At 33.4% G+C, this 72,089-nt stretch overlaps 3 protein-coding genes and 2 non-coding genes across 5 annotated transcripts; 2 read left to right on the forward strand and 3 right to left on the reverse strand.

Annotated features, from left to right (window-relative positions):
* Positions 1 to 5,645: 5,645 nt before the first annotated feature.
* On the reverse strand, positions 5,646 to 12,132 carry LOC18033288. Its single transcript, XM_006420762.2, has 4 exons — positions 10,615 to 12,132; positions 7,922 to 8,493; positions 7,593 to 7,812; positions 5,646 to 7,136 (listed from the first exon to the last, which is right to left on the reverse strand). The coding sequence occupies exons 1-4, from the start codon at positions 11,848 to 11,850 to the stop codon at positions 5,784 to 5,786; spliced, it is 3,381 nt and encodes a 1,126-aa protein (XP_006420825.1). The 5' UTR covers positions 11,851 to 12,132; the 3' UTR covers positions 5,646 to 5,783.
* A 12,911-nt stretch (positions 12,133 to 25,043) lies between these two features.
* Positions 25,044 to 25,508, reverse strand: LOC112099266. Its single transcript, XM_024186534.1, has one exon. It carries the CDS (start codon positions 25,506 to 25,508, stop codon positions 25,044 to 25,046), a length of 465 nt encoding a protein of 154 aa, XP_024042302.1.
* Positions 25,509 to 26,664: 1,156 nt separating this feature from the next.
* On the forward strand, positions 26,665 to 26,771 carry LOC112095565. The gene has a single exon (XR_002903941.1). It is a non-coding gene; the product is annotated as a small nucleolar RNA R71 (small nucleolar RNA).
* Positions 26,772 to 51,277: 24,506 nt separating this feature from the next.
* Positions 51,278 to 51,742, reverse strand: LOC112099271. Its single transcript, XM_024186541.1, has one exon. The coding sequence runs from the start codon at positions 51,740 to 51,742 to the stop codon at positions 51,278 to 51,280; it is 465 nt and encodes a 154-aa protein (XP_024042309.1).
* A 2,431-nt stretch (positions 51,743 to 54,173) lies between these two features.
* LOC112095553 lies at positions 54,174 to 54,280 on the forward strand. The gene has a single exon (XR_002903932.1). It is a non-coding gene; the product is annotated as a small nucleolar RNA R71 (small nucleolar RNA).
* The last annotated feature ends 17,809 nt before the right edge of the window (positions 54,281 to 72,089 follow it).

Consider the following 72,089-nt stretch of genomic DNA (forward strand, 5'->3'; position numbering starts at 1 on the left):
GTTGGAAGAACTTACAAAAAAATTTGATAAATTTTAACGGAAAGTAGAGACCTAAAAACTGAACTTGATATATTTACCTTAAATATTGGAATTTAATAAAAAGAATAGAAATATAATACCAAAAAATGGTGGAAACAACAATTGAAGAGCTTAACCCAAAAGTTGTAAGTACTTACCAATAACTTGATAAACTTAAATAATAAATAGAGATTTAAAAAATGAACTTGAAATATTTATGTAAAATATTAGAATTCAATGAAAAGAGTAGGAATATAAAATCAAAAAGTGCTGGAAAAAAATAGTTGAAGAGCTTAACCTAAAACTTGGAAAGAATTACCAAAATTTTGATAAATCCAACAACAAGTAGGGATAAAAAAATAAACTCGAAACATTCACAAAAAATATTGGAATTAAGTAAAAAGAGTAGAAAGATAGAACCAAAAACTGGTGGAAACAAGAGTTGAAGAGCATAACTTAAAAGTTTGAAGAATTTAACAAGAATCTAATAATGTTTAACAAGTAGTCGAGATCTAGAAAATGAACCTGAAATATCCAAGCAAAATATTAGAATTCAATGAAAATAGTTGGAATATAGAACCAAAAAGTAGGGTTGGGCAAAATCGGGTTAGGGTTGGGTTCGGATCAACCCGATCGGGTTTCGGGTTGGTCAAGTTGAATAAAATTTCATCCGAATTCAACCCAAATTTATAACCCGATTCGATCCGATCCGAATATATTTGGATCGAATCGGGTTATAAATTCGGGTTGAATTTGGATCGGTTCGGGTTTGAAACGGGTCGAATTAGAAAAAGACTTATTAACATTTCACTTCCAGTCTTCCACACGTCACTTTCACAAATATCATCACCATCAAGTTCCAAAGCTCAAACTCAAAGCTTCCAAAACTCGATTCTACAACCAAAATTTGAGTTGCTGCTTGCTGGGTTAATGGGGCTTGAATCGGATCAGATGATGGTGGAGGAATGGAGGCTTGGAGGTGGCGCAGCAAATCTGGTACTTTGTAGTAGTAGATCGGTCGATCGGAATCAGATCAAGATCCTCGCAGAGGCTCGGTGGTTGCTGCGTGGTGGTCGGCTGCAGCTTGCTTCGTTAAGGTGACGGGTTGTGTGGCTGTCGGTGGTGGGTTTCAAGTTGCAGGCGACGGGCTGTGTGGCTATCGGTGGTGGGTTCCAAGTTGCAAGCGGGAGGGCGTCGCTTGTGGGTGGATGACGCACCGGTCGGCAGTGGGCTGCTCACTGCTGCTTGAGTGCTTGTGCAGTTGTGCCATATGCAGTGGTTAGACTTTTGTTTGTAAGGGTTTGTGTGTGTGGATCGTGAGTGTTAAGAGGTGTGTGTGTGACAGTGAGTGTTTAGGAATTAGGATAAGGTTTGGCGGTTATGATTTTTGATTTTGTATTTGTTTTTTTTTTTTTTGTAATTTTGTGTCAACCTAATCGGGTTTTCAGATCGGATCGGGTTTCAACCGATCCGAACACGACCTGATCGAGTTGACACAATTGCACCCGATCGGGTTCTATTCACAACATGATCCGATCCGAACCCGAAAATTTTTCGGGTTGGATCGGATCGAGTTGGGTATTTTGCCCACCCCTACCAAAAAATGGTGAAAATAAGAGTGGAAGAAGTTAACCCAAAATTTGAAATAATTTTACAATAATTTGATAAATTTAAACACGAAGTAGGGATCTAAAAAGTAAATTTGATACATTTACCCAAAATATTGGAATTCAATAAAAATAGTAGGAATATTGAACCAAAAGTAATGGAAAAATAAGTTGGAACAACTTAGCAATAACTAGATAAAGTCTAATAGAATATTGAGATTAAAAAATAAACTTGAAATATCAACCTGAAAATTAGAAATTTAATGAAAGAACTGGAAATATAGAACTAATAACTGATGGAAAAATGAGTTGAAACAACTTATCAGGAATTTGATAAATTCCAATGGAAAGTAGGGATCTAGAAATTGAACTTTAAATATCCAAACAAAATTTTGGAATTCAATAAAAATAGTAAAAATATAGAACTAAAAAATAGTAGGAACAAGAGTTGAAGAAATTAACCCAAAAGTTCAAATAATTTACTAAGAATTTAATAAATTCAAATGCGAAGTAAGGATCTAAAAACTAAACTTGATGTATCTACTCAAAATATTGAAATTCAATAAAATAGTAGGAATATAGAACCAAAAAGTGGTAGAAAAATAAATCGGAACAATTTACCAAAAACTAAATAAAGTTTAATACATTACAAAGATATAAAAATAACTTGAAATATATACCTAAAAAGTTGGAAGTTAATGAAAAGAGTGGATCTATGGAACTAAAAACTAGTGGAAAGACGAGTTGAAACAACGTACCAAAATTTAGATAAATAACCACGAAAAATAGAATTTTGAAAAGTAAACTTGAAATATGCATTATAAATATTGGAATGTGACAAAATAAGTAGGAATGTAACTATTTTGTGACATGTTTATATTTTTTGTACTATTTTTAAATTTAAAATTATTACAATCTTTTTCCTCATTTAATTACAATTTTATCCTTTTTTTCCAAATTTTTTCATAATTTTTTCACATTAAAAACAAATAAAAATATCATTTTCATTATATTATCCGGTTAAAATCCGGTTGTACCAGTTGCATGCACGCGCTGTATGAGATACAGCTCTGCATGGTAGGTGGACTCGCGTCATTGAACCAATAGAAGCAGCTTGTCGCTGTCATCTCTGATTGCCACCTATGATGATTTTCATTGTTTTTGTTATTATTATCATGAAGATTTTTGAATAATAATAATTAGAAGAGAAAATATCCACCGTCCACCTGTTTTTTTCAACTTTTTTCAAAAATACATAATTCTTTTTTTTTTGTTGGAATCCACCTAAAGTTACATTTTGTTTCACTTTTCCACTTCCGTTTGGAATCCGTTAAGAAAACTAACGGAAACTTAAAAAAATGACCATTTTACCCCCGAACCAAAAATTACAATTTCACCTTAAAAAAATGCCAAAAATAATTAGATTTAATGATAAATATCATTATTGGTATGTTAATAAAGTATAAAAAAATCTTAACTACTAGAGATTATAACTCAATAAATAATAAAATTCTATTTATTTTAAATTCAACTGATCGTTTGTGAGATTGAGTTATTTTTAATACTACTATTATAATTTAGCATTCTAATTACAGACATATTTAAAAAAAAACATGCATTTGATGGTTGTGGAATTAATTTCTTTATTAATCGATGGGAAAAATATTTAGATTTAATTTGATTATTTTTGGTAATTTTTAGGGTGAAATTGTTATTTTCGTTTTGGGGGGTAAAATGGTCATTTTTTAAAGTTTCCGTTAGTTTTCTTAACGGATTCCAAACGGAAGTGGAAAAGTGAAACAAAAATGTAACTTTAGGTGGATTCTAGACAAGAAAAAAAAAGAATTGTGTATTTTTGAAAAAGTTGGAAAAAACGGATGGACGGTGGATATTTCCCTAATTAGAATTATTATAACAAATAATAACAATAGTAATGATAATAATTAACTAAGAACATTTTGTAACTTTCAGCCACTTATTCCAATTGCAAAATAAAGTAAACACATCAAAAGTAATACAACTCATTTCAATTTCAATTCTTATAGTTCAAGTATAAGAACTTATTCTGATTCTCATTACAATCTATTCTGATTTTAATTTTTTTTTATTACCAATTGATAAATGCACTATGAAGTCTTTTGACTTTTGGATTTTAAGAGTAAGTTGGTGGCTTAAAATTATATAAGCCAAGCCTTCGGCTTTTTGCTTACAAATAGGAGAGGTCGTGGCTTAACAATGGCTTCCATTGATCCTATTAAGGATGATATGTTGTTCAATGAATAAATTGCTTTTTTTATTCAATTAATTCCTACATGTGTGGTTTAATGTTTATGGTTCGTATCTCACTTTCACGTGATTAGGTAGATGTTATTAAATATTTTTCATCAATTTTGTCATTTGTTATTCGATTATTAGAATTAATGTTTGACTAAATCTATGCATAGGGTTTCTAAAGTCTGTATGTAATTATATTTGATTTTGTTTATTTCATTATATTGTTTACACCGAGTATTTAAAAAATCTTTGACTCTTTGTTGTTCAATATATTTACACGTGATGCTTAAATATTATACTAATAAATAGAAAAAGAATTTACACAAGATTAATTTTACCTGAACATAATTATTTCATTCATTAGTAAACATAGATTAATTTTGAGTTCACTCTAAAATTGAAAATTGATTGATAATTTGTCTGATGAGTTGAATAGTGTTGGATTTTAAAACTTTAGCAACTTCAATCTCTTGAGTTCTTGCATTAATTTACTCATTTTAATTTTATTTGCATCTTTATTTTAAATCTCTTCAAACAAAATATTTTCTTTTTATCTAAGGTAGAATTGTAATTAGCTTATATTAAATTTAGCTTTCTTAAAATTAACAGCCAATGTGGTTCAACCCCTTTATTCATAATCTACACTCTACAATAGATTCGTATGCTTGCAAGTACATTAAAATTTACAAAACAGTTATCAATTACCATATATATATATATATATATATATATATACATATATATATATATATAATGAAGATATTATACATACATATTTATAAAGGTACAAATAAATTTTAACATTATGCATATTAATCATTTGCATTCTTTCAACAATTTAATAATAAAATTTATCAAGCACAAACAACCACATTAAAAATTATAATACTTTTAAAAATATTTTACCAAATATTTAATTAATTATCTTTAAAATTAATTATTTTTATAATAATAATTTTTTAAAAAGTACCATGTATTACCAAATTGATTCTAAGAATCGACAACCAACGGTGAACATCTTAATGACGATAGCAGAAAATGATAGCCGATAATGGTGGCTTGTTCCTCTGAGTTTTTATCTTTAGTCATATTATTAATTTAATATAATCTATTAAAATATGCAATACGCTCCAAACAACAATTGAACACTATTTTCCATACTATTTTATTGGCAACTTTATTTGGTACATACAGTGCGCCAGAGACACCTATAATGTTATTTTATTTTTCCCAAGACAGTAGTTTAATGGAAAAATTTATCATTTCTTGTTTTGTTTATCGAGTAGAAAACACATCAGGATAAAATTCAAAATAGAGCAGACCCTTGTCCTAAAAATTGTAACATACAATTCTGGACTGCATATGTAAAATATGGAACCCATTGTATCTTTGTAATGGCCAAAGCCAACAATCACATTGGAAGAAAGAAATCATGTGACACACATCAACTCAAATGCTATGAATAATCTGGAATGAAATGGTGTTAGTGACAGAAAACACAGAGACAATCTTTACCCATATAACCTCAGGATCAGCAGATTTAGTCTCAAAATTCAGACTGGTGCCAAAAACCGGTTGCATCCTCAACATGGCGCTCAACTTCAACCAGAACTACATGCATTTCGCAGTTCAAAAATACATTTCATCAGGAAAACAGAAATTAACCAAAATCATCATTTTTGCTGGAAGTTAATTCCTGCTGTATATCATATCATGAGATTTCAGTGCAACTGTTTGCAATCAAAATTTGGAGAAATAAAACTAGGCATCTTGGGACATGCAAAAGCCCAAATCAAAGTAAGACAACCAAATGAAAGTGATCAACAACCTGAACTTACCTCACTTGAAAATTGCCATAACATATTGTACAGTTTATGTCTTTGCCTAAATATACTTCAATCCAGAGATATATTGCTGTCTAGAGATTATATATTGGGCCAGGGAATAAATAATTCCTAATAGCCCCAATACCTTAACCTGGATCACATCTGTTATTATGATGGATGGAAGATTTAGAGGCAATGTCAATAGTGGTGTCGAGTCCGTCTGCTTAGTGTAACTCCACACAAACCGGTTGAAGACGATATGGCTGGGAAATGTAAGAATGAGAAGGGCCAAATTCTTTACCGCAAAGAACCAGTCAGGACCCCCAACTTCAAGACCCCAGCCTGCATTCCCATGCCAGACATCTTGCCATATGCTATATAGGGAGCTCAAGATCAAGTAGCCTGATATGGCTACAGTCACTGGGAAGTACCTCTGCTTGTCCCCGAAACCAGCAACAAAATCAGAATCCTGGTTGAGCAGTAATAAAATAGGAGCAAGGAAGAATATTGCCTGGTTTGAGCCCCCTGTAAGATTGACATTCAATATTAAGCATATTGCAAAACACATTATAGTAGCAACATTTCCAACTGCTGGCATCCAAGCACCCTCAGTGGCCATCCTCTTGATTGAGAAAGTTGGAACTGTAGATGCTCGACGCTGCTGCATGAATCTCATTCGTGGAGGAAAACTAGTAGAGCTGCCTTGACTGCTAGAATGGCTATGTCTAATTCCACCCCTCTCCACAGCCTTTTCCCGCATAAGTGAGGCAAGTTCAAACTTTATCTCTAAAGCTATAAGCATAAATATTGCTGCATATAAACCAAGGAGAGATGTCCTTGCACCCTCAACAGCCAGTAGAGTTGTGAGTTTCCTGTCTTCCTCTTCAAAATCACCAAATCCATTATCCCCAAGGATGCTTTTGATCCTCACCTGACCCTCCAACAGATATGTCACAGGAAAGAGGGCCACAAGCAGTGCAAATATCCATGGTAGAAGCTTTGTGCTTGAAGCGGATGGAAAATGGGTAAAGACCACGAAGACACAGGTACCAACCATGGTTACAACGATGAGGGCATGCAAAACTGTGGCCTGAAGAAAGAACTCAGCAGATATGTAGATTCCAAGAGCAATCCCCATGACAATGGAGTAAAATGCTCTCAACTCTACAATGTATTTAATAGGTATGATAGACGTCACAGCTGCCAGCGTGAGCAAAATTGCAAGAATTATCAACCAAGATGGCCATGTAGGTTTTGATGCCATGAAACCGTAGATAGAGATATCATCAGCAGATTGACGAGCAGCTTTGATCAGATCAGATCTATATGTCCATGATAATGGGATTGGAGGCTGCATTAGAACAAACAGTACACCTGTAGCCACCACCAGCACTAGACATCTCTTGGCAGACTGCACAAGGAAGAGAAGAAAAGGTCATTAGTCTTGTATATGAATCTCATGCTTCATCAGCCAGTTAGTATGAGCAATACATAAAATACATTCTTACCAAGATACTGAGACTTCAATGAGCATAAACATCTGTTATTAACAATGTTTTTCTTTCTTTCATTTGAAAAAAAAAAAGGTCATGGTAAACGGAACAGCCTTCAGTTCAAGATACAATTTATGATTATGACATGTTATATACAGCTCTATTCACACATATTTACCATTCACAATATCATAATATTCCTCCTCGCAGTACTCAAAAACTTCATCAACATGTATCAGTCCCAAAGATTGAATATTTATCCAGACATTATTAGAAGATCGACATTATGAATTGAATACAAATTTGATGATTTGCATCATCAAAACCACAGCATAAAATTTCTTAGGGTCATCATTTTCTTATTATATTCATACCAGGACATGAGAAAAGTGTAGAGCAACAATGGGCACACAAGCCAATCCCGTCAAAATGATGCAGAAACCCAAAAGTAAACCATCAGAAGGAGGTCTCCCGTTCCACCACTGCAGAGCTTCAAAAATAGTTTCACGGCAAAACCAGACAGCTAAAGCCACCACACTAGCATGTGCGTAACCTTGCCAAGCCTTCATCTTTGAGGCTGTTCTTGACTTATCCCTGCAAAGTTTGATTCATGAAGCAATAACCAAAATCTGAATTATAAAGGAGAAAAGAAAAACTTTGAGAAGAACTAGATCTTCTAGAAACAGAACTATCAAGCACCTACTTGTAAAGAAGCAATGGAGGAGAAACAGCCAACAAAAGAATTGCTGAAACCCAGACAACAGACTTTGATGTAATAAAAAGCACCGCCAGTTTTGAAGAATAGAGGCAAGTCAAAATCCAAACCGCTTTTGGTCCAATTCGATTATCCACTGACAGTCTTCTAACCAAGGCTAAACCAACAAATGTTGTTAAGATGACCATATAGCTTGGATACATTATGTCATCCTCCAACCCATAGTAGTAAATGCTTGAGTAATTAAAAAATCGATTCTCAATGTAGCACAGTAACAATGCATGGCTGATCAAGGCAACCTCTGTCATAAAATGTAGCTTTGTTGGTAGAAGAGCTAAGCCAGGAACAGCCATGGCCAGGACAACATCAGCAACAATGAGTTTACAAAAGGTTTTCAAAGACATGCCTGCCAACCAGATATTTAGATCCCAGAAGTTATGCATCACAAACCAGATGACCATCATGCTGCTCAGTGAAACAAAGGCAAAGTATGATGGCAAGCTTTTCTTTGTAAAAAAACGAGCCAAATAAAAGCCAGCTATTGAAGGAACCGCAATAAACTGCAAGATAAAGAATAAATAATAATAGTTTTCAGAACAATTTCTTCTCTCTTTTCCCTTGAAAGATAAGAAATTCCTAAACTGGAAGGAACAAATACATGAAAACTGTAAAAGTTATTCGAAAAGAACAAAGTAGATACAAGAGACACGTTAAATTGCATTGCACCACAGAAACCACATGCCAAAAAGGCAATTAACAACGCTGCAGGCATTTAGATGGATGGGTAGGCACAGCACCAACAGGAACAGTAACAGAGCATGAAGCCCACAAATCAGATCAAAAGCAATGCATAAATCCTATAATGCACAGAAATGTAAAATTACCAGAGCTTATATATCCTACTGAGGACATACTAAGGTTTATTGGATGAATATCTTCAACTGCATTTGTTGGAAACCTAACAAATACTATTCTAATGAGTTAAGCCTATGAAGAAGATAATCTTCACGAGTGAAAACTGAACCTGCAACTGATGAAACTTCTGCAATGTAACAACCATGGAAAACTCTACCAAATTTATTTAAGCAGACTTACTTTGACCTACATCTCCTACATTTTGAGAATGAATCACAAAGGAACCACATACACACTTTATTGACCAATACACACATTATAAAAGTATAACAACAAGATCATTTGGTTGAGCGTACTCATGAATAGATGACCAATAAATTATATACACATTCCAATAACAAGCAGCTGCAACTTCCTTTTTAGCTATTTAATTCTTATCATCAGAGACCAGTATCATGGCTCTAAATGACAATTGGTGCTGCTATGGCTGCACAAAATGTTAATTCTGATTCCAGCCGAAAAACCATGCACTGCTACCATAATGTATCCTTTCGGTGGACATTCAATCATTCCTATGTAGAAATGTACAATTGGCCTCTATTTTTTGCATCCTTAGTGGACAGCTGATCCATGTCATTGTATTAATTCTTCATTGGAGTGTGTGTTTTGCTCGTCTTTTAGTTTATCCATTACTTTATAAAGACAAGTATCCCTTATTAGATAATGACTATATATATATATATATATAGAGAGAGAGAGAGAGCGTAATTTTACAATAAGGAAATCCCTTACTTTAAAGTAAGGAACAAGCTAAAAGACAGAAAAACACAAACTCCACTGCATTGTATTGAAATCTATGTTTTTTGGTCTTTTAGCTTGTCCCTTACTTTATTAAAGTATGGGATTCCCTTATTGTAAAATTACTCTTATAAAGTAAAATTCGCATCTAAGCACTTGAAAATGAAAACCTTAAGGTCCATACGTCTTGACCTCTATCCTCCATGTAAGGAATAGATTTAATTAGCATTCACCACCTTCTGTTGACAAATATCTTATCTAAGTTAATTGAAATTTCGCTCTCCAAACTTTTATTCTTCACATCTCCCAGAATTCTATGTTACACAGCAATTACCCAAATTCATTATCAAATTTCAAGTCAACCATAATGCCCGAAAAACTAAGATGAGCATTTCTTCCTTAAAAATGCCAGAGCAAATCCTCTACTTTGAGTCATAATCAACAACTATTGCACTTGATCCAATTACATTCCCAATTCCCAAGTAACTGAAAAAAAAAAACTAACATCTTAGATTGCTTATACTTTACTGATGCTCATTCATGAAAAAACAGCTTTTGCCATTCGTCATATCAAATGGGAAAAGTTTTACTATGTTGTCTTTTACATTATGATACACTGGTCAAAGTAAATGAATACGAGTATTCCTCCGAAAAACTTGAGAATCTACATCATACAATTAGGGATCTAAACAGAAGCTCACACTTGGTATAAACAGAACACAGATCCTCAAAACCCTAATTTAATAATGCACCATATAAAAGGAGCTAAAAACAGAATGCTACTAAAATGTTCATGAATGATGCCTTCACTGAGTTTGTATTTTTTTTTTTGGATAAGAAACTGGAAAATGTATTAATAAGAAGAAGTAAAAACAGATGGTGGGAATTTGTGTTTATATTTAGAAAATATAAAGCAGAAGAGCAAAAACCATCATCGGCAAGTTACAGCATCACAAGCATATCATACAAATATGACTCAAGAAATTAAAATATAAAAAGGAATAAGTACTCTACAACAAGAAGCGTACCACTAGTGGGAATCCCACAACAATAGCAGCAGCAGCACTAACAACTACAGCCAAAGCTGTAAACGCCACTGAGCTGGAAGCATCAGAGATCATACCAAGTGCATAAGCACCAGCACCAGTAGCCCCTCCAAGCATAGTAGTAGTCACAAGAAGATAATTCACCGGTGGTGGGACCTGAATGTACTTCCCAAAAGAGTGAAACACCACCCTAATCTCCAAACAAATGACCACCACAATCAAAGCAAGAGCACCGTTAACAACACGAATGCTATGCAGTTGGTTCTCACTCCTGGTAACCCACCAAAGCGCACCCCTAGTGGATGCATAGAGTTGGAACAAAAAGGGGATAAAGAATAGCAGAAACAGATCACAAATAGAAGCAGCTGATGAAAATACAACCGAGTAATGTGATGCAATGTGAAATAGCAAAGGGGAGAACAATAAATTCAAAGTATGCATACAGCTCTCAAGGGTACTCAGAATTAAATTATCATCAGGGATCTCTCCACCATGATACTTCACTTCTTGCTTTGATTTGAAAGACGAAGCACGCGGAATCGAATAAAGCCAATAGAAAATACAATTAAATGCCATTAGATAGTAAGCAGCATTGTTCATACCAACAGCAGAAACAGTTGCCCACGTGAAAATGACCGACGCAGTGAACGGCAAACACGCGAATAAAAGCCGCTCGAGAGCGAGCACTATTGAAGGGTTTTCGATTTGAATCCATTTAAACTGAAGCGAAGCCCAAGTGCCTATTAAAAAGTTCGTGTAGGCGCATAAGAATGTCGCGAGGAGACCGAGCGGGATTGAGTTGAAGGTCACAAAAAGACTCGAGCTGAAAAAGAAAGCGATCTGTGAGGCGATTAACGAGAACCAGACGCCGAAGAACGAACCGGATTTGAAATTGAGAGAATCGATAATGTAAGCGAGCATTAGACCTAGGGTTATAGTGGTGACCACGGGGGACCCACCTAAATCGAGCAGGAAAGCGGCGCACGGCACAAGAGCGATTGCGATGCGCGCGTTGTGTGCGAAGGAAGACGGCGAGAATCGCGATTTTTTCAAAGATCTGCTGCTGTTAACAGCACCGTTAAAGTTGTCGTTGCTGTTGGGGCTAGGGTTTGAGTAAGGGGAGGAGAGGTTGTTGTATGAGGTGTTAAAAGAAGGGGCGCTTATGGAGGCGGATATGTAAGGTCGGAATGAGCGCGGATTCAGCTCCGGCGGCAACATTTTTGCCGGAAATTTTGAACGGAGAGAGAGGGCGTTATATGGTGGCTTTTTCGTTGACTGTGATTTGATGCGGATAGAAATTCCGAGCAAGACTGAGACTCACCTGGTGTGATTTGGGGTATTTGCGGTAAAAACGGTGACGTGTTTAGGGGAGATCAGAGCCAAGAACGTACGTGGCTGAATACATGGCAACATCGCATTGCATAATTTTGACAAAGGTCAACGTTACGCTTACAATTATGTACTTTTGACACAAACGAGTTTCTTTTCTAGAATACGCACAAATTTTTACAACAGTGTATATGCCCAATTATTTATCGACTTAGCCCCAGTAATCTTCTTTATATTAGTTCTTAATTTATCTATTTATAAAATTACTGCAAATGATAAATATTAAATAGGTTTCAAGTATTTTCAAGGAACCAGTTTGAGATAATTGTTCATGAAACAATCTTCTTTTAACTTTTATTGTGCCGGTGAAATAAGTCATTAGATAAAAAAGTAATTTGATATTTAATAAATTATATTGTTGTGATTACTGAGTTTCAAAAATAGGATATATGTGTTTGATAAAATATATTTGGTAAAGTTTATTATTAAAGTATTATAGTTGTATTGTTTTATTGATACAAAAAATTTGATCATACAGGAAAAATTGATAAAGAGTTGTTTTACTTGGAAAACTCATGTCAGAGAACTTAATGTCTTTGGGATTGTCATTATTAATAAAGAGTGAAGAGCTCGGTTTAGTCGGAATCTTGCAAGACAATAACCCATGAGAGGTCAACGGAGGTGTTAGCCATCTAGATCCTCCGATACTTAAGTTAGAGACCGAGAGTAGCATAATAACAAATAAATAATAAGAGAGAGAAGAGATAATAAGAGAAAAGCTTGTAGGATATTGTACTCTGCAAATTTTAATGTACTCACAAGCATACAAGTCTATTGGAGTATAGATTAGAAATAACGAAGTCGAACCCAAATGGACTATCAAATTTTAAGAAATCTAAGTTTGATCTAGATAATTAAAACTCTACCCTAATTAAAAAAGAAAATATTTTATTTGGGCTATTATTATAATGTCGAGCACTAAGTCCCGGCAGCATACTGAAAATTTAAATCAAACCATTAGATTAAAATAGAATGAGTATAACGGTTGATATTTTATATTCAATAAAAATAGAAAAAGAAAAGCAATTGAGATGCTGGTTCTCAAAAGAAAATTCCTAAAGTTCTCTCATTCCTTTTTTCCCCTCTCACTCACTAACACGATTTCTTCGCTCTCTCAAAAGGAAAATCCCTAAAATTTCTTCCCTTTTTCAAATCCATTCTCTCATCCGATTCTCATCACCCAAAATCAAATCCACAATCTCTCTCGTACAATTGGTGTGGGCAATCTAATGCTATTGGTGTCAATGTGCAAGTATACACAATAAGTAATATAGTGATAAGTATTCAAGACCATCTCCATAAGAATTCATGTTATATGAATTGCTACAGTAACTTTATCAGTGCAATTTTGTTCTAAATTAAAAATAAAACAATTTATGAAACTAAAACTAATAAAAATAAAAATACAATAAGTAAAATGCAATAAAATAAATTGTCATGTTAACACAATGATATAACCAATGAGAAAGGAATAGTTGAGTGATTAAACTCACTTAATGGTTTTGACTATTTTTCTAATTTTTGGTTTGGTTGCTAGAGCATCTAATACAGCACTGGGCAGAATCCTTATGTATCTTCAGCTGTCGCTTGTTGGATGTCTTATATCTTGATGCAACTTAACAGTGACCAATTATTATGCTAACATAAGATATAACATTACACGTTTTAGATTCTAATTACCCTACAAAGTGAATCCTTTTGTCTAGTTCATCACTAATTTTAAATTAAGCATGACCCTTTTCGAATCAAGTTAAACTCAACTCAGGAAATCCAATCTAAAACCAAGTATCGTTCTGATATGGTTCATTAAGTCAGACATTTTTGAGACTATTTCTTAACTAGTATCACTAAATGGGTGGTCAGTCGAAATAGAGAATTGAAATAAGTATTATCAAAACAACGTACTATAGTAAATATACATCAATACATATAATCAGTCAATTAACTATAAAGATTGTTTATCACTCGATGACAAGTAACTTTAGTTCATAACTTGTGATAAAACAAAAATCAAAATAGTTTCGGCCATCAAACAAGTCTTCATAACAATAAAAAAACAAGAGAGCAAGAATAAGAGTTGAAATCCACTTGTCCTATTGAATCCCCTCGATGTTCTTCTTGAATCCTTTGTTGCAGCCCTCAATTCTCTGTCTTGATATCTGTTTTCTCTTGTGTTGTTTCTCAATTATTTTTCTCTAATGATGGCCCTCTCTTTTGCTTTCTAATGTGCTCTTTTTATAAGTCGAAATTAGGATTACCAGAAACGTATAGCAGTGAATCTCTTATTTTTAGAAATTTTAGTTTGCAATCTTCCATTTAACGCGGGAAATCTCGTTTGTCGTTGCTGCAGGAGTTGTTGCAGCAATTGTGCTATAGTATATTGCTCTAACATCTTCATTATTCCATACTCACTTTAATTCCATTGCGACCAAGTTCTTTTATAACTCTTCAAGCATGCTGCTGCAACGTTCCATCCATGAAATTTGAGCTTTTGGGTCACTTACAATTATGCATGTAATCAGAGCACACAATAATCTATAAACACATGAATTTTATAAAATTTAAACTTAAATGACTACCCATGCAAAATGGAACTAAAATGCAGTTGATTTAAGCATAAAAACACCATGATAACTCTCATTTCATAGAATTATCACACCTCCAAACTTAACCCATTACTTGTCCTCAAGTAATATCAACAAACCTAACACTTGAAACACACAATCATGCAATAAATAAATAAATAAATTAGCTCTGTCATCCAGATTGTTTTGATTTATCAACAACCCTCACATTTTTTTCTCAACATATAAAGTTACCAATAGCAGATCCAGTTCTAGACTTAGGTTTCATTCTATCCTATGTGCGTGTGTGTATTCTGATCAAATTCCGAGTTGCTGTAGCAATACTCAATCACTCAATACATCTTAAAGATAAAACTATAAAGACATTTTTATTCATTGGAGAAACACAAGTTATAAAAGCTACAAACTGTGCTATAGCAATCAATTTTTTATTTTTTTTTCACAAGGTACCCTTTAATGTGACATCAACTTTTCATGTGAATATTTATTAGGGTATTGATGACACCTAATTATTTCATTAATGTACAAATTAGAGTTGTTATAGCAATAACATCCAAGATACTGTTACAGTGGTCTTTATCTTTGGGCATTTTTTACTCAAGGTTGGACATGAGGTTCATGAACATACCTGACTACTCGACATCCTAGACAGATGACTGATTAATATTAAAAATTGTTTGATTATCAAGCGATAAAAAATAACATTTTGTGCTAAGATTATAATTTATATTTGTGTTTATGCAATATATTAGGGATTATTAATTATGTCTTAAATATATCTAATTTTGGGAACTTTTGAATCGACAACTAAACCTCAACCATCTCCATCTAGTGGAGGAATCTATAACCTTAGGGAAAATCATGATTTACAAGCAAAATTTGCATCCCTAGTTAGGAAGATTGAAGCTTTGGAGAATAAAAAGAGTGATCAAGTAAAATTTATTCAAGAAATTGCATATGATGTTTGTAGTTCTAATGATCATTTTACTGAAGAGTGTCCCACTTTGCCTGCACTTAAAGAATGTTTGCATGATCAAGCTAATGCCATTAACACTTTTAATAAACTAAACCCATATTCACAGATTTATAAACTTGGTTGGAGAAATCATCTAAATTTTAGTTGGAGGAATAATAATAATGCATAATCTTCACAAGCACCACCTCCACAAAATTTTCAAAATGCTCAACCTTATGCACCTTATGTTCCACCACCATTTGAAAAATTTGGAAGATACAATGCATTCATTCATTAGGAAGCAAGATGCCATTAACAATTAAAATGCACAAACCTTTTCTAATTTGAAAGATACTCTTGCTAAAATTGCTGCTGCACTCACGATTAAAAAAAAAGGAAAATTTCCAGCTCAACCACAACCAAATCCTAAGATTCAACAACATTCACCCATGGACCAAGTTAAGTCAATTATAACTCTTCGTAGTGGTAAGGTTGTTGATAGACCTGTTCTTAAACCGTGTAAAGATAAAGATAATGAAAATTCAAAGGATAAGGAAGGACTAAATAAACTTATACCTAGTGAAGAAATAACTATTGTTCCATTTGAACCAACATTTCTATATGCATTAAATAAACTAAGGAAATCAAACCACTCTTCTGAAATTTATGAAATCTTTAAGTAAGTGAATGTTAACATTTCTCTGTTAGATGCAATCAAGCAGGTACTTTTATATGCCAAATTTTTAAAGGAATTATGCACTGTCAAGAGAAAATTGAAGGTAAGAAAGAGTGCTTTCATGGTTGAACAAGTAAGTACCATTCTGTCTACTAATAATAAGTTGAAATATATAAAGATTCTGGTTATTCTACTATTTCTTGTATTATTGGAGATCACAAAATGAAGCATGCTTTGTTAGACCTTGGTGCTAGTGTTAATTTACTTCCATATTCAGTGTATCTTCAACTTAATCTTGGTTGAGTTAAAATCAACTTCAACTACACTTTTGCTCGCCGATAGATTATTGGTGAATTTTTACTCAATTGCTATTGATGCCAATGTGCAAGTGTACACAACAAGTAATAAAGTGATGAATATTCTAGATCGTCTCCACAGGGACTGATGTTACTAGAAATGCTACAGCAATCACAATAGTGCAATCTACCTTTATTCACGATGAACCTAGTTAAAGTTGATTAGTACCGAAATTAACAATTGTAAGAAAATAAAACAAATAATTGCAGTAATGAAATAGATTAGATAAATTGCGTAAAAGAATCAAATGAGAATGAAGTAGCTGAATGATCAAACTCTCTTCATGGGTTGACTGCTTTTCATCAAATTAATACCAGTTGCGACAACAATTCCTATAACACTGGGCAGAATCATTTCGCATCTTCAGCTGTCGCATGTTGGACTTCTCATACCCTTAAGTGTCCTAACAATGACCGGTTGCTATTCTACCTAAGGTATGGCATTACGAACATCTACTCTCTCTACCCTACAAGGTGAATGACTATGTCTAGTTCTTCATAAATCTTAACTTCAAGTATAGTCCTTATGGGATTCAAGAAAAACTTAATCCAGAAAACTCAAATTAAGATCAAGTATTACTCTAATAATATCCACTAAGACAGACCCTTTTGCGGCTCTATCTTAACTAGAACCATTAAATGGGTAGTCAATCGAAATAACAGTTATAATAATAGCTATTCGAGTAACATGCTACAGCAATCGTACAACAACTCATAAGAACAGTCAAATACCCATTTACATTGTTTGTCACTCAACTACAAGTAAATTTAGTTCATACTTTGAAAAAGAAAAACAAACAGCAAAATATTGGTCACGAAATACATCGATTCAATCAAAGTGTAAAGAAAAGAATAAGTAGAGAACAATGAAGATGGAATCCAAATAACTCTGCTGGATTCTTCACTGATGCAGACTTAGTTCTCTTGAATTCTGATTGTTTTCTTCTTTTCTTCTCGATTTCTCCGATGTTAATTCCTTGCCGCCGTTTTATGTGATGCGTGCCTCTTTTTTATAACTGAAAACTAGGGTAAACAAAAGCTTAGGGCATGCATGAGTCAGATTAGGAAATTGCAGATCACAATTCTACAGATATCCCGCGCTAAGTTTTCTATGTCGTTGTTCCAGGATTGATACAACAATGGTTGCTCCAACAACGACTATAACACTACACTGCTCCATGTTTTGTTTCACTTCTTTTGTGGCCATATTCTTCTTCCTTTTTGCCAACCTACTGCATTAACATCCCTTCCATGAATTATAAGCTTCTGGAAACCTGCAATTATGCACATGATTTGAGCCCGAATTACTTTAAATCAAGAAAAACTTATTAAGACTAAACTAACATGAATGATTATGCAAAACTTAACAAAAATGCAATAAAAATACATCATTTACTCTCTAAGTGATCTTGATTTAAGTTTAGAATTGCCATAATAACTCTCATTTCATAGAGTTATCACACCCCCAAACTTAAACCGTTACTTGTCCTCAAGTAATGACAACATACTAACACTTCATGCACACAATCATGCAACAAATAACTTGGTTTTGTCATCAAATTTGTAAGGATTCTTCCACCCTCAGATCACAATCTTAATCATGCAAAATAGCCATAGCAGTTTTGTTCTAGACTTAAGCTTCCTTCTGTCCAAAGTGTGTGTGTGCCACTTTGATCAAGTTCTAGAGGTGCTACAACATTACCAAGATATTGCATGTAATTCAGAGGTAGAACACAATTATATTCGTATATGGGGAAGCAGAAATCACACATATACTCAAACTATTTTTTTTAGAACATCTAATCCTCTTCACTGTAACATTTATTTTTCATGTGAATGTCGATCACTTGTAATGATGACACCCAATTACTCAATTAATGCACAGATCAGAGTTGCTATAGTAATATTCATAGCATAGTCTTATCTAAAGATATATTTTAACTCAAGACTGAACATGAGGCTCATGAACAGACCTGTCTATTCAATATTCTAGACAGAGGACTTCCTCTTATTATTATCTCTTTTTTTTAGAACAGTGATGCTACAACACTGCTCATAACTCTTGTTGTCTTTGGACTCAAGTCTGCATATGGGGTACATACTCTGTCCTGGTTACTCAGTAACTTGAGCCTTTAGAGCCAAATTTATTTCATAATGAGCACAGTTCAACTAGATTTTCCCCCAAACTTGAGATATTTTCTACTCCTTTTAGTTTTCTTGGCTTTGCTACAACACTCTCATAAAACTCAACCAAAGTCTAAGTGTTAGGACATAATTTCACCCTCTATCTATAACTATCTCTATTTGGCATTCTCATAAACACTAAATAACACTCAATGTATCTTTATTAGGTTTTCAAATCCATACACAAATATTAGATAACAGAGCTTCACATAACCCATAACACAAGCATAAACATATGCACTCGAAAACACAACCCCCCCAAACTTGAGAGGTGTTGTGTTTGTGATAGTACCCCATAAATTAAACATGCATACATATAAAAGAACATGCAGAATGAATCCGAAATTTGAAACTAGATGCAAGAAAAGTTTTTCAGAAGTGAGGAAAAAGAAAAAGAAATAAAAAAAAAAACTAGCAGGTAGGGTACTCCCCTATTATTGGGGACTTGCTGCAGTATGGTGCAGTGACTTCAGCGCTTTTTGGATGCACTTCGCAGCCTATCGTTAGGGGATTCTTGTGGTGAGGTAGTTGGCAACGTCTTTTTCTTTTTCGGTAACGGGCTAGTGGGAGGAGTTGCAGTTGGGGCAACCTGCTTGGTGTAAACAGATCTGGTCCTTTTTAGTTCTAGTGAGGCTGCTGCAGCAACGCTTTCAGAAGTTCCTCCCTTTCTTTTGCTGGTTCCTGTAGGACTAGCATGAATAAGTTTGCTGGTAGTTTGTTGTGGAGGAGTTGGAGCTGGGTTGTCAGTTGCATGTCCCTCAACTGTGATGGCGGCAATGATATCCAGCAGCTGCTTTGTCTCTGTGGGTGTACGAGTGACTCTGGCTGCTGCACCTTTCAGCTCTGTGTCAATTTGCTCAGCTTCATCATCAAAGGCAGGAGGGGTGATTACGTTTTCCTTGCCCTTTCGAGGAATGACTAGAATGTGAGGCTCCTCTGGAGGTTCATCTTTCTCTTCTTGTATGATGTGCTTTTTTCTGGACTTGGAAGAGGTCCTGACTGGGGGTTCCTCGAGTTCTTTCTCAGGCTCTTCCTCTGCCTCTGTGGGGAAACTGTCAGTTACAAACTTAACATTCTCTTCTTTTGGCTGGTCTGACTGGTCATCATCATCCGATTCGGCCTCTGCTTGTGGTTCTGCTGTAGCTTTCTCTTCTGGTTCATCTGTGTCAGTAGCTTTTTCACTGACTTCTGTTGGAGCCTCTGCAGTGTTGGTATCAAAATTGTATTGCTGGAGTAATAAATTAGGGAAATTTCGGTGGATATTTTTCATAGATACATCAAATTGGTGTAGATGGCTTTCCACGTGCTGTAAATAGCTCCAAAATCGATTGTTTTCCCTTTGCTGAGCTTCAGCACATTGAGTGATGCTGGTGCTCAGTGCTTGGATTCTCTGTTCTAACCTAATAGCTCTTCTCACCCCTGTTACTGCGGCTGGTTCAGATGGGGCTCCAGCAACTTCACCAGCAATTCTCTCGATGGTGCGTGTAGTAAGGGCACCATCATTTTTGACATGCTCATCTTTTGCATCAAGACAAACTCTCGATAACACACAGATGCTAGTGATGAGTGAAGGAAATAACAAGGCAGCTGCTTTGTGGTTTTTCATGGCACAATCCCGAATTTCTTTTTCGATAATGCTTCCCACATCTATGGGAAGCCCTCTAACAATAACATACAACAGTACCAACCTTTTTTGTGAAATAGTAGTGGTGTGGGTGGTTGGCATAAGTCTGGATTTCAAAAATTTCACCCACACCTTAGTAATGGGTTTTAAATCTATCCTATTAATTACACGCCCTTCCTCATTAGCCCAAGATGCACCCTCTACTGTAAGTGTCGTGAAAATTTTATTCCATCTTTGCAGGGTTACTTTGTCAAGCAACTTGGCATACTCAGCAATTAATTTCAGCAGGTAAATTATAGAAAGCATTTATAACTCGAGAATCTAATGGAACAAGCGAGTTTCTTACCCAAATATTGTGCTAACCAGGGCTTACCAAATTAGTGTAAAATTCTTTTACTAATAACAACACAGGGTCTCTAGGGTGGTTACAAAACTCTAGCCACCCGCGCTTTGCTGCAGCATTGTATAATGATTGCACAATTCCTGTGGGTTAAGGTGGGAATTGAAACCCGTTTTCCTCCAGAATCTTTCGCGGTTCAATGAATTCCTCATATTTTTCTTCTGCATGGTAATTTTGGAATCTTGAGGGATCTTTTAGTCGGCTGGCTGTCCTTTTGTACCTTGGCATTGCGATAGCAGTAAGAATTCGATGGTAACATGCCCAAGAGTAAAATGAGAAGAAGAGCTTATGGAGTACTGGAGTTGTAACTGCGAAAGGGAGAGAAAATAGTGTTAAAGGTCAATATGCACAGTGATGCCCTTATATAGGTGGAATTAAATGAAAACAAATTCGGTAAAAAAAGATAAATTAGGGAAGAATATTTTTTAAATTCATTAAACATATCCCATAAAAATAGGTAAGAGAAATTAGTGTATTAATTTAAGAGATAATCTTCCTCAATTTCTATCCAAATCCATCTACCCATCTATCACATATTATCTCCAACGGTAAGTGAGGGGCTCCATGATTAAGTTACTCTAACAGTAATATTGTTTGCTGCAGCACCCAATTGTTTGCTCTAGCAACAGTTACATACTCTCCTCAAATAGCTGCTGACATGTGGCTTGCCTATGTACTCTGTTAACATTACAGTCCCAATTGTTAGTATTGAATCCAACTTCAATAAGTGCGTGACTTGGCACAGAATATATATATATATATATATATATATATATATATATATATATATATATATATAACAAAAAAATAAAAGTTAAACAATCCTAAATAAAGGAAATAAAAATAAATAATAAAAATAAAATAAAATAAAATAAAATAAAATAAATAGTATTTAACAAAACCAAGGAGGATCCATCTCAATTGAAGTGACTGCCTCCGCAATGGGTTGCCTCCCATTGAGCGCTTGATTTAAGGTCCTTCAGCCTGACCTTCCTTGAGTGCTCACAAACTTGGTTCTTTAAGTAGTAAGACCGTCTTTGAACAATATGCAGCTGAATGCATGTAATGCTTAACTCTGTGCCCATTGACTTTGAATTCCTGACTTGTCTTTTCATCTCGGAGATCAACAGCCCTATGAGGGTAGATTCTAAGTAGCTTGAAGGGTCCAGACCATCGAGATTTCGGTTTCCCTGGAAATAGTCTTAACCTCGTATTATGGAGCAACACTAGTTGACCAGGGATTAATTTCCTGTGTTGGATATGTTTTTCATGCCAGTGTTTTGTTCTCTCTTTATAAATTCTTACATTTTCATATGAGAACATGCGTAATTCATCAAGCTCACATAGTTGAAGCTTCATTTGCTCTGCTGCAGCATGTATATCCCAATTTAATTGCTTCAGCGCCCAATATGCTTTGTGCTCTAGCTCGAGTGGCAAGTGACAAGCTTTCCCATACACAATTCGGTAGGGAGACATGCCAAGTGGTGTTTTGTATGCTGTTCTGTAGCCCATAGGGAGTCATGTAAGCGCAAGGACCAGTCATTTCTTGATGGGTTCACCACTTTTTCTAGAATCTTCTTAATCTCTCTATTAGACACTTCTTCCTAACCATTGGATTGTGGGTGATATGCTGTTGCTACTTTATGCCTGACTCCATATTTTACTATAGCTGCAGCAAATACTTTGTTGCAGAAATGAGTACCTTCATCATTAATAATTGCTCGTGGAGTGCCAAACCTGGAAAAGATATTTTTCTGAAGGAAGTTCACTACTGCTCTAGCATCATTGATAGGTAATGCTGCAGCTTCTACCCATTTGGAGACATAATCCACAAAAACCAGGATATAAAAGTTCCCAAAGGATGGTGGAAAAGGACCCATGAAGTCTATTCCCCATACATAAAAAATCTCCACTTCCAGAATGTTCGTCAATGACATTTCATGTCTTTGAGTTATGTTTCCTGTCCTTTGACACTTGTCACAACATTTAGCAAACTCATAAGTATCTTTAAAAATGGAAGGCCAGTAATAACCTGATTGCAGAACCTTAGCAGCTGTTCTGTGACCACCAAAATGTCCTCTATATGCAGTAACATGGTAAGATTCTAGTATATGAGGAATTTCTTCCTCTGAAGCCATCTTCGTATTACTTGATCTGAGCATAACTTATACAAGTATGGGTCATCCCACTGGTAGCTTCTAACATCATGAAGAAATTTTTTTTTTCTGTTAAAACTTCAACTCAGGTGGTAGCAATCCATTTACTAAGTAATTAGCAAAATCTGCATACCATGGAGATCCTGATTATTGCAACATCTGTGCTTGCTGTATTACTAACAGTTGTTCATCATGAAAAGTTTCAGTGATGTCTTTTTTGTCAATGTGCTTGTGTCTGCTTCTAGCCTAAACAGATGATCTGCTACTTGATTCTCAGTCCCCTTTCTATCTTTAATTTCCAAATCAAACTCCTGAAGCAATAAAATCCATCTTATTAATCTCGGTTTAGCATCATTGTTTTAGATTAGGTACTTGATGGTTGCATGGTTTGTGTACACTGTCACTTTAGTACCCACCAAGTAAGCTTGAAACTTATCGAAAGCAAATACTACTGCCAGCAACTCTTTCTCTGTAATGGTGTAATTAATCTGAGTTTGAGTGAGAGTCTTGCTGGCATAGTATATAGAGTGGAAAATCTTATCATTCCTCTACCCCAACACTACCCCAATAGAATGGTCACTGGCATCACACATCAATTCAAATGGTAGAGTCCAATCTGGTGATATAACCACTGGTGCAGTGATCAAAGCTTTCTTTAATTCTCCAAGGGCTTGAAGACAGTCTTTATCAAAATGAAAAGACTTGTCATGTTCTAGCAATGAGCATAGTGGTTTAGCTACCTTAGAAAAGTCTTTTATGAATCTTCTGTAAAATCCAGCATGACCTAAAAAACTTCTAATCCCTTTGATTGAAGTGGGAAGTGACAGTTTATCTATCACTTCTATATTTGTTTTATCTACCTCTATGCCATTCTTGGACACCTTATGACCCAACACTATGCCTTTTTGCACCATAAAGTGGCATTTTTCCCAATTGAGTACTAAGTTAGTCATTTTTCACCTTTTAAGAACTTCTTCCAAGTTGTGTAAACAATCAGTATATGTGTCTCCAAAGACTGAGAAACCATCCATGAAGACTTCCAATGTTTGCTCCACTATATCTGAAAAAATAGACATCATACATCTCTGAAAAGTTACTGCAGCATTGCACAAACCAAAGGTCATCCTTCTGAAGGCAAAAGTTCCATAAGGACAGGTAAATGTAGTCTTTTCCTAATACTCTGGAGCTATAGCAATTTAGTTGTAGCCTGAATACCCATCTAGGAAACAATAGTATTGTTTTACAACAAGTTTGTCCAATATTTGATCTATGAATGGAAGTGGGAAGTGATTCTTTCGAGTGGCTTTGTTGAGCTTTCTGTAATCCATAAATACCCTCCATCCAGTCACTGTTCTTGTAGGAATAAGTTCATTCTTCTCATTTTCTATCACTGTTATTCCTCCATTCTTTGGAACACATTGAACTGGGCTCACCCATGAACTATCTGATATCGGGTATATGATTTAAGCATCCAACCATTTGTTGATTTCTTTTTCACAACTTCCTTCATAATGAGGTTTAGCCTTCTCTGTTGCTCCACTGAATTGCTGTAGCAGTATTCTAACAGAATTTTATGCATGCATATGGATGGGCTGATCTCTTTAATGTCTGCCATGGTCCATCCAATTGCTTTTCTGTATTTCCTAAGCACATCTACCGGGCTCTGTTCTTAACCTGCATCCAAAGTAGAGGAACTGATTATAGGGAGTGTGTTGTTTTGACCAAGATAAGCATATTTCAAATGTGAGGGTAACAATTTTAATTCAAGAATAGGAGGTGATTCAATAGATGGTAAAGTTGTCTTTACTTTCCTGTCTAAAAGATTTAGATGTTCAACAAATCTGCTATGTCTATTAGATTGCCTTCCTTCCATCCAATCTATCTGGTTTATTGCAACATCTTTTTCTTCAAAGTTCTCAAAGGTGACAACTTTGATGACCTCATTACTGCAGCATCTGTTGATTCTGTCTGCTACAATAAAATCCACATCATTAAGGAAATTGCAATCTTTTGCCTCATCAGGGTTCTTCATAGCCTCTAATACATTGAATGTGACTTGTTGGTCATTCACCCTCATTGTTAGCTCTCATTTTTGCACATCTATAAGAGTTTTCCCGGTTGCTAGGAAAGGTCTTCCAAGTATAATGGGTACCTTTTTATCAGCCTCAAAGTCTAATACAATGAAGTCCATTGGAAAGATGAATTTGTCAACCTTCACCAGTACATCCTCAATTTTTCCTTCAGGATATGCATGAGATATGTCAGCTAATTGTAGAGTGACTGTTGTTGGCCTGCATTCTTCTACTCCCAATTGCTTAAATATAGATAATGACATCAGATTAATGCTAACTCCTAAATCACAGAGTGCTTTGCCATTGTACCTAGTTCCAATGGAACATGGTATTGTGAAACTTCCTAGATCCTTCAATTTTTGAGGAATCTTACTTTGGAGCATATGACTACTTTCCTGTGTTAAAGCAGTAGTTTCAAATTCTCCCAGCATTCTCTTTCTTGCCAGGATGTCTTTTAGAAATTTCACATAATTAGGCATTTGCTCAAATGCTTCCACAAAAGGTATGTTGATGTGTAATTACTTCAGCACTTTCAAGAATTTACTAAACTGGTTGTCTTGTTTTTGTTTTTGAAATCTCTGTGGGAAATGAGGTGGATGCATAAATTGCTGGGTAACTTCAGGAGGTACCAATATCTACTTATTTGGTTTATTGCAAGTTGTTACCACTGGTATTACAACTTCTTCTTAAGCATTTATTGGTTGATTCCCTTCCATAGTTGCTGCAGCTTGACCACTAACACCAGTATTTTGATGGCTGGGTTGCTGTAACATGCTCTCATCTTGAGGTGGTTCTTGTAAGGAATTGAGTTCCAACTTTTTTCTAGTCACATCAATAGGGATATCAACATTCTTTCCAGATCTTAAGTTGATTACTTTGCAGTGTTCATTTCCCTCTCTTCTTGGATCTTCTGTGTTGCTGGGCAAGCTTCCCTGAGATCTGCTACTCATTGCTGTGGCAAGCTGTCCAATTTGGTTTTCCAGGTTTCTTAGAGATACAATTTGACTTTTCACAATTGCTTCATTCTTCGCAATGTATTCCTTAATAAGTGTTTCTAATGAAATAAGAGGATCATGGCTGGTGTATTTTTGCCCTTGATTCTGCTGATGAAAACCAGGTGGTTGAATATTTCTGCTCTGTCTACTCAATGCTGGAGAATTTCGATTTTGATTGCTCCATGAGAAATTTGGGTGTTGTTTCCATCCATGGTTGTAAGTATTTGAGTACGGGTTGATTTGAGGCTGTCGGTTGAAATTATCCACATAGTTTACTGATGCTGGATTTCCAGGACAGTTGTCAAATACATGTTCTTCACCGTAATACACGCAAGACAGTTTAGCAACTTACTTTACTGCTGCTGGAGCAGAAGTCATGGCTTTCACCATGTTAGTTAATGAGGTTACTTGTACTGATAATGCTGTAATTGCATCTATATTATGTACCCCTGCTACTTCTCTTTCTACTGTCTGTCTAGTTGATGGCTACTGATAGTTATTATTGGCAATTCTCTCCAAAATTTCATAAGCTTCAGTGTAAGATTTAGATAACAAAGCTCCATTTGCTGAAGCATCAACCATCAATCTCGTACTTGGATTCAACCCATTGTAGAAAGTTTCCAACTGTATGCAACAAGGAATGCCATGATGAGGACACCTTCTAAGCAGTTCTTTAAATCTCTCCCAAGCCTTATACAAACTTTCATCTTCAAGTTGATGAAAAGAAGTGATCTCATTCCGCAATTTTGCATTTTAGGTTGGTGGAAAATATTTCATTAAGAATTTATCAGCCAATTCATTCCATGTAGTGATAGAATCAGATGGTAATGAGTTCAACCATGCTCTTGCTCGATCTCTTAAGGAGTAAGGAAAAAGCCTTAATCTTAAAGCATCTTGTATTGCTCCAGCAATTTTAAAAGCATCACTCACTTCCAAGAACAACCTAAGATGGAGGTGAGGATCTTCTGTTGGTAGTCCATTGAATTGACCCATTGTTTGCAACATTTGAAACATCACTGGCTTCAGTTCAAAGTTTGCTGCTTCCACTTCAGGTCTGACTATTCCAGGATGTACAACTTGAGGAGTTAACACAACATAATCTCTGATAGCCCTGTCTCTGTATCTGCCACATAAATGATATTGTTGTTGCCAGGCTGTCTCTGATTAACATGCTCATTTTGCTCCTTTTGAATGTTGACATGTTGTAGTGGCCCGTGAGGGTCCAAGTTTCCCACATCTTGCAGATTATCCATGTATGAAACAGTGTTTCAAATTCTTTATTCTCTTCGCAGTCTCCTTACAGTCCTTTCAATCTCGGGATCAAATTGGAATACATAGATCTGTCTTTGCGCATGCAAGTGTTAATTTGTCAATAAATAGAACAAATTAGATCAAGTTGGCACTATCAAGATTTACTTCACACTTCAAAAATAAACAATCAATCCCCGACAACGGTGCCAAAAACTTGTAGGTGAATTTTTACTCAATTGCTATTGATGCCAATGTGCAAGTGTAAACAACAAGTAATAAAGTGATGAATATTCTAGATCGTCTCCACATGGACTGATGTTACTAGAAATGCTACAGCAATCACAATAGTGTAATCTACCTTTATTTCACGATGAACCTAGTTAAAGTTGATTAGTATCGAAATTAACAATTGTAAGAAAATAAAACAAATAATTGCAGTAATGAAATAGATTAGATAAATTGCGTAAAAGAATCAAATGAGAATGAAGTAGCTGAATGATCAAACTCTCTTCATGGGTTGACTGCTTTTCATCAAATTAACACCAGTTGCTACAGTAATTCCTACAGCACTGGGTAGAATCATTTCGCATCCTCAGCTGTCGCCTGTTGGACTTCTCATATCCTTAAGTGTCCTAATAGTGACTAGTTGCTATTCTACCTAAGGTATGGCATTACGAACATCTACTCTCTCTACCCTACAAGGTGAATGACTATGTCTAGTTCTTCATAAATCTTAACTTTAAGTATAGCCCTTTGGGATTCAAGAAAAACTTAATCCAGGAAACTCAAATTAAGATCAAGTATTACTCCAATAATATCCACTAAGACATGCCCTTTTGCGGCTCTATCTTAGCTAGAACCATTAAATAAGTGGTCAACCGAAATAATAGTTACAATAATAGCTATTAGAGTAACATGCTACAGCAATCGTACAACAACTAATAAGAACAGTCAAATACCCATTTAGATTGTTTGTCACTCAACTACAAGCAAGTTCAGTTCATACTTTGAAAAAGAAAAACAAACAACAAAATATTGGTCTCGAAATACATCGGTTCAATCAAAGAGTAAAGAAAAGAACAAGTAGAGAACGATGAAGATTGAATCAAAATAACTCTACCAGATTCTTCACTGATGCAGACTTGGTTCTCTTGAATTTTGATTGTTTTCTTCTTTTCCTCTCGATTTCTCCGATGTTAATTCCTTGTCGCTGTTTTATGTGATGAGCGCCCCTTTTTATAACTGAAAACTAGGGTAAACAAAAGCATAGGGCACGCATGAGTCAGATTAGGAAACTATAGATCGTAATTCTATAGATATCCCGTGCTAAGTTTTCTCTGTCGTTATTCCAGGGTTGCTACAGCAATGGTTGCTCCAGCAATGGCTATAACACTGCACTGCTCCAGGTTTTGTTTCACCTTTTTTGTGGCCATATTCTTCTTCCTTTTTGCCAACCTACTGCATCAACATCCCTTCCATGAATTATAAGCTTCTGGAAACCTGCAATTATGCACATGATTTGAGCCCCAATTACTTTAAATCAAGCAAAACTTATTAAGACTAAACTAAAATGAATGTTTATGCAAAGCTTAACAAAAATGCAATAAAAACACATCATTTACTCTCTAAGTGATCTTGATTTAAGTCTAGAATTGCCATAATATTTCTCATTTCATAGAGTTATCATAGATCAATTAAAGTACCAAAAAGAATAATGGAAGATGTTTTAGTAAAAGTTGATAAATTCATATACCCTGTGGATGTTATAATCTTAGAAACTAGATCTATTGTGAATAATTATAAACCAATTCCTGTAATTTTGGGTCGACCATTTTTAGCAACTGCTAATTCTTTGATTTATTGTAGGAATGATTTAATTAATTTGCCGTTCGGAAATATGACCTTGGAATTTATTGTTTTTAACATGTGTAGGCAACCTAATGAAGAAAATGAGAATGAAGATAAAATTGATGAACAAAAGGAATTGCTTGAATCTTGTATAGAGGAGAATATTCAAAAATGGAATTTTTCTGAACTTAGTGATATTTGTTTGGTTAATTCAATTGAATCAAATAAGCAACTTGAACATGATACTTCTAATATAAATTTGTTGCTTGATTCTGCTCAGACTTTACAAAATGATAATGAAAAACCAAATTTTGACAAGCTTGAAATCATTAAAAAGACCAAACAACAAGAAGCACTAAAATTGGAATTAAAACCTTTGCCGGAGGGATTGAAGTATGCTTATTTTGGACAAGAACAAACTTATCCTATTGTGATTTCTTCTACCCTATCAAGCGACCAACGAGTTACTATTTGTTCTTAAAAAGTATAAAAATGCAATTGGATGGACTTTAAATGATATTAAATGACATAACCCCTTAATTTGTACACATATAATCAATTTGGAAGAAAATGCTAAAACTTGTCAACAACCTCAAAGAAGATTAAACTAACACATGAAAGAAGTAGTAAAAATAGAAGTTTTTAAATTACTTGGTGCATGAATTATTTAACCTATCTCTGATAGTAGGTGGGTAAGTCATATCAAGTAGTGCCTAAAAAATCTAGAATCACTGTTATTAAAAATGAAAAAGGTGAATTAATTCCAACACGAGTTACGTCTAGTTGGCGCATGTGCATTGATTATAGAAAGTTAAATGAAGCCACTAGAAAAGATCATTTTCCATTACCATTTTTTAACCAAATCTTAGAAAGAGTAACTGGACATCCCTACTACTACTTTTTAGATGGATATTCAGGTTATTATAAAATTCCCATAGCACTTGAAGATCAAGAAAAGACCACATTTACATGTCCCTTTGGAACAATTGCATTTAAAAGAATGCCATTTGGACTTTGTAATGCTCCTGCAACATTTCAAAGATGCATGCAAAGTATTTTCAGTGATATGGTTGAACATTGTTTAGAGATCTTATGGATGATTTGACTATGTTTGGGAATTCTTTTGATGATTGCCTTGATAATTTGGAAATTTTTTTAAAAAGATGTGTTGAAAAAGAATTCATGTTGAGTTGGAATTCTTTTGATGATGGTTACTCCTGGAATTGTTTTATGTCATGCTGTATCTATTAAAGGAATTGAAGTTGACAAAGCAAAAATTGAAGTCATATCTAAATTACCAACAAAAAATAGTTAGAGATGTGCGATCCTTTTTAGGATATGCAAGATTTTATAGGAGGTTTATAAAAAACTTTATTGCCATATCTAAACCACTTTGTAACCTCTTATTAAAAGATGCACCATTTGAATGGACTGATGATTGTGAAAAATCTTTTGAGAAAATAATTTGTCTTTTGACATCTACACCTATTATGTAATCTCCTGATTGGTCTTTACCTTTTCAATTAATGTGTGATGCAAATGACTTTGCTGTTGGTGCTATTTTAGGACAAATGAGGGATGGTAAGCCGTTTGTGATTTATTATGCGAGTAATACTTTGAACACTACTCAAATGAATTATTCGACATCTGAAAAAGAATGGCTTGCTGTGGTGTTTGCATTAAACACATTTTGTTCATATTTGCTTGGTTTTAAAACTATTGTTTTTACTGACCACGCTGCTATGAGATATTTGATGACTAAACAGGATGCCAAACCAAGACTAATTCGTTGGATTTTGTTACTTCAAGAATTTGACCTAACCATCAAAGATAAAAAAGGTGCCGAAAATGTCATTGTTGATCATTTATCAAGGCTCACATCTGAATTCGGCACTGACATAACACCTATCAATGACTCCTTCCTGAATGAATTTTTATTTTCTGTTACTTCAATACCATGATATGCTAACATTGTTAATTTCCTTGTTACAAGTAAAATGCCTTTGCAATGGAATACTCAATAAAAGAAGAAATTTTTGGTTGAAGTAAAAAAAATTTATTGGGAGGATCCTTGTTCAAATATTGCTCTGATTAAATCTTTCGAAGATGCATTCCTGATAACGAGGTAAGTAGTATCATTAATTTTTGTTATTTTGAAGCATGTGGTGGACATTTTTCTTCAAGAAAAACTACAGATAAAATTTTACAATGTGGATTTTATTAGCCTACCATATTCAAAGACATGAATTTTGCAAAACTTGTGAAAACTATCAAAAATTGGGATCAATTACTAAAAGAAACATGATGCCCTTAAATCCCATACTGGAGATTGAAATATTTGATTGTTAGGGAATTGATTTCTTAGGTCCATTTCCACCATTTTTTGGATTTGTGTACGTATTAGTTACACACTACAAGAAAACTGCTAATAGATGACAGGCAACTTATGACAGATTCTGGGTATATCATCAAATGATGATAGATTTGTGACATAATTTTCAATCTATCATGAATTAATGATGGCTTTGTGATAAAATTATTTTCTATCACGGATTAATGATGGTTTTATGATAGAATTATTTTTTATCATGGATTAATGATGAGTTTGTGATAAAATTATATTTTTCATGAATTAATGATGGTTTTATGATAGAATTATTTTTTATCACAAATTATTATTTTTTACTAGCCACGTGTCGACTTATAATTTATTACTTAATATGTGAACAATTACACTATATAATTTCTAAAGTATAAAATGAAAAAGTGAACCCTAAATCTACCTTAATTAAACACGCTACTTGTTAAGTTGTTGCCGCCGCTCCCCTGCTGCTCTTCGATTTCTGCGATCGAGATTTCCATTGTACGCAGCAATGTTTTCGATGCTTGCACCAATCTCATTCTCGTCCCCTTAGATGGCCGTCCCGTCTCCGTTACAACCATTCTAATGTCGTCGTACTTCAAGGCAAACAAGGCAGCGAAAATGGCGTCGATTTGGGCATCGAAGAGGCTGAAATAACAAAAAAGGTGTTTTAGTGATAATTTTCTGTAACTATTTTAGTGATGCCTACTAGTGTGTTTTATTTAGTCATTTAAAAAAAAGGTGTCCTCGTAAATTCTAATTATCTTGTTCTTTGCATTCTTTACGAGTGGTTGTGTTGGTAGTTCTACATTGTTCTATTTTAGTTCTATATGTAGGAATATTATTATTGTGCCTTAAAATTTCACACTTCTTGTTTTTATCAGGTATATAAAAGAAACTCAGAAGAAAGCTCTACGCAGTGGACTATAGGGATCGCTGAGGTTCAGCTCCCGACTGAGTATGTTGGGTTCCCTCTCTCTCTCTCCCTCCTTAGAGAATTTGTATTTTGAGTTCACTTGAAGATAAGCTCTTGAATGAAATGGTGATATTTTACAGAGTTACGCCTAGCAAGTGTTTGACAGAATGCCTAAAAGGATAAAAATTGTTATAGGCTTTTATTTATGAGAGGTTCTACCTTTAAATGCAACTGAGGGACTTGAAAATTGCAAGGAACCCATTTAACAGACAACATCTTTTTTTGCAGTGGTCTTAACTTGTGTACAAACTTGATGAGCTTGGATAATGAATGTCCCTTTTACAGTGAACTCAATGACACCAAAATAGAACCCATATATTTTATCCCATCCATATAGTACAATCGATGTCTCATTTTGTATGTGTAAGAAGTGGCAATTCTTTTGTTTGACATGCAACAAAATTGAAACGCCATCTTATAAAAAACTCTGTATCTATGAGAGCGCTTTACTTAAGTGAAAGCAATTGTGAGCCCTGCTTTTACATTCGCTTTTGAAGGTTTATTGTGTAAGAAAAAGCTGTCTTTTCTTTTTTAATTTTCTTTTAATGTTTGATTTAATTTTTTAAACTTATTCTACCTTTTCTTCATATTCTTTTCTTTCTTTTATTGTGTTTTTTTTATTAAACTTAAAACTTTGTTTGGAAGTTAGAAGCTTTGAGAGTAATGAAAAAAAGGGCAAAAGAGAAAAAGGTTTTTACTTTTTAGGCAAATGTGCTTGGTACATGTGTTTATCTTTTTATTTATTTACTTTAAAATTTGAGCTTTGAGGTTCTTTGCATGTTTTCTTAAGCATGTTAAAGAAACATTGTTGTAGAGATAAAAAGCTGAAAGTTAAAGAGCGTGTTTGGTTTCCTTTGTTTTCTCTATAATTTTTTAATAATGGGTTTGAAGCACTAACATTTAATGTGGTGATAAATTAATAAAACCTTTAATTTACTGTTGTATTGTTGGGTTAAATTGATGAAAGATCTAATTTATTGTTTTAAGGGATTGAAAATCTGCATTTTTGAATAATGATTCTCCATTCATTGCATGTGAAATTCTCCATTTCTAACTTCAATTATAAATATCTGGAGTGAGTCTTGTGTGAAGATATTTGCATTTCATAAAATGTGAACTTTTGGGTGTGTGCACTTGGAACTCTGTAGAATTCAAGCAATCCAGAAAATATGGACATCCGTATTTTAGAAAATTTAAATAAAGAAGTGCTTTGTTCTAATTTACTATATTCTTAAATAATGCTTGTAGTTTGTATCAGTTCATGTATTTATTCCAATCATTTTTTTCTATTATGTTGTTTCAACATTTCATGTTTGATTATGCATGTAAAGTTCATATGCGAATGCTATTATGCAATGTGCCTTTTATTAAGTTTATAAATTGGGTTGATTGATTCTGTATAAACCTGTCTGTTGGATTTAGGTTGGAATGTGGTTGGGTGTATGGCTGATATTAGAGTGTTGTTGGAAGATGGCAGTTGCTGCCTATGAGTTAGAGTATTGCTAGGTGTGTGGCTGTTGGAATATGCTATTTTAACTGAGAGTTTTGCTGGAAGGCTTGTTGTTGGAATACTTGCATTAATTTTTGGAAGTTTTGTTGGATACCTTAGCTTGGTGGTTGGAGTTTTAATTGCTTTTCTTGGAGTTTGATTGGAATTTAATTGTTATTTTATACTGTGGGATCATTTTTTCAATTTGAAATGTTTTATTATGTATTAATGGTGATCACATTGGAGACTAATTGAATTTCTTTTAAAATTAATTTGTTAGATTGAATGGATTTTAATTAATATTAATTATTTTTTAATGATATTTGTTTTATCAATTAATTAAATTTGTAAACAGGAATTCATCAACCAAATATAATTATAATATAATTTTTTAAAAAAATCAAAACTTTATATGACGGAAAATAGCCGTCATACGTTCTGTCATAAATAATTTCCTGTCAAAATCAAATAATGAATTTACAAATGATAATTTAATTTCCTGCCAAAAATTAAAAAAAAAAGTGAAAAATTTAAATAAATTTTAAATTTCAATTGAATTATTTTTTTACATTAAAATATTGTGTGACAGATATATGACTATGAAAAACCATCATGAATTCATGACGGAAAATATTTTATTATAAATTAATGACAGTGACATAGATGACAGATACACTATCTGTCATGCACCCCCTTTTATGACAGTTATTTTCCGTCATCTATTATCTGTTTTCTTGTAGTGACAGTTGATCATATCTCAAAATGGATTGAAGCAATTTATTGTCGAAATAATGATAGCAAAACTGTGGTTAAATTTTTAAGAGAAAAAAATTTAAGTCGATTTAGAATCCTTCGAGCCATTATCAGTGATGGAGGTAAGCATTTTTATAATAAGTCATTTGAATCTTTAATGAAAAAACATGGAATTACATATAAAGTTGCTACCCCTTATTATCCTCAAACAAATGGTCAAGTTGAATTAGCAAATAGAGAAATAAAACAAATTTTAGAAAAGACAATTAACCCAAACCGCAAAGATTGGTCTCTTCAACTGACTAATGCACTCTGGGCCTACTATACTGCATTTAAGACATCTTTAGGAATGTCACCTTATCGACTAGTTTATGGTAAACCTTGTCACATACTTTTTGAACTTAAACATAAATCATTTTGGGCTATTAAAGTTTTTAATTCAAATTTGAATGATATTGGTAATATGCGAAAATTGCAATTGAATAAACTTGAGGAATTAAGGAATGATGCATATGAAAATTCAAGAATTATTAAGGCAAGAATAAAAGCTTTTTATGATAAAAGAATTTTCAGAAAAACATTTGAGATTGGTCAAAAAGTGTTGCTTTATAATTCTCATCTTCATTTGTTTCCAGGAAGGTTAAAGTCAAAGTGGAGTGGCCCATTTGTTGTAAAAAATGTATATCCATATGGGGTCATATAAATTGAGAATGCAAAGAACGGTGTCACATTTAAAGTTAATGGACAAAGATTAAATATCATATTTGGAATACCAATCACATGAAGAAATCACCGAAATAAATTTGAGTGACCCACCAAATCTTGATTAAGCTTTTAATGAATGTTTTAACTTTTCACTGTTGCTTTACCGTTTGAATGATACGTGTTATGATGTTTCTTGCTTAAGTGTGTTTGATAATTGTGTTTTGTTCGTCATTGTACATCATGAGCACCTCAATAAAGAAGATTCTACTTAGACATCTTAAAAACCTTTTGCGAGTGAAATTTCACTTGAGAGGACTGATACAAAGTTATAAATCACATCCAATTTGGAAACTACAACCACCAACATTAGTGTTCTACGTTGAGGATATAGAAAGACAACTCAGAGAAATAGAGGGTGGTATATATGAATTTCAATTGGAGCTTGAGGTTAATTCAATAAGAGCACGAGTGTGAGTTCATTTTCCTTTTTACATTGTGTGTTTCTTTTTGTTGCTCGCTTTAACGTTTGATTTGATTTTGTAGATTTGATTTTCTTCATTTTGGTGTGTTTTGATTTATTTTCCCGTATAAATGGCGGATAATGATAGTCCGTGACTTCTTAAGTCGGTATCCTCAGTTTCCCACAATAACTGAGATCCCAAAATCAAACATGGAAGAAATACAACATAAATTGCATAAGCATTATCATTCTCTCCCTCAAAATGCACTCAAAAAAATTTACAAAGCTCGTTGTGAAAGAATGTGTTTGTTAATGATCAACAGAATTCCTCCTGGTATTCGTTGGTGAATTAAAGTAAAGGTCCGATTAGTTGGTGAGTTTCTGATCCATTTATTTCTTACATGCCTGGTTTTGGTAAAAGCACATTTGCTAAAAAACGGAGAGCTAAAAGACTTGGCTCAGAATGTCATAACTATGTAAGACTTAGTTATAAACGAGAAATTTGTAAATCTTTAGGAATGATTTTTGATAATTGAGAAGATAAAATTAAATTCGTTAAGGATGGTCTGAGTAAAGAATCATTGGATGATATCTTACGATCTCTTGAGACACATCGAAGTAGACATGTGCAATATGAGATACATAGGTTATATAGATTATTCCAAAAAGAAAGTGCACAATTTAGTCTTGAGAATTTGACTAAAAAACAACTTGTTTGCCAGTTTATAAGAAAACTTAATGGGAAGCTTATCCTCGACCCATAGAGAGCGTTCAAACCGTTATTGGACGTAAAACCAGAGGAAGATGTGAGCCACAATCACCACTACCGGTAAATATCTTTTTATTTTATTGTTCTACTAAATATATTTTCAATAAATCAAAAATTCAAATATAAAATATGGATAAAATTAAATAGAAAATAATTTAATTTATATAATTAAAAATAGAATTTGATTAAATCATATTTTTCTACTAAAAGTTTCACCTCACCCTAACTATTAGTATTTAACTAAACATGTTTAAAATAAAATGAATTATTAAAATTAAAAAAATCATAATAAAAAATATTTAAAATTTGAAAATAAAACTAATTTTAGTTATTGAAAATATATTATAATGAGAGATGAAAAGAAGAAATTAAGAAGAAATTGAGGAGAAAGAAGAGAAGGAAAGGTGTGGAAAGGGTATATTGCAAAAAAATAAAAAAAATAAAAAAATTAAATGTGTTTAATTTTGTTATATCTAGAATCCGAGTAATTAAGTCCATTGGGGTGTTTCAACACCTAATTCCCTAAGGCCAACTGGTTTAGAAGTCATTGGCCTAAAGCTCGCTACATAGGTTATAAATATATTGTTTGCTTATTTATTAAAGACCCGAATAATTAAGTCCGTATGGGTGTTTTAACACTTAGTGCCCTAAGGCCAACTGGTCTTGGAGTCACTGGGCTAAAGCTTGTTACATGGGTTAAAAATGTAATTTTTTAAACAATTATTTGAATAATCTACTGCCTGAAAATATAATTTCTAATGAGTTTTAGCATAAAAATGTTGTTTTCTTTTAATGAAACCCCATAAGTATTGTGTTAATTACTTGAACACAAAAGAAAGTTTATGATATTCTGCATAATGAGTGAACGACAAAGAGTTAGAAAAATTTAGGAGAGTTTATTTATTTGGTAGTTTAGAGGATAGATGAACAACTATTAACTTGCATGTGAATTTAGTAAATCTTAATTTAATATAACGCTTTAATTGGTAGGTGCTAACAATAAGCTGGTTGGGGGTGCGATTAGTGTTAAAAATTGTATGTTTGTTAGAGGGTAAAAATATTATTTTGTGCTTATATTATAATTTATATTTTTAATTATGTAACATATTAAGAATTTCTAATAATTTTTTTAAATATTTGATTTTGTGTATTTTTATGTGTTTATTAAGTAAAAATAATAATTTCACGCAATTTGAGGCTCCAAACAAATGTACGAATGTCAAATTTAGATTCCGAAGGCCCGAAAAATTAGGTCATCGCCGAGGAGGATCCGAGACTTTTGTTGTAAAATTATAAGTTTTTACGACAGTAAATGTGGTAACTGTGAAATTATAAGTTTTTATCATATTAGGTATGATAATTGTTAGTGGAATGTGTTAGATGTGCTTGAGTAGATTAAGTTAGGTTTATGTTTTGTTAGTAGGACAAATATATGACTAAGATGTAATTAGTTTTATTTAATTGTGTGGTGTAGATTAATCATGTATTAGTATAAATGGAGTGGGGGGATCACACCTCTCCACACATTTCCTTCTCTTCTCTCCCCTCAATTTCTTCTTCTCATCTCTCTTTGTAATATATTTTCTATAAATAAAATTAGTTTTATTTTCAATTTTCAAATATTTTTTATTATGATTTTTTAAATTTTAATAATTCCTTTTATTTTAAACATGTTTAGCTAAATACTAATAGTTAGGGTGATGTGAAGCTCTTAGTAGAAAAATATGATTTAATCAAATTCTATTTTTAATTATATAAATTAAATTATTTTTTATTTAATTTTATCCATGTTTTATATTTTGAAATTTTGATTTATTGTAGACAAATATGGGAGTTTGACAAAATGAATTTTTAATATCTTAGTATAAAGTATGGTAAAATGGTATTTTGACTTATTGTAGAAAAATTAAGTTTTGCCATATTAAGTACTTAATCCATAATAAAATTAATGGGAAAATAATTGTAATTTATACAATTAATATTTTGTTCAATAAAATGAAAATAAAAAAGAATTTATTAAATTATATTTATTACTAGGAGTGGATCCATAACCATAAGTAATTCAATTTCATAGTTTTTCTCCACATATTTTTAAATTTATTTTCATTTTTTTATATAAACTTAAATAAACAAATTAAATCATTTCTCTATGGATCGACCTCGGACTCACCGAGAAATAGTATAATTAGACACTCTTATACTTTAGAGTAAATTAAACACTTTTAAATCAAGTCAGACGAGATCAAAGATGATAACTTTTTGGGCGAACTAATCCTCAAATGTATTAGGAAGACAATCATTCTCAACATAATGCATGTGATCAGAATCAACCAAGAACTTTGAGAGACTACATGAATCCAACCAGAACCAAAGCACAGTCGTATATAGTATTTCCTCCAAAAGCATCTCGATTCAACTTCAAATAAGATATTATCCAACTTTTACCAACATTTCATGATTTAGAATATGAAAATCCATACTTACATCTAAGAGATTTTAAAGAAATTTGTAATACATACACAAACCAAAATTGTAATATAAGCATAATTAGATTAAAGCTTTTTCCTTTTTTATTAAAAGATAAAGTTAAAATTTGGCTACAAAACCTTAGATTTGGATCAATAAAAACTTAGAATAACATGCAAGAACAGTTTTTGAAAAAAATTATTTCCACCTCATAAAACCAATTCTTTTAAAAGACAAATCACTTCTTTAACTAAAAAAAAAAGGAGAAATATTATACCAATGTTGGGATAGGTTTAAAGAATTGCTTAACGTATATCCACACCATGGTTTTGAAACTTGGCAATTGGTCACTTATTTCTACGAGGGCTTGATACCCTAAAGTAGACAAGTTGTTGAAATGATGTGTAATGGTGAATTTAGAGATAAAAATCCTGAAGATGCATTAGATTACCTTGACCAATTAGCTGAAAATGCACAACATTGGGATATTGTTGGAACTTTTGAAATGATAAATAAACCACAACCATCTCCATCAAGTCTAGAAATCCATAACCTTAGGGAAGATCTTGATTTACAAGGAAAATTTACATCCCTAGTTAGGAAGGTTAAAGCTTTGGAGCATAAAAAGAGTGATTAAGTAAAATTTGTTCAAGAAATTGCATGTAATATTTGTAGTTCTAATGATCATTTCACTCAAGATTGTCCCACTCTGCCTGCACTTAAAGAATGTCTACATGATCAAGCTAATGTCATTAACACTTTCAATAAGTCAAACCCATATTCCCAAACTTATAATTTTAGTTGTAGAAATAATCTAAATTTTAGTTGGAGGAATAATAATAATGCACAATCTTCACAAGCACCACCTCCATAAAATTTTCAAAATGCTCAGCCTTATGCACAATATGTTCCACCACCATGGAAAAATCTAGAAGACAAATGCATTCATTCATCAGAAAGCAAGATGTTATCAATAATCAAAATGCACAAAATTTTTCTGATTTGAAAGATACTCTTGCTACAATTGCTTTTGCACTCACCTAGCAAAGAAATAACTAGTGTTCTACCTGAACCACCATTTCTGCATGCATTGAATAAACCAAATAAATCAAACAACTCTTTTGAAATTTATGAAATCTTTAAGCAAGTTAAAGTTAACATTCCTCTATTAGATGTAATAAAGCATGTACTTTCATATGCCAAATTTTTAAAGGACTTGTGCAATATTAAGAGGAAATTGAAGTCAAGAAAGAGTGCTTTCATGGCCGAACAGGTAAATACCATTCTGTATTATTGGTGATCACAGAATTGAGCATGCTTTACTAGATCTTAGTGCTAGTGTTAGTTTGCTTCCATATTCAATTGATCTTTAACTTGATCTTGGCGAGTTAAAATCATCTTCAACTACACTTTTGCTTACTGATAGATCAGTTAAAGTACCAAAAGGAATAATGGAAGATGTTTTAGTACAAGTTGATAAATTCATATACCATGTGGATTTTATTGTCTTAGAAATTGAACCTATTGTGAATAATTATAAATCAATTCTTATAATTTTAGGTTGTCCATTTTTAGCAACTACTAATATTTTGATTAATTGTAAGAAGTGTTTAATGAATTTATACTTTGAAAATATGACTCTGGAATTGAATGTTTTCAACATGTGCAGGCAACCTAATGAAGAAAATGAGAATGAAGATGATACTAATGAACAAAAGGAATTGCTTGAACCTTGTATAGAGGAAAAAATTCAAAAAAGGGATTTTTCTAAACTTTTTAATATTTGTTTAGTTAATTTAATTAAGTCAAATAAGTAACTTAAACTTGATATTTTTAATATAAATTTGTTGCTTGATTCTATATAGACTTTACAAAATTATGATGAAGAGCCAAAATTTAAGGAGTTTGGAATTATTGAGAAGACAGAACAACAAGAAGCACCTAAACTGGAATTGAAACCTTTGCCTAATGGATTGAAGTATGCTTTTCCTGGAGAAGAATAAACTTATCCTATTGTGATTTCTTCTACTACTCTAACAAGCGATCAAGAAGGTAACCTACTAACTATTCTTAAAAAGTATAAAAAAAATGCAATTGGATGGACTTTAAATGGTATTAAAGGCATTAATCCCTTAATTTACACACTTAGAATTAATTTAGAAGAAAATACTAAAACAAAATTAAGAATGATTGTTTTAAAAGCTCAAATTATTTTTTATATATATTATCAAATTATAAAGGTTTTATATTCAATGAAAAGTGATTTCATGATCTTAGTTATTACATGTTAATGATTTAAAATTGAAAAAGTTTTGAGATCCTTGAAATTAGCAAATATTGCTTCAAATTCTGAAAATGGACTTATTTGATAAGTTTTATAAAGGTTTGGGTCATAGTATAATTTTATAAAGTTTTGAGGCCAAACTATAATTTTATAAAATAGTTCACTGTAGTTTTGGGTCATAGTATAATTTTATAAATTTTTGAGGCCAAATTATAATTTTATAAAATAGTTCACTGTAGTAGTCACTGTAGCAACGGCTAACCAACATCTTGATAACGGCTAGCCGACATCGAACAGATTGAAGAGTAGCCTCTGGACACTAACGGTGACCGACATCTTGAAAACGACGATCCGACAATTTAAAATTCTGCCCAATGGTAACTTGGACCAGTCAAAACAACGATCTGACTTCGAGTTAACGGCGATCCGACTTCGAGCAAAAAGTCAATAACGGCTAGTTTTCAGCTCCAACTATAAATAAACTCAATTAAATTCAAATAAGGGTGGATCACAACGTTTTCATTGATCAAATTATTGAGCATACAACTTTCCTTGAGCTTTAAATTCTTTTATACATCTCATCTAGTCACACTTTAGAATTTCGTTTGTAATCAAACATATTGTGTAAGAGAGATTTATTGTGTAATCTTTTGAAAATCAAATTGAGAGATTGTAAAGTGTTGGGATACACTTGGATTAAGAGATTGGGAATAATCTCCTGTTGTAAAGGTTATTAACACCTTGGAAGTCAATTGTAAGAGTGATTGAAGCCTTGGAGGCTTGCTTAGTGGAATCCTCAAGTCCGGTGATTTTGGAGGCGTGGACGTAGGCACGGTTAGCCGAACCACGTAAAAATCGCGTGTTTGATTTCTCTTCTCTTACTCTTTTATTATCTTGCTTAATTAAATTTATTGTTTTTGTTCTTATTAAGGCAATAGATTTAAATTGTTGTGTGGTTTATTTTGCATAAGTTTTGATAACCCAATTCACCCCTCCTCTTAGGTTGCTTAGATAGTATTTCAATGTCAACAACCTCAAAGAAAATTAAACCCACATATGGAAGAGGTAGTTGAAACAGAAATCTTTAAATTGCTTGAAGTGGGAATTATCTACCATTTTTTTATAGTAACTGGGTAAGTCCTACACAGGTAGTGGCTAAAAAATCTAGAATCGCTGTTGTTAAAAATGAAAAAAGTGAATTAATTCCAACACGAATTACATCTAGTTAGCGCATGTGCATTAATTATAGAAAGTTAAATGAAGCCACTAGAAAAGATCATTTTCCATTACCATTTCTTGACCAAATCTTAGAAAGAGTAGCTGGACATCCCTACTACTACTTTTTATATGGATATTCAAGTTATTATCAAATTCCTATAGCACTTGAAGACTAAGAAAATACCACATTTACATGTCCCTTTGGAATATTTGCATTTAAAAGAATGCCATTTGGGCTTTATACTACTCCTGCAACATTTCAAAGATGTATGCTAAACATATTTTATGATATGGTTGAACATTGTTTAGAGGTCTTTATGGATGATTTGACTATGTTTGGGAATTCTTTTGATGATTGCCTTGATAATTTGGAGAAAGTTTTAAAAAGATGTGTTGAAAAAGAACTCATGTTGAATTGGGAAAAATGTCAATACATGGTTACTTCCAGAATTGTTTTAGGTCATGTTGTATCTGTTAAAAAAATTGAAGTTGACAAAGCAAAACTAGAAGTCATATCTAAATTGCCACAACCAAAAATAGCTAGAGATGTGCGATCATTTTTAGCACATGCAGGATTTAATAAGAGGTTTATAAAAAATTTTAGTGTCATATCTAGACTACTTTGTAACCTCTTTTTAAAAGATGAACCATTTGAACGTACTGATGATTGCCAAAAATCTTTTGAGAAAATAATTTATCTTTTAACATATGGACCTATTATAAAATCTCCTGATTGGTCTTTGCCTTTTGAATTAATGTGTGATGCAAGCGATTTTGCTGTTGGTGTTGTTTTAGGACAAAGAAGAGATGGTAAGTGTTGCTGATTTTACTTCAATAGCTATGGTGTCAATGTGCAAGTGTACACAACAAGTAATAAAATGATGAGTATTCAAAAACGTCTCAACCGCAATTGATGCTATCAGACTTGCTACAGCAATTTCAGTAGTGCCATATATGTTCTAAATTAAATCAATACAACTAATATGACCAACTTAGCAAAATAAAATCACAATAATTAAAAATGTAATGAATAGAATTTGCACGTTAAACAAAAAGGTTAAACTAATATGAATTGAGTGGTTGAGTGATTAAATTCTCTTGATGGTGTTGACTGTTTTATTTATGTTAAGTTCAGTTGCTACAACATCTGCTACAGCACTGGGCAGATACTATTTTTATCCTTAGTGGTAGCATGTTGGATGTCTTATATCTTTATGCAATCTAACAATGATCAGTTGTTATACCTACATTAGATATAACATTACACATTTAGGTTCTCTTTACCCTACAAGGTGAATCGCTATATCTAGTTCATCACTAATCTTAGATTAAGCATGACCCTTTTAGGACTCAAGTTAAACTCAATTCAGGAAACTCAATCCAAGGCCGAGTATTGCTCTAATATGTTTTACTAGGATAGGCCCTTTTGTGGCTCTTTCCTGGCTTGTACCATTGAATGAGTGGTTAACCGAAAAATGCAGCAACATCCATATTAGTCAATTAACCATCAAACTAATTTAACACTTAACCACAAATAAATTTAGTTCATAATTTGTGAAAGGTAAATAAATAACGAGGTTCTAGCCATTGAATACATATTCATGATCAATGAATAACAAATAAACAAGAAAAGAATGAGAAAGAACGAATTCTAATCGATTCTGCAATTTCTTATACTGGTGCAGCCTTGAATCTTAATCGGGAATTCTGCTACTTTGCTGTTTCTTTTCTGTTTTAATCTTGATTGACGGCCCCCCTCTCTTTTTTTTTCATGTACGCCTCTTTTTATAATCGCAAATTAGGGTAATTGGAAACTTTAAGGTGTGAAGCTTCATATTAGAAAACTACAGATCGCAATATTCTGAATATCCTGCCCAGATTTTTCTGTCAATACTCGAGGATTGCTACAACAATGGTTGCTACAGCAATAGTTACAACATCTGCATTGTTCTAGCCTTGCTTCAAGTCTTCTGTAGCCATGTTCATTTGTCCTTTTTATAAATCCATTGCAACAACATCCTTTCCATAAAATTCAGGTTTCCAATTACCTATAATTAAACACATGTTTTAGGCATACAATTATTCAAAATCACACAAACTTCATCAAACTTAAACTAAGATAAATGCTAATGCAAACCAACATCAAAATGTACTAAAAGCACATCAATTACTCTCTAAGTAGTCTTGATTTAAGCCTAAAAGTCTTATGATAACTCTCATTTCATCGAGTTATCACACCTCAAACTTAAACCATTACTTGTCCTCAAGTAATGACAACAACATTAACACTACAATCACATAATCATACAACAAGCAACTTAGCTTTGTCATCGAATTTGTAAGGATTCTTCAACCCTCAGATCACACTCTTAATCATGCAAAATTTTCCATAGCAGTTCAAGTTTTAGGCTTAGGCCTCATTCTGTCTAGAGTGTGTGTGTGCTACTTTAATCAGATTCCTGAAATGCTATAGCATTTCACAGATATTGCATAAAATTCAGAGGTAGAACACTAATAGATTTACATCTAGGGGGCAACAATTACAGGCCAACTTAAATTGTGCTATTTAGCAAACATGTCAATCTGTCAAAAATCTCTCTTTAGTGTACCATTGATTTTTCATGTGAATATCAATCACTTGTAATAATGACACCCAATTATTTAATTAATGCACAAATCCGAGTTGCTGCAGCAATATGTATAATATGTTTATATCTATAGACATCTTTTAGTTCAAGGTTAAACATAGGGCTCATGAATAAACCTGACTATTTCCACATCTTAGACATAGGACTATCTCTAAAAGGATTTTATTTTTTTTATTTGCAATTACTACAGTAATGCTCATAACTCTTGTTGCTTTTGGACTCAAGTTGCATATGGAGTACATACTCAGCCATGGTTACTCAACAACTTAAGCCATAGGAGTAGCAATTATTTAACAACAAGCACACATATTTTTTTCTTTTCTCCCCCCCTCCCAAACTTGAGATTTGTTTGCCCTTTTTGTGTTCTCTGGTTTTGTTACAGCATTCTCATAGGACTTACTCAAAGCTTATGTGTAATGACAAAATTCAGCCTTTGTCCATGAACTGTTTTACTTGGTACTTTAAAATTAACACTCAAGTTATCCTCATTGGGTTTTTATTAGATCCACTCACAATTAGGTAACAGAGCTACATAACACTCTAAACAAAATACAATAAGTTAGCACAACTCCCCCTCAAACTTGAAGGGTGTTGTGCCCTCACATACATACAAAAACAATTAAACTACATATGCAGATGATGGTAAAAAGCATTAAACTGAAAGAAAAGTTCTGGAAAGGAAAGAAAGTAAATTAAGCTAGTAAAGGGAACTCCCCTGATGTGGTTTATTTTGCTGTAGCGTAAGATTCACTTCTTTTTCATGGCACTCCTCAAACGGTCTTTAGGGGAATCTTGAGGTGTGGCTGCAGACTTCTATTTCCTCTGGCGTGGTGTTGGACTAGTTGAGGGAGTACTAGCAATGGCAGCAGGGGTGGACTAAGTGGATCTTGTGCATTTGGGCTCTGGTTCTTTTGGTGCTGCAGCACCTCCAAAGGTAGCTCCTCTGCGTTTGCTGGTTGTCTTGGTAGTTGCAGCTGAGGCAGATTTTACTGCAGTAGTTTCCTCAGCAGTTATTTCAGTAATGATATCCAAGAGACGCTTTTTTGCTGCCAATGTCTGAGTGACTCTTTCAGCAGCTGCGTCTAACTCTACACCGATATCTGCTGAAACATCCTCGGAGTCCCCTTCACTTTCGACTTTCTCTTTGCCCTTACGAGATGGGACTTGGACTGGTGGTTCCTCCTCGACTTCATCTTCATCCTTATCTCCAATGGTGCACTTTCGTCTTGTCCGGGGGGAGGGGGTGTGATCTTGGATAACTCAACTTTGTCATCCCCTGAATCCCCTTCTTCCTCTTTTTCTATGGAACTGTGGGCTTGTAACCGAGGACCCTCTACTTCTATTGGAGCTAGCTGGTCTTCCTCGTCTGGCTTAATTTTACTATCTAGTTCTATTGCAGCTTTCTCACTCTCTGCTGCTGGGTCTCCAAAGTTGAACTGCTGCAACAAAGGGTCTGGCAAATCTAGGTGTTGGTTTTTCATGAACATAGCAAACTGAGGCAAATGGTTCTCTAAATGCATTAAATATGCCCAGAATTTGTTATTCTCTCGTTGTTGTGCAGTAACACACTGGGTAATGTTGTCACTTAGTTCTTGCAGTCTTCTCTCCACCCCAATAGCTCTTCTTGTACTTGTTACAGCAACTGGTTCTGATAGTGCTGCAGCAGTTTCTCTAGTAATTCATTCGATTTTTTGAGCATTCAAAGCTCCTGCATTCTTAATGTGCTCATCTTGAACAGTAGCCCTCACCCCAGATACTAAGCATAAGATAGTAATAAGAGATAGAAACAAGAGGGCTGCTGTTTTATGTTGTTTCATGGCACACTCCCTAATTTCCCTTTCAATTATAACTCCCATATCAATTAGTATCCCCCGAACAATGACATATAAAAGCACCAATCGTTCTTGTGATACAGTGGTGATGTCTGTAGTGGGCATCAATCTAGATTTTAAAAATTTGACCCACACTTTAGCAACATGTTTAAGATCAATTATATTGATCACACGACCTTCCTCGTTAGCCCATGATGTCCTTTTTACAGTAAGGGTTTTGAGTACGTTATTCCATGTTTTATCAGTCATGTTTGCAATCAGCTTGGAATACTCACACTCCACGTCAGAGGGAAGGTTATAAAAAGCCTTAATGACTCGTGGGTCTAAAGGGACAAGGGAGTTTCTTAGCCAAATTGTTTTCTGTTCCTAGCCCAGCATGTTGGCATAGAATTCCTTCACTATGGTCACCACAGGGTCTCTCAGATATTGGCAAAAGTCTACCCATCCCCGTCTTGCTACAGCAGCTTGGATGGTTTGAACAATTCCCAAGGGCTTTGGTAGACATTGGAAGCCTTTTTCTTCCAAAATTTTTCTTGGCTCTATAAATTCTTCAAATTGTTCTTCTGCCTTGTAACCCTAGAAGCAGGAAGGGTCCTTAAGACGTTGTGCTCTAACCTTGTATTTAGGCATTGTTGGAGCAAGTTGAAGGTACTTGCAAGAGAATAAAGGTGCAGTTGCTACAAGGAGTTGTACGAGTATCGGTTTGGTTCCTGTCTATCTTGTTAAGTGTAATACTGCAGTAATCAGCATGGGCATCCCATCTCCTCTAACTACTCTTCATTTTTTTTAAAAATGGACATAAAAGGAAATTAGTTAATAAAATAAAGAAATTGACGAAAATTATAAAGAAAAATAGGATAACTTAAGTCTAAAGAAAAGAAAAAACAAATCCAGATAACTTTCTTAATTGTTGGGTTGCCTCCTAAACAGCGCTTGATTTTTGGTCCTTCAGCCTGACCTTCATTGATTCCTCACAATGTTGTATCTTTGAGGACCATATCCTCCTTTGAGTGGTCTACAACAGAATCCATATAATGTTTTACTATGTGATCATTAACCTTGAATTCTTAGCCTGTTCTTTCATCTAAAAGGTCCACAACCCCATGATGATGGATTTTAACTAGCTTGAAAGGTCCTGACCACCTAGATTTCAATTTACCCGAAAATAACTTTAATCTTGAGTTGGCCTGGATTTAAGCTCTTTTGTTGAATGTGCTTGTCATGCCATTGTTTTGTTTTTTTCCTTGTAGATCCTTGCATTTTCATAGGAGACCCACCTTAGTTCATCAAGTTCACAAAGTTGAAGCTTCCTCTATTCTGCTGCGGCATGTATATCCAGGTTTAATTACTTTAATGCCCAATATGCTTTATGTTCTAACTCAAGGGGTAGGTGACAAGCTTTTCCATAGATGATTATGTATGGAGACATGCTAATTGGTGTCTTGTATGCTGTTCTGTAGGCCTATAAAGAGTCATGCAAATGCAATGATCAGTCATTTCTAGTGGGTTTCACTACTTTCTATAAAAAAAATTTAATCTCCCTATTGGACACTTCTGGTTGACCATTGAATTGTGGGTGATATGTTGTAGCAATCTTATTTTTAGTTCCATACTTAGACAATGCTGCAGTAAAGATCTTATTGCAAAAGTGAGTACCTTCATCACTAATGATTGCTCTTAAAGTTCCAAACCGCTAAAAGATATTTTTTTGAAGAAAATTCACCACTGCTTTGGCATCAATTGTTGGCATTGCTGCAACCTCCACCTATTTAGACACATAGTCCACAACAATTAGAATATATAAGTTCCCAAAAGATGGTGGGAATGGGCCCATGAAGTCTATCGCCCATACATAAAAGATCTCTACCTCCAAAATATTTGTTAATTGCATTTCATGTCTTTGAGATATGTTTTTTGTTTTTTTGGCACCTGTCACAACATTTAGCAAACTCATAAGTATCTTTAAAAATAGAGGGCCAGTAATAACCTGATTGTAGAACTTTGACAGCTGTTCTATGGCCTCCGAAATGTCCCTCATATGATGCAGCATGACATGAGTGCAATATATGTGGGATTTCTTCATCAGGTACACATCTTCGGATCACATGGTCTGAGTATAGCTTATATAAATATGAATCATCCCACTGGTAGCTTCTAATATCATGAAAAAATTTATTCTTCTATTGATAATTCAAATCAGGTGGTAATAACCCACTCAGCAAGTAATTAGCAAAGTTTGCATACCATGGGAGTCCAGTTTGCTGCAGCTTCTATGCATGTTGTAGCATCAACAGTTGCTCGTCAGGGAATGTTTTAGTGATGTCTTATTTGGTCAATGTGTTGGCATCTGCTTTAAGCCTTGAGAGATGATCTGCTACTTGATTTTCAATTCCTTTCCTATTATTGATCTCCAAATTAAACTCTTGTAACAATAGGATCCATCTGATCAATCTTGGTTTGGCATCCTTATTTGAAATCATATTTTATTGCTGCATGGTTAGTGTAAACTATCACTTTGGTGCCCACCAAGTAGGCTATGAATTTATCAAAGACAAACACCACTGTTAGCAACTCTTTTTCAGTATTGTGTAGTTTATCTAAGTAGTAGCAAGAGTTTTGTTGGCATAGTAAATGGAGTGAAAAATCTTGTTCTTTCTCTACCCTAGCACTGCTCTAACAGAATGGTCACTAGCATCACACATCAGTGCAAAATGTAGACCCTAATCTGGTGCTATAACAACTGGTGTTGTTACTAGAGCTTTCTTTAACTCACTAAAAGCCTTAACGCAATCTTCATCAAAAGTAAAAGGCCTGTCATGCTCCAGCAGCATACATAAAGGTTTAGCTATTTTGGAAAAATCTTTGATGAACCTTCTATAGAACTCAGCATGTCCAAAGAAACTTATAATACCCTTGACTGAAGTTGGAGGCGGCAGTTTATCTATCACATCTATCTTTGCCTTGTCCTCTTCCATTCCATTCTTGGACACTCTATGACCTAAAACTATACATTCGTGTACCATAAAGTGGCATTTTTCCCAATTGAGTACCAAGTTGGTCTCCTCACACCTTTTAAGTACATCTTCTAGGTTATGCAAACAATCTTCATATGCTTCCCCAAATACTGAGAAATCATCCATGAAAACTTCCAATGACTGCTCAACTATATTTGAAAAAATGGACATCATACACATCTGGAAGGTTGTTGGAGCATTACATAGACCAAATGGCATTCTTCTGAAAGCAAAAGTTCTGTAAGGGCAATGAATGTGGTTTTCTCCTGGTCCTCTGGTGCTATAGCAATCTAGTTGTACCTTGAATACCCATATAAGAAGCAGTAGTAATGTTTTTCAGTAAGTCTGTCCAGTATCTGATCTATAAATAGAAGTGAGAAGTGATCATTCCTTGTGGCTTTGTTAAGTTTCCTATAATGCATATAGACTCTCTATCCTGTTACTGATCTTGTGGGAATAAGTTCATTTTTCTCATTTGCCACAACAATTACTCCACCTTTATTTGGAACACATGTACTGGGCTCACCCAAGAACTGTCAAATATCGAATATATGATCCCAACATCCAGCCACTTGATGATCTCTTTTTTCACAACTTCCTTTATGATAGAGTTTAGTCTCCTCTGTTGCTCTACTGAATTGCTGTAACAATCATCTACTAGAATCTTGTGCATGCATATGGATGGGCTAATTCCCTTAATATCTGCCATAGTCCATCCAATTGCCTTTTTACATTTCACCAGCACTTCTACCAAACTCCTTTTTTTATCTGCATTTAAAGAAGATGAAATGATTACAGGAAGTGTATTATTTTTGCCAAGATAAAAATATTTCAAGTGTGACGGTAAGAGTTTCAATTCTAAAATAGGAGGTGATTCAATAGATGAAATTGTTGGTTTTACTTCTCTATTTGAAAGATCTAGAGATTCAAAGCGCCTGTCATGTCTTACAGATTGCTTTTCTCCTAACCATGTTATATCTCGGTTGCTGCAACATCCTCTTCTTCAAGTCAAAAGTAGCAGCTCTGATTTCTTCTTTGCTGCAGTAGTTGTCTATTCTTTCTGTTGCAATAGAGTCTACAACACTCAGAAAATTACAGTCTTCAACCCCATCAGGATTCTTCATAACTTCCAACACATTGAAGGTGACTTGTTGGTCATTCACCCTTATGGTTAACTCTCATTTCTGCACATCAGTTAATGTCTTCTCTATTGCTAGGAAAGGTCTACCAAGTATAATTGGTACATCCTTGTCTGTTTCAAAATCTAATACAATAAAATCCACTGGAAAAATGAATTTGTTTGCCTTTACTAAGACATCTTCAATCTTTTCCTCAGGGTATGCATGAGATCTGTCAACAAGTTGTAAAGTGACTATTGTTGGTCTGTATTCACCAACTCCCAATTGCTTAAATACAGATAAGGGCATGAGATTAATACTTGCTCTTAAGTCACAAAGTGCTCTACCATTGTACCTAATTCCAATAAAACATGGTATTGTGAAGCTTCTTGGATCTTTCAATTTTTGAGGAATCTTATTCTGAAGCATATAGCTGCATTCTTGTGTTAAAGCAACATTTTCAAATTCTCCAAGCCTTCTCTTTCTTGCCAAAATATCCTTCAAGAATTTCACATAATTGGGCATTTGTTCTAAAGCTTCCACAAAGGGAATGTTGATATGCAATTGCTTCAACACTTCCAAGAATTTGTTGAATTACTTATCTTGTCTCTCTGGGTTGTTACTGCTGGTGTTACAGCTTTTACTTCAACAAGTACTGAGTGATTTCTTCATGTGATTGTTGTAGCCTGACTACTTTCACTAGTATTTTGATAACTGGGTTACTGCAACTCTTTTTCAACTTGAAATTCCTCTTGAGATGATATAAGTTGTTGAGTGTTAGAAAATGTATATTTATAAAGGAGAAAACCATCATTTTACATTTCAAGTCTTACTAACAACCCTTACTTTTATGTATTTAACCTTCTTGTGATTTAATTAAATATGTTTTATTTTAATTAAGTATTTTATGTATTTTAGGGGCATCATAGTCATTTCACAATAAACGAGAAATCAGATGGCAAAACGGACATCACTTTTGAACTCAGGACGGTCGAAAACCTTAGGAGGAGCATAAAAGGAAAAATGGCACTGTTCACATGTACGGTACTATTCACGTGTACGGTACTGTATACGTTACTTTCAGGACACTGTTCACATAGACGGACCGATGATGTGGCATTGACTGATGAGGTGTCACGATCCTGTTGGACTAAAATTCTTATATACTGTTGATGGTGACGTGGCAGCATATCAGTGGACGAAAAATCTCGCATACGGTGGATGCATCACACAGGATTATTTTCAACCAAACTGCGTTACTGTTCATCCGAGTCAAACCGCGTTACTGTTCAAAGTCGGGTCAAACCGTGTTACTGTTCATCCGCGTGGTCAAACTGTGGACTATTGACTAATGACGTGGCGCAATCCTGAGCGTCCAAACTGTTTTTAATCCAATGGCCATGATTTACTCCATGTATCTATAAAAAGGGGGCCTCTCCCCCCTAATTTGATATCTCTGAATCCATTTTTGGGATCCATTTTCTGTAATTCCTTCTCCATCTTGTATTTTCTTCGTATTTTAATAAATTTCCATTTTGCCCCTAGTTCAATTATGAGTGGCTAATTTTCTTTCAAGCTTGGGTTGAAGGTGAAGTCTCAACATGTGTCATGGGCTTAATTTGGTAAATTTATTTTCTCTTCCCCTCTAGTTTTTGTGGATGTTTTGACTTCTCGTCGACAAATAATACTAATCTTGTCTAGTACCGCCTTGGTTTCACCGGCCCTCTAGTACAAGGTTATTATTATTTGGCACGATAAGCCCTTAGCACCATATTGATTAGAGCGTGGTTCATGAGGTGTGGATTCCCCCCTCATGATTTAATTGGCATTAATAAGGATTATTTAGCCCATGATGCATGTTGATACGGATCCAGATACCCAAGTACGTCATTTTAATAGAATTCTCTTCAATTTATTCTCGCCATTTCAATTCCAATTTTAGAATTTATTCTCGCTATTTTAATTTAAGTTTTAGCATATCCCAAATCATTTCCACCACAAATCTAATCACCCATTTACAAAATTAATTCTACACAATTAAAATCCACCTCCTCGTGGGATCGACACTCATCACCATTAGTCTATACTACAATAGATTCGTGCGCTTGCGAGTACATTAAAATTTGCACAACATAAGTTCCATCTTTTTTCTTGGCTTACCAATAAGGATGTCAACACCCTTCCCAGACCTTAAATTGATCACCTTGCAATGTTCCTTAACCTCTCTTCTTGGATCTTTTGTGTTGCTGGGTAAATTCCCCTGAGGTATGTTATTTAATGCTGTAGCAAGCTGTCCAAATTGATTTTCCAAATTTCTCAATAATACAGCCCGACTTTGAACAACTACTTTACTCTTCACAATGTATTCTTTAATCAGTGTTTCCAAGGAGCTAAATTGATCATTGCTAGTGTTTCTTTACCCTTGATTCTGCTGATGAAAACCAGGTGGCTGAGTAGGTCTGTTCTGTCCACTGGATGCTGCAGCATGCTGGTTCTGCTCTATGAAAAGTTTGGGTGCTGCTTCCATCCAAGGTTGTAGGCATTGGAATATGAATTGTTCTAGTTCTGTCTATTAAAGTTGCCCACATAATTTACTGATGCCGGATTCCCTGAGCAATCATCAAATAAATGCCCCTCTCCACAGTACATATAGGAAATCTCAGCAACTTGATTGACAGTTGCTAGAGCAGTGGTTATAGCTTTCACCATATTAGTCAATGATATTACTTGGGCTGATAATGATATAAATGCATCCATATTGTATATCTTTGCTGCTCCTTTTGCTGTAGTTTGTCTAGTTGATGGCCATTGATAGTTATTATTAGCAATTCTCTCCAAAATTTCATAAGCTTCATTGTAAATTTAGATAATAAAGCCCCATTTGTTGAAGTATCGACCATCAATTTACTGCTTGGGTTTAACCCATTATAGAGGTTTCTAAGGTATGCAGCAAGTAATGCCATGATGAGGACATCTCCTGAGCAATTCCTTAAATCTTTCCCAAGTATCATACAACCTTTCATCTTCTAGTTGATGAAAATAAATGATCTCATTCCTCAACTTTGCATTTTTGGTTGGTGGGAAGTACTTCATCATAAACTTATTAGCCAAGTCATTCCATATTGTGATGGAGTCTGGTTGTAAAGAGTTCAACCATGCTCTTGCTCGATCTCTTAAGGAGTGAGGAAAGAGTCTTAGTCTCAATGCATCATGTGATGCTCCAACAATTTTAAAAGCATCACTTACTTACAAAAACAACTTAAGGTGGAGATGAGAATCTTTTAATGGCAATCCATTAAATTGCCCCACTGTTTGCAACATCTGAAACATCACTGGTTTGAGTTCAAAATTGGTAGCTTCCACCTTAGGTCTGACTATGCCAGGATGTATAACTTGAGGAGTCAACACAACATAATCTTTAATGGGTCTGTCTCTCTCATCTGCCATGTAGATAATATTGTTATTCCCTAGTGGTCTCTGATTAATTTGCCCGTTCTAATCTTTTTGACCATTGACAAGTTGTATTGGTCCGTGAGGGTCTAAGTTTCCTAAGTTTTGCAAATCATCCATTGCTACAACAACTTTTGTACTTCTTTGCTCTCTTCTTAATCTCTCTGTAGTTCTTTCAATCTCTGGATCAAATTGGAATTCATCAGGTTTGTATCTGCACATGTAAGAGTGATTCGTTAACAAAGTGAAGAATTCAAAATTAAATCAAAGAGTAGCACTGTCAAAATTGATTTCACAACTCAAAAATAAACAATCAATCCCCGACAACGGCACCAAAAACTTGTTTTTGATTTTACTTCAATTGTTATGGTGTCAATGTGCAAGTGTACACAACAAGTAATAAAATGATGAGTATTCAAGATCGTTTCTACAGGAATTGATGCTATCATACTTACTACAACAATTTCAATAGTGCAATCTATGTTCTGAATTAAATCAATATAACTAATATGACCAAGTAACTTAGTAAAAAAAATCACAATAATTAAAAATGCAATTAATAGAATTTGCACATTAAACAAAAAGGTTAAACCAATAGGAATTAAGTGGTTGAGTGATTCTTGATGGTGTTGACTGTTTTATTCATGTTAAGTTCAGTTGCTGCAGCATCTGCTATAGCACTGGGCAAATACTGTTTTTATCCTCAATGGTAGCATGTTAGATGTCTTATATCTTTATGCAATCTAAGAATGACCAGTTGTTATAACTACATAAGATATAACATTACACGTTTAAGTTCTCTTTACCCTACAAGGTAAATCGCTATATCTAGTTCATCACTAATCTTAGATTAAGCATGGCCCTTTTAGGACTCAAGTCAAACTCAATCCAAGACCGAGTATTACTCTGATATGTTCTATTGGGATAGGCCCTTCTGTGGCTCTTTCCTAGCTTGTACCATTAAATGGGTGGTCAGCCGAAATAATGACTTTAAATAAATACTATCAAAGTAAAATGCTATAACAAACATTCAGCAATATCTATATTAGTCAATTAACCATCAAGCTAGTTTAACACTCAACCACAAATAAATTTAGTTCATAATTTGTGAAAGGTAAATAAATAACTAGGTTCTAGCCTTCAAATACATATTCATGATCAATGAATAACAAATAAACAAGAAAAGAATAAGAAAGAATGAATGAATTCCAATCGGTTCTGCAATTTCTTATACTAGTGCAACCTTGAATCTTAATCGGTAATTCTGCTACTTTGCTATTTCTTTTCTGTTTTAATCTTGATTGACGACCCTCCTCTCTTTTCTTTTCATGTACACCTCCTTTTATAATCACAAATTAGGGTAATTGGAAACTTTAAGGTGTGAATCTTCAGATTAGGAAATTGTAGATTGCAATATTTTGAATATCCAGTCTGGATTTTTCTGTCAATACTCGAGGATTGCTACAACAATATCTATAGCATCTGTACTGTTCCAGCCTTGCTTCAAGTCTTCTGTAGCCATATATGTTTGTCCTTTTTATAAATCCATTGCAACAATATCCTTTACATAAAATTCAGGTTTCCAATTACCTATAATTAAGCACATGTTTTAGGCATACGATTATTCAAAATCACACAAAGTTCATCAAACTTAAACTAAGATAGATACTAATGCAAACCAACATCAAAATGTACTAAAAGCACATCAATTACTCTCTAAGTAGTCTTGATTTAAGCCTAAAAATCTCATGATAACTCTCATTTTATAGAGTTATCAGTAAGCCCTTTGTGATTTATTATGCGAGTAAGACTTTGGATAATCCACCACCATTATTCTCATGCCACCACTGCCATCACCATTTTTAAATCAACACAATACAATAGAAGGAGTAGGCATTACAACAGAAATAGAAAAAGAGAAGACAAACCACAAATTGGTTTGCAGTGCTTCTGGTATCTTCTTACCGCCAATGATTCAAATAGCTACCTTGGTTGTCGTTGATGTCACTAAGCCATACCTGATCCACTGTGATTTGGAGCAATATCTTTTTCATTGATTTGAATTTGCAGGGGTGTTTTCATCAAATGAATTGGGTTTGGCTATGTTTGATAGAAAAAAGTATGGATGGTTAGTTTTGTAATTTGATAGAGTTTTGTGGTTATTTTCGTAAATTTTTCAATATTGGTAATATTAAAGAGAACTTAAATATTTAGAAACTTTTAAAATAATTTTGCATATTACTTGCAATACATAGATACATGTACTAGTTTTTTTAATGTATTGATTTTATTAATTAATTATTAATGTAGTGTATATTTTACCTTTACATCACTTGTATTCGGAATAGATAAGTCAGAACAATAATTTTTATAGCAACACCTTTATTAATTCATAACCTCCTCATAATAATAAAATCAACCAATTATAACATTATCACCATAGAGAGGTTTAACTATAAATAAAACTATAAATAAACGAACTATATAATGTGTACAACAATCTTTGGTGAACAGGAACAATTTACATAAAATTTAAAGCCAAATTTATCTAGGAATGCAAATGCTAAAGGAATTGTTATTTAATTTTGAAAACAAATTACACTTCAGCTATGGACAATTTATAAGCAAGCACATAACAAAGAAACCCATCATAAATTCTTTCAAGATTACATGATTATATATAAACATCAGAAGCTTCACATCTGTTTATATATATCTAGCAATAAACTAAGAACTCACAGTTCAAACTTTAAAATAAACAAGCAATGCATGGCTTAAAGCATTCACTAGTCCATTAAGTAACTTTCAAGTTTCCAAGAATCAAACAAGGAGGTAACAGAAGTAGCCACACACAAGCACACAGTGGTGAAGCACCATTGGCGACCCACAAGCGACCGAACTGGAAAGAAGCAGTAGCAGCAGTTGGTGGTGCACAAGCAGTCATCAGCTGCAGCAAGTTCATTCGACTAGCTGGACGGCAGTCGTATGACGAGGCAGCGGCAAGATGGTTCGGTGGATTTGGGTGTTTGGCCGTTTCACCTTCGGGTTGTTAGGGTGAGGTGAGGTGATTTTGATTTTTAATTTTTTACGGTTTGGACATCAATATTTATGTGTGTGCAAGTCTATGGTAACTATCTGACATAACCATTTAAATTATAACGCATTTAAATTTTTAACGAAATTACAAATTGTCCCGAACCGATTTTTCAACTTTTATAATTCAGATTTTCGGTTACTTTTAAAAAAAAAAGAAATCGAATCAAAACTGAATCTAACCATTCATTTAATTTAGTTTTTCTTAAGCAATAGTTTTTAATTCATTCGTTTCGTTTAAGTTTTTTAAGCAATGATTTTTTTTTATCCACCATGAGGATTAAGAGAGATGTACATTTTTTTTTATGGTATTATTCATATTTATGTCCTTACAAGCATCCTCTAAGCTTGCTCATCAAAGATCTATGTGAGCATACTTGAATGTTTCCCTTATGGATCCCATAGAGCTCCACGAGCTTCTAGGATTAATTTGAACATCTTATAAACCCCACAAAGCTCCTTTTAAGTCCCAAAAGACTTCTATGGGGCTCTTCAAATTATAGTAAAATCTCAACAAATTAATAGATTAATTTGTGACCATAAAAAATTATAAATTTAAAAAATATCAACGAATCAATAAATTAATAATTATTAATTATTAATTTATGTAAATATTTCTTGTTTTAGAAATATAATCACATTTATAGTGTAAATTTATCTTGATTTTGTATTTTATTATGTTTTATTTAAATAGTTTGTCATCTTATATTAGTAATAATAAGATTACTGTAGAGTCTTTATTTTTCTATGTTAAAGATGATAATTTACTATAGATTCCTCTCGCACAAAGAAGCACTCAAAGTGATACTAGTATTCAATAATTTCTTTTTGCTAAACGATAATACCAAATAAATTTTCTTTTCAAAATTTAAAAAGTTAGAGATGATGTGTAAGTCAAAATTAATTTCAAGAAGAGGCAAGCAATAGTGAGAATATATTTTACAAAAGTCACATAAGCATTTTATATCGATTTAATTTTAAATTAGGTAATTATTAATTTATATAGTACATGGGTTCTATGGAAAAATATGAATTTCTTAAAAATTTATTGTCTTATAAATTTATCAAATTATTAATTTACTACCTTATCACGTGACAATATCTAAGTAAGTTCACACTACCTTATCACGTGACAATATCTAAGTAAAAAGATTGGCTTGCAAGCGTGTTAGGAAAATTATCCCACAGGCTAATTTTTATTGTTACGTATAAAAAGGCATGGGCAACCCTCCAATCATTAGCAAGTTTGGTGCAACTCAAAAGTGATTAATTAATCTCAAGTATAAAAGTGTATAGTTATAATATAATCTAGTGAGTTTGAGTTCAAACCACAGGGAGTTTAAAATTTTAGTAGTCAATTATTAAATAAAAATAATTACAAAAAAAATTAACAAGGAATAAATTAAAATAAAGTATTAATGTTCCAAGATCCACTCTTAATATTCAAATTATAGTCATAGTACTCTTGCATATTTATATTTTATATTATTTTTACTAGTTTAATTATTATATGACTAACCACTTATAGATAAATATAAGAATTAGTACATAATGTGTCATAGTTATATTGGAGAGTAATCATGACCGTATTGGTATGTTGACATTATGTCTAAATACCTATCTAGGTCCAAAGTTGATTTAGATCTACATATTATTATGAAATGAAAATAATTAGTGGAAAGTATAACTTATAAATATGTAATTAAAAATAGTAATTAATTCTATAATTAAGATAGTAATTAATTCTATAATTAAAATTCTTAAACTTCACCTTTCACTTTAACTTAAGAAATTAACCACTTATATTGAAAATCAAAACACTCATTTTATTTAATAAATTTGTAAAATACAATACAAAAAATTGAAAACAAAGGAGAATAGAAGAGATTTTTCCTCTAGAATCCTACCCTTTGTTTCTCCCACTCGATTTTCTTTCTCAACTCTCTGCTTGTAGTTCTCTTAGCTGAAATCTCTCATCTGGCTCTTCTCAAAATATTTTTAGATAACGTTTATACTCTTCTCATTTAGATCCAAAGCTATATGTCAAAAAACAAAGTATTGCTATTTTATGGTGCATTTAATAAATGGGAATTGCAATGAGTTGGAACTAGAATGGGCAAGAATTGAAATGGATTGTTATGGGAAATAATATAGATTATTTACTTGAACTGTAATAATTAGAATTGGAATGAATTATATTCTTATTAATGTGTTTACTTTACCTCGAATTGGCAATGGATTGTTTTAAGTTACTAAAATATCATTAGTTAATTGTTATTTTTGTTATTATTATTATTATTATAAGATCAAATATTAATAATAATATTATGTTACTATAACAATGATATTAACAACAAAATAACAAATCATCGGCGAGCAACGACACAACTGGAGAATTGGCAAGCGGTAGCGAATTTCAGATAGTGGCAGGATGAACAATGTGTACTGCATGCAACCAGTAAAATAAGTGGCACGAGGCTGACGATCTGCATCACATGCAATGATGATTCGCGTGACGGTAATGCATGAGAATTGGCTCTACTTTGTTTGACAGTATGAGATGGTCATGGCTTCTGCTTCTTATCGGCAGCTAATCGATCTTGTCAATAGAATCGCATTTTTTTGTTTTAATTGAGGATAAAATTGTAATTATTGATTTCTTTTGGGGGAGGGGTGAATGGGAATTGTCACTTTAGATAGGAGACTAATTCCCATCCCCCTTGGATAATCAGTCTCCCATTTCCTATTCTCAAATTGGGATGGGCTCCATGATTTCGATTCGAATTCTATTTCTTACCTCTATTTTATGAAGAAAATATTGTTAATAATGTTAACATATATGTTTCCATAATATTGATTTTTATGATAACAAACAAGATTAAGAATGATTAATCTTTTAAGCCCAAATTATTTAATATTCTTTTTAAATAAATCATTATTTTTACATTATAAAGGTTTTATATTTAATGAAAAAATGATTTTATGAAATTGATTGTTTTTATTCTTTTTAAATAAATCATTATTTTCACATTATAAATGTTTCATATTTAATGGAAAAATGATTTTATGAAATTGGTTGTTTTTCAAAGTTTATGGTTTAATTGAAAGAATTTTGAAAACTTTGAAATAAACAAGTATTGCTTGAAATTTTGGTAAAGGACTTATTTGAAAAGTGTCATAGCATTTTTGGCTATATCATATTTTCAGAAAGTTTTGGGATTAACAAAGCATTACTTAGAAATTTTGAAATTGGACCTATTTGAAAAATTTCATAACGTTTTGGGCCGTAATATAATTTTATAAAGTTTTGGGGTCAAACTATAATTTCAAAAAATAGTGCATTGTGCAGGTTACTGTAGCATCCGACTTTCCGGATATAAAAACTGAAAAATCAGATATTGGGCAGAATGTATCCAGAACGTAAACGGCTTACCGGATTTCGTAACCGGCAAGCCAAATAGGCAAAATTCAAATTTTTGCCTTAACGGTAACATAAATCCGGCTTACCGAATTCCATAAACGGTAAACTGGATACGTCCAGAATGTGCATAACGACTAGTTTTTGAGTTCAAACTATATAAACTCAAAACCAATTCATTTTTGGTAAATCCAAGCAAGCAAGAACAAGTGCACACAACATATATTGAGCTTCAATTTCGTGAATCATCATTCATTAAGTCATCTTTGTTCTTCAATTTGTATATCCACTCCTAAAGAGAGATTCATTGTTGTATTTTTCATTTCTCATCAAATTGTGAGAGTACAAGTGTGAGAAACACTTGGAGTGAAGAGATTAGAGAGATAATCTCTTGTTGTAAAGGTTCATTGACACCTTGAAGTCAATTGTAAACGTTTGAAGCCTTGGAAAGGCTTGGATTGTGAAATCCTCAAGCCCGGTGTGCTTGGAGGCGTGGACGTAGGCGGGGATTGCCAAACCACGTAAAAATCCTTGAGTTTGCTTTCTCTTCCTTTACTGATTTATTATTGTGCTTTCATTGAATTTATTGTTTTCGAATTAATTAAGGCATTAGATTGGATTTGTGTGTGGTTTGCTTTGGATAATTTTTAAAATCCCAATTCACCCTCCCTCTTGGATTGCCTAGTTAGTATTTCATTTGGTATCAGAGTAAGGTGCTGTTATGTAGACTTAACCGTCTAGAGTTAAAAGATCCATAGCAACCCATAATGACTCAATCTTTAGGGAAGGACAATCTACAATTAGACCACCGTTCTTTGACGATAATGACTACCCATATTGGAAAACTAGGATGAGAATTTATTTACAAGCTTTAGATTATGAAATTTGGGAAATTGTTTGTGATGGTCCATTTATGCCTTTGACTAAAAACGAAGACGGGGAAGATATTCCAAAACCTTCACGGGAATGGAATGAATTGGAAAAGAGAAAAGCTACTCTAAATTCTAAAGCTATGAATGCCTTGTTTTGTGCACTAGATAAGAAAGAATTTCATAGAGTATCTAGTTGTGAGAGTGCTAATGAAATTTGGCACAAACTTGAAGTTGTTTATGAAGGCACAAATCAAGTGAAAGAGTCTAAAATTAGTAGGTACACTCGGCAATATGAATTGTTCCAAATTGAACAAAATGAGAGTATGTATTCTATGTATACTAGATTTACAGACATAGTGAACACTCTAGGAGCCCTAGGAAAGACTTTTTCAAATAGCGAGAAGGTTAAGAAAATTATTAGGTCGCTACCTAAGGAATGGAGACAAAAAAGGACTGCCATGGAGGAAGCCAAGGATTTAAATATCTTACCTATTGATGATTTAATTGGTTCTCTTATTTCTTATGAGGAAGACTTGGCAGCCGAAAGAGGTAATGAGGAGAAGAAGAAAAATATTGCTCTCAAAGCCTCGAAACAGGAGAGTGATGAGGAAAGCGAGCTGGATGAGGAGGAGATGGATATGCTAGCTAGGAGGTTCAGAAAACTTTTTAAGAAATCCGGTAAGCGAAGAAAATTTAGAGACCTCAAGAACCGAAAGGAGAAGAAGGAATTAATCAAATGTTATGAGTGCAAGAAGCTTAGCCATATAAGAACGAAATGTCCTCTTCTCAACAAGCTCAAGAAGAAAGCAATGGTAGCCACATGGGATGATAGCGATGAGGAAACAAGTGATGATGAAGAGCATCAAGAAATGACAAATCTAGCTCTCATGGCAATTGGAGATGAATCGGATGATGAGGTAAATGATCTTTTTACTTATGATGAATTATATGATGCTTTTAAAGAATTGCATGCTAATTGGATAAAAATTGGTAAGAAGAATGCATGTCTTAAAAAGAAAATGGTAGAGCTCAAAAATGAAAATGAATCTCTATGTGCAAAGATTACATGCCTAGAATTAGAGAATAAAACATTGCATGATAGAGTTGCATTATCAAATGAGAAACCTAGCACTTCACATGAGCATCTAGAATCATATGTAGATGACTTGAAAAATGAAAAGGATGCTTTACAAAAATGCAATGATTCATTAAATGAAAAGATTAAAGGACTAGAGTTAGATAATAAAATGTTGCATGATAGAATTGCATCATTTAAATGCAAACAAAGTACTTCATATGAGCATGAAAAATCACATGTTGATGAATTGATGAAAGAAAATGAAGTGCTTAAGAAAAAGAGTAATGAGCTCAATGAAATTGTGTTAAAATTCACAAGTAGTCAAAAGAACTTAGAAAAATTACTAAGTACTCAAAAATGTGTGTTTGAGAAAGGAGGACTTGGGTATAAGCCTAACTTGAAACAAAAATATTATAAAAATTATTTTGTTAAGGCTACCTCCACAAGTGATCATAAGATCGTTTGTCATTATTGTAATGGAAATGGTCATATGAGTTTTAGATGTCCAATTAAGAGAAATGTATATTATGGAGTCAAGTGTATTTGGGTTCCAAAAGGAACCGTTGCTAACACTCAAGGACCCAAGAACATTTGGGTACCAAAGCACACAACTTGAATATTTTTTGTAGGTACCACAAATAAGGAATGGTGGAGAGTTCCTTGATGAAGCTTGTGAGGATAATCATTTGAGCATGATCTAGGAGAAAAAGATGAGGCAAGATGATTTAATTGTTTTGGTAATAATTCTTGTCATATTAATTTTATTGAATGGATCGTGATAAATGGATAATAGCTTGAATTTGTGAAAGTATACTTGTATGTTTACATGATTGAATTATCATTGTGTTTAACATTGAGTGCTTTATCATAATGCATGGTTATATATATATAAGATGATAGCTTGTCAACTCATCATGATAGCTTTGTTTGATTTTGATGATTATGTAATGCCTAAGCTTGATAAATGAATGATATGTTTGAATTATTAATCTTTGAATGCTTATATGTTTCATGATTGTGTAAAATATATACATGATGAATGAATTATATGCGTGAATTCTTGTGTCGTTAATTGTGTTATATCATCATTCACTTATAAAATTGATATCATTGTTTGATACGATTTCATATGTTTGGTCTTGTGTGCATTTATGTCTCATGTATTAAATGGCTTATTGAAAAGTTTTAAATCTCAAAATGATGTAAAATTAATCAATTTTAAAAGCCAAAAATAAAATGGTGAGTGTAATACAAGTATAAGAGCTAGCCAATATTCAATTAGACACAAAAGGTTTTCCGAGTCTAAACCAGATTAGCTTTGGTTGCTCTCGGGACAACATTCGGATAACCGGATTTTCAATCTGGAAAACCGGATTTGTTAAGCCTCCTCTCTGCCTCATAACCGGTATACCGGTTATCAAAATCAGAAAGCCGAATTCGTGGGGAAACTAGCTGGAACAAAACCGGATTTCCGGTTCAAGACAATCCAGAAAGCCGAATTTTCGGAGGCTCTCGAAACCGTCCAGCCGGTTAAGGAAACCGGCAAGCCGAATTCCCACTTGTTGCTCTCGAGTCCATATCCGGCCAACCGGATTCCAAATCCGGAAAGCCGTTTTCGGCTTTCACCTTTCTGCCCTCTAACCGGCTTGCCAGTTAGTGAAATCCGGCAAGCCGGATTCGTGAGTTTTCTCACTATTCTTCCTCTTCCTCTCATTCGGAATTCCGGTTCTTGTTCTCTTTCTAAAAACCGGTTCCTCTCTCTCATTTTTTTTTTCATTCCAAAATCCATCAATCTCATCCTTTTTTCACTTCAAATCCTTTATGCTTGTATTTGAACACACCAACATTTACTATTTTATTTTTATTTTATTTTGCATTTGGATTATATGGATGTTTGCTATGATTTTAGATTATATGTCTGTTTTGAATTATATGGATTTGATATAGTTATATGTTATGTTCTTTACTTATGTTTTGGATAATTTTGAATTAATGTGCTTGATTTGAGGTTTTAATGATTGATAAGGGGAGACAAATATGATATGTTTTTGGATAAAATCATTTCGGTTAAAATTTTAAATTGGCCATATATTTAGGAGGAGCATATAATATGATTTTGGATAATATGCATTTTGAATTTTTTTATTGTCCAAAGGGGGAGACAAAATAATATATCATTTCAATATTGTCAAAAGGAGGACAATAATATGCACTTTGAGTATTCTTTCGATGATTTTGATGATATGTGATTATGGTGATGATTTTGATGATTTTGAGATATGCTGACGATTTGATTACATAGGTGTTTTATATGATAAATTTATGTTATGAGTTGTTGACTTGGTAATTGATGGAATAATGGTTCATGATATTTTAGTGTGATGATTTGTGTATGTAGTTGGCTTTTATCATGATCTATAATAATTTGGATGTGTATTAAATTTGTATTTGAGGTGATGCTTGTTGTTAGGGAGAGATTCTTTCAAAATTTCTACTCAAACAACATGGGTAACAAATTTGTTACTTTTATTCTTTTCCTTTACGTTTTCTTTTTTATGATGAAGGGGGAGAAGAATACATGTCTTCAAATTCATAAAAAAAAAAAAATTCTTTGCCAATTAAGTTTTTCTTTTTGATGATGAGGGGGAGAAAAATCCATGTATTTAAATATGTTAATTTAACTAATTGGCAAATTATAAGAGAAGATTATTTTTAGGGGGAGCAATTTATGGAATCATTCTTTAAATACATGAAATGTTTGTCATCGTAAAAAAGGGGGAGATTGTTAACATATATGTTTCCATAATATTGATTTTGATGATAACAAATAAGATTAAGAATGATTAATCTTTTAAGCCCAAATTATTTAATATTCTTTTTAAATAAATCATTATTTTTACATTATAAAGGTTTTATATTTAATGAAAAAATGATTTTATGAAATTGATTGTTTTTATTCTTTTTAAATAAATCATTATTTTCACATTATAAATGTTTCATATTTAATGGAAAAATGATTTTATGAAATTGGTTGTTTTTCAAAGTTTATGGTTTAATTGAAAGAATTTTGAAAACTTTGAAATAAACAAGTATTGCTTGAAATTTTGGTAAAGGACTTATTTGAAAAGTGTCATAGCATTTTTGGCTATATCATATTTTCAGAAAGTTTTGGGATTAACAAAGCATTACTTAGAAATTTTGAAATTGGACCTATTTGAAAAATTTCATAACGTTTTGGGCCGTAATATAATTTTATAAAGTTTTGGGGTCAAACTATAATTTCAAAAAATAGTGCATTGTGCAGGTTACTGTAGCATCCGGCTTACCGGATATAAAAACCGGAAAACTAGATATTGGGCAGAATGTATCCAGAACGTAAACGGCTTACCGGATTTCGTAACCGACGAGCCGAATAGGCAAAATTCAAAATTTTGCCTTAACGGTAACATAAATCCGGCTTATCGGATTCCATAAACGGCAAACCGAATACGCCCAGAATGTGCATAACGACTAATTCTTGAGTTCAAACTATATAAACTCAAAACCAATTCATTTTTAGTAAATCCAAGCAAGCAAGAACAAGTGCACATAACATATATTGAGCTTCAATTTCATGAATCATCATTCATTAAATCATCTTTGTTCTTCAATTTGTATATCCACTCCTAAAGAGAGATTCATTGTTGTATTTTTCATTTCTCATCAAATTGTGAGAGTACAAGTGTGAGAAACACTTGGAGTGAAGAGATTGGCGAGATAATCTCTTGTTGTAAAGGTTCATTGACACCTTGAAGTCAATTGTAAACGTTTGAAGCCTTGGAAAGGCTTGGATTGTGAAATCCTCAAGCCCGGTATGCTTGGAGGCGTGGACGTAGGCGGGGATTGCCGAACCACATAAAAATCTTTAAGTTTGCTTTCTCTTCCTTTACTCATTTATTATTGTGCTTTCATTGAATTTATTGTTTTCGAATTAATTAAGACATTAGATTGGATTTGTGTGTGGTTTGCTTAGGATAATTTTTAAAATTCCAATTCACCCCCCTCTTGGATTGCCTAGTTAGTATTTCAAATAATTCTAATTCTAAATTATGATTTTTCAATCCGAGAAGTAAACACATTATTATGGTATTGGCTAAGCAATTAAACTTCGGCACGTGTACCGTACATATGTCAAATTAAAATTTCACATACTTGACAAGTGGAGGAAGCATTCTGACTAATGATTTACGTGGAGAAACACCGCTGCTTCCATAACATGGGTGTGATTATATAAGCACCTCATATTTTACGAGGCATACTTGCAAATTGCAATGATGCTGTAGTAGCTCTGGTGGACTAATAGTGGCTGGAGATTGATGTGATTAAGAGTGTATTTGAGAGTGAGGTACTGTAACTTTTAAGATGCAGTTGTTGTGGAGTAAAAGTTACAAATGTAGAATAGAAATTGAGAAAAAAAATTTATTAAACTACCAAAGTCCAACTATAAGTGTTACCAAATACTTTAGTAGCTGGACTTTAACAGTCCAACTACCTCACCACACTCTCAAAAGGACTATAAGAAGCTACAAGTGACGTAACTTTTCAGCTACCTTTCGTTCAAGTTGTAAAGCCAACAGACAACCATGTGCAAGTGTCTGATTGTCTGTACTGACTGCCTAGCGCCCACTTGGATAAGTTTGGGCCCTCCAAGTTTCACGTGTGTTGAAATGGTCTCGTAATGATTTTATTTATTTTCAAATCCTTTCGTTTTTTTTTTTTTTTTTGGTCAAAAAAATAAAAAATAAAAAAAATCCTTTGGCTTGAGCTTAGTTACATACTTACATGATTGTCACGCGGTCTTTAGCCGAGTGATGGCTGCAACTTTCGTAATTTGAATCCTTTAGACGATTCATGAGTCTTCTTTAAAAATAAAATTTGGATGGAAATCTTTCATTAATTTGTGGGTGTAACAAATATTTCGTTTGGGCCATATTATTCTAGAGTAGATGTTATTTCCAATAGATATCTATATAATTTTACAATACGTATCGGTAGTAAAAAAATTGTATAATTATAATATATAATTTATAAATTAATATTAGTATACCTATTTTTTATGAATGAAATATAATTTATTATATCTTATTATATTGTATTTAATTATAATAAAACGAATTTTTTTATTGTTAAAATATATTTTACTTTTTATGAAGTACTTCTGTCATCAATGATAACAATTTAATATGTTCTTATTATTCCACAATTAAATAATGAAATAATCAAAATAACTAAATAACTCACCGTAATTATTATTTTATCCCCCAAGCATAGGATAAAATAGTTTGTGCCTAGTTTTATTCACAATATTTGTTTGCTTCAAATAGGTTAGATTTGTGATTTTTATTCTCAAAACAGACTTTTATGTTTCATAATCTTGTGTTTATTGGCCCCTATATCTCATATTCTGGCTCAGTCTTGGCGCTCTGCCAATAAAATTGTTCGATAGGATTTGAATTCTTCTACTGATATGAGTTTTATTTAATTTTTAAGGATTTTATATTTCATATAGTCACATAATTTGAATTTTTTTTATTAAAGGTTATCAGAAATTTTCTAAATATTAATGTAGGTGTCAAAAAATTAATCACCTACTTTATACCACGAGACTGTAAAACTGTAAGTTGAATGGGGGCTCCAGAGTTGGAAAATTAGAGCGCTAACTCCATGAATCACTTAAAATAAATCACATGACAAATAAATAAAAAGAGAGGGACTGAAAATACTGAATAGATATCCAGGATCACGTGTTTCATTGAAAGAAATGCATGGCAAGTCTTGAAATCCTAATAGAATCCACATACATCCTGAGCATAAAAAAAGAATAAAGGGGCTAGATTAATCCCTGAAAATGAATAAACGAGATTAGACTAGAAAGAATCTAATCTCGTGACAAACTTCAGTCACAGGGGCTGTAAACTTTGATAAATGTCTTTTGAAAAAGATAAGAAAAGATCTAGAAATTGCTCTAGGTCATACCAACTGGTATAAATTCCCAAAATAATTCTCCTCAATCAATTTCACTGAGGACATGTTTGCTTGGGGTAGAGAAGTGGAGAGAAGAAAAGAATTTAATTTCTTTTTCATTTTTTACTGTTTGGTTGGACTAAATTTAATGAAATTAAATTTCCATTAAAATTCAATTTCTATCAAGTTAAAAAATTTGTATTTCTTATCAATGGGTAAGGATTTCAAATTCCTCGTCTATTGGAATGCAAAAATTTCAATATTGTCCTCTAAATAAAATTAATATTAAATAAGTTAAAGTGCAAATAATTTATATTTATTTTCTTAAATTAAAAGGATAAAATTATTTAAAAAAAAAAAGAAAAGCAACAAAGTAGATTGCCGAAGTGTCATCAGAGACTCATCAGAGTTTCGTCAGAATTCGCTAGAGACGTGCTTCACCATCAATACTGGTATCAATGGAATCCTCATGAGTAGAACTGTAACTCTATGAAGTTAGAAATGTTAATATGCATTGTTATTTACCTCAAATTTTGTTTAAATGTTTGAGAAATTTCTAACTCTTATATTTCCGACCATATAGTGTATTTTTGGCAAAATTAACACCTTCAATGAGTAAATCGTCAATTCTGATAATTTTTTTTTATTAAACACGATAAAAAATGGTGGTTAATGGAGGTCAACAACGGCGGTCAACGGTGGTAAAAGACGATGGTGGTTGCGGTCAACTATTGTCCATGACTTGATGCTACAATTTTAAAAAAAAATCTTTATTTAACTAGATAATTTTAATATGCTAATATATAACTGTTTCCAACAATCATAAATGTTTAGAAACTAAATTAAATAAATAGCTAGTATACAATGTGTAATGCACATGCATGCTTCACCTGCTTCTTTATAAGCCAAACACGGCTAATTATCAAAGCAACAACAAGCTACCAGCTTCATGCAAGGCACATGCTTGCTTCACTCACTTGCATGCTTCACTTGTGTGCTTGAGTTGGTGGCCATATATAATTTGAAGGAATTGAAAGCAGCTCTCATTTTGTATCAATTTTTGAAGTGAGACAAAGAAGAAAAAGAAGAAAAACTGAGAGAAAAAAAAAGAGGAAAGAAAAGAAATAAAAGAAACGAAGAAGCCAAGAGTGGGAAAAGAAGTTTAAAAGATGAATTGAGAGGGAATGTTACAAGAAATGACATTGAATAGTTAGATTAATATCCAATGAATTAGAGGAACTCTAGAATTCAGGAACCCACAAGAGCCTCAAGGAACCCCGGAGTGAAGCATGATTTGTGAGTGGATACTACTAATACTATTATGTATTCCGTGAAATATTTAAGTTTGATATTATGTTTCAATATTATGTTTCAATATCATGTTATGATTACATGTACGCATATTATATGTTTGAATGAGTCATGAGATGTGATTGCCAGTCACCATATATGTATCCTCCCCCGTAGACTCAACGCATGCATATTGAGAGTTACGTTACTCTACCCGTGTGATGCAGTTAAATTTCATCGGGTATTGAGAGATTTTTCTCCCCCCCTACTCGTGCGATATGATCCTGGCGAGTATTGAGAGTTATTTCCCCTAAGTACTATTTGGTGCAATTTTGTCATGTACGTATGATTTTCATATTTGCCGATGCATTACATTTAGTGTGGACTTATGTCATATGATTATATATATGCCTTTGTACGCTACTATATTTTTCTATATATAAATTATTTCCACTCACTAAGCCGAAAACTCACTGTTTTCTTATTTATTCCTTTTTTCCCAAGATTCCGCAGGATTTCGTGCAGATCAGCTCTAGTCAATTGAGGTTGGGCCACGAGACGCATTGTTGCATGTCTTGCATTTTGAGTAAGTTTATGTTGCATATATTATATATATATATGTTCTTTATTATCTTCCTTTTGCTTTAATATACCTCCATAACCTAAATCAGATGCATCTGTTTCAACAATCTTAGGTAATGCAGGATTTGCAAGAAATAAACAAGGAATGTTTTTTACAGAATTCTTTATTAGTCTAACAGCTTTAGTATGTTCGTCTGTCCATGAAACATGATACTTTTTTAACCTATCATGCAATGGTTTAGACATCCTATTGATGTTAGGGCAGAAATCAAGAACATAATTTAAACTACCAAGAAATCTCTGCAATTAAGTTTTATCAAGAATTTTATCAGGAAATTTATCTGCAAATGCAAGAGATCGTTCAATAGGGGTAATAGTTCCTTTGGAAATATAATGACCAAGGAATCGGACTTTTGTTTGAAACAATGAAACTTTAGAACTAGATATGGCTAGACCATCCTTTCTAGTGGCAAGATAAAAAGTCTTTAAATGTTTGAAATGTTGATCAATTGTTTGAGAAAAAATCAACACATCATCTATATAGACAATGCAAAATTCAGAAAAAGGATTATAAATATCATTCATGATTCTTTGAAATTCTGAGGGTACATTTTTTAAACCAAATGGCATTACAGTCCATTCATACTGTCCAAAAGGAACAGTAAAGGCAGTTTTATAACTGTCTTTAGGGTGAATTTGGATTTGCCAAAAACCAGATTTTATGTCAAATTTTGAAAAAATAAAGGCAGAACACAATTTCTGGAGCAAATCTTTTTTATTAGGTATGGGATACCTAATCCATCTTAATGCTTTATTTAAGGGTTTGTAATTTATTACAAGTCTTGGTGTTCCTCTTTCAATTTCGGAATTTTTATTTACATAAAAAGCGGCACAAGACCACGGGGATCTAGATTTTACAATGAGTCCTTTAGTTTTAGATAAGCATTGAAACAACAATTATGGTATCAGAGCCAAGGGGAAGTATATGTGATATAGTTGTAAAGAATCTGTGTTGCTTTAAATTATTTTCTGTGTGTGTGCTGAATTTTTACTGGTAGTAAGTCCCGCTTTAGGATAAGATTTTCC

Source organism: Citrus clementina, unplaced genomic scaffold, assembly GCF_000493195.1.
Source record: "Citrus clementina cultivar Clemenules unplaced genomic scaffold, Citrus_clementina_v1.0 scaffold_9, whole genome shotgun sequence".
Classification (NCBI taxonomy): domain Eukaryota; kingdom Viridiplantae; phylum Streptophyta; class Magnoliopsida; order Sapindales; family Rutaceae; genus Citrus; species Citrus x clementina.

Coding starts and splice junctions, on each gene's coding strand:
- LOC18033288 (XM_006420762.2), bottom strand. CDS start 11,850: ATGTTGCCGCCGGAGCTGAATCCGCGCTCATTCCGACCTTACATATCC. Junction 8,494..10,614: donor TTGTGGGATTCCCACTAGTG/GTACGCTTCTTG, acceptor TTTATCTTGCAG/TTTATTGCGGTTCCTTCAAT. Junction 7,813..7,921: donor CCTCCATTGCTTCTTTACAA/GTAGGTGCTTGA, acceptor CAAACTTTGCAG/GGATAAGTCAAGAACAGCCT.
- LOC112099266 (XM_024186534.1), bottom strand. CDS start 25,508: ATGCCTAATTATGTGAAATTTCTAAAAGACATCCTGGCAAGAAAGAGA.
- LOC112099271 (XM_024186541.1), bottom strand. CDS start 51,742: ATGCCCAATTATGTGAAATTCTTGAAGGATATTTTGGCAAGAAAGAGA.